Consider the following 54,429-nt stretch of genomic DNA (forward strand, 5'->3'; position numbering starts at 1 on the left):
GAGGCATTTCAGCCTCCCCCTGCCCGCCATCGTATGATTCACACACGTCAAGAATCGAACCGTGTACGTGCTGTGTGGAATACGGACTTGAAATTCGTCCCCAACCATTGAACTACCCCATGATGGTTAAATCTATGATATTCTCTAAAAGCATCTAATATTCTCCTTTACATATCATATACAGTTCATTTTTCTGTTCAACAAATGCATAATATCGCTTTTAGGTCATTTTACATTTAGCTTTGTCTCCCACTTTGATCACTTCATATATAATGAACTCCAAATTCGATGCCATCATTGTCTTTCTGTGGATGTTTTGATGCCTTCACTTGTATTTTGTACTCTGATCGATCAACCCTTTTTCCAGCCTTTAAAATTCGGTGGGCATCAATGGGATGGGACCTTATGTGTTTACTCACACAACACATATAATTATTGCCTTTACTATTGATCATCCACCTTATCTTATACTTCTTAAATGAGTGGTAGCTCCATCTCTTCATAGCACTAGAGCAGTCTTTGTCATGAGCTTGTAACTCTCAGTGTATGACGTTCGTCTTTTGAAAAAAATTAATTTTGTTCGATAATGAGTTAATATCATTTTGATATATTATTTACTAACATTATTGATGCTTTATAGACAATCCGTCATTTTCGTTCGGGTTCAAAGCTATAATTTTATATGATCATAACTCTTAAGCATTACTTTAAGTTGAAGAGGGACCTTAAGTGAGTCATTTAGTTTGTTATAATAATATGTCTTCATTTAGCTTTTATGCTTTTTACAGCAACAAAAAAGTCTTATTCTACTAGGAGGGAGGCTTTATGAATTTTAGAATGTCATTGTTCTCGGTTTTGTGCCAAGTTTTCCATTAGCTCCAAGTATTGTATGTCGGTCTTCCTCTACCTTTTTATCCCGAGTCTTTGTCTTATAATCGCATCTTCTAACTAGAGTATTTGTAAGTACTCCGTTCACATGTCCAAACCATCTTAACCGATTTTCATTTATTTCATGCTTTATATTATGCAAGATAATTTTGCGCACTAATTTTCTCCTTTTGCACAATTTTTTCTAAGTAGAACGATATATTTTTATACTAAGGAGATGAGGAGTTCAACTAAGCCATACAATGGGCAACCTAATTTGATATCGAATTCGTTATCCACTAGATTCGAACCTAAGACCTCTTACTTACAAATGAAGATGAATATTATCAGATTGTAGTACTAAGTGGCATATTTTTATTTATTTTTATCTTTTAAATTTTGTTAGAGTCCTCTTCCATTATTTACAATGCCCCAGATTAATTCAATGTGAATGGAGAAATATCACCTCCTTCCACATCCCCCTTCTTATCCTTTCTTATATGGGGGCCTTAGTCCTTTGAATTATGTCCAAAAATCATTTGTACAAAAGCATTAAAGTTATCCCAAATTACACTCGGTTTTGGACTGTAGTGAAACACCTAATTGAAGATTTGATGACCCAAAAAAAGGAACCTTTATGATCCATAAAATTAACAAAAAAAAATGCTATTTAATTAACTCAATCATGCATATAATGCTAAAGTTTTAATCACTACATGGTCTTTCACATGTTTGTCGCAGAGGCTATAAGTAAGCCTTGGCTCAACAATAGACTTCTTAGTTAAAATAGTATAATGATCTTTGAAATTAACATAACTCCTTATTTTGGTTCTTAAATTTGAAATCGATAGAAATGGTTCATGAGTTTGTTCACCGTCAATCATTTTGATTATTCCGTGAAAATCTGTTAAATAAGACTAAAATAACAAATATACACAGATTTTGTCAAATCATTTGGTACTATTATTTATTAAATTGAGGGTATGCCAATCTCAGAAGTCAAATGAGAAGTTTTGTCAATTTCAAAAATTATTTTAACTAAAATACTCTCAACAATATTAGCAAGAACGCAAAATATCCGTTTTTTATGCAAACGACAATCTACACCACATTAGAACAAGAAATAACTCGAGAAAAGCAGAAAGCGAAACTTTCAAAGTGTATTATTGTTATATTTCTTTGATTTCTTCCTCTCTAAGACTCAAACTCTTGTGTTGTCTAAGACAATGTCAAGTAATGTCATATCAGTGTGAAAAATACAAGGTAACAACTACCAACAAAGACTTTGTTCCCACATTCCTCTTTTACAAGGAAACTGATTTGAAGTCCGTGACACAAAAATTTGAATCACAAACACTTAGGGCCAATCACTTTGGCTCCCTTTTACGTCGCTTTAATCATGGTCTCCAATTATTTAGTACCAAGTGGTCCAAGCCTCCTTTATACTTGATGGAAGATACAATCTACTTACGATTGAATTTTTTTTTTGTCAAAAATGGTCATTGACATCTGAAATCGATAGAAATGATGTATGAGTTTGTTACCGTCAATTATTTTAATTATTTCGTAAAAATTTATGTTCAATAAAAATATAAATTTTTTTCATTTTATCTTTATTTTACAGAGATTTCTTACGCAAGATCCAAAATGATTGGCGGTGGACAAACTTATGGACCACTTCTCTTGATTTTAAATCTCAATGACCAAAGTGAGAAGTTATGCCAATTTTAAGAACCATTTTGGCTAAAAAGCCATTAAAATTTGAGTGCGCGAAATTTTTATAAAAACGACATTGAAGGAGAGAGATTCCAACGTAATAATTTTAGTTGCAAGAGTAAATATTCTTAATCAACCGAGCTACTCCACTACTTTTGCTCTGGTAGTAAGAAGATGAATACTCTTAATAAACCGAGCTATACTTGAGTTGTTTTAAATTTACATCTTACCCCCACACAAAAAAGATAAAAAGTTAGGGAACTTAAACGAAAATCTCCCGATACTGTTCACTTTAATGAAAAACCACATTTTTACACTAAAAAGTCAATTCTTGTACTATTCACCTTCTCCTTTATTTTGTCCTTATCGTTAAAACTCAAAGTTTTAAAGTCATTTTCATTAATTTTTCTTTTTAAGAACCATTTTAGCTAAAAAGCCATTACAATTTGAGTGCGCGAAATTTTTATAAAAACGACATTGAAGGAGAGAGAATCCAACGTAATAATTTTAGTTGCAAGAGTAAATATTCTTAATAAACCGAGCTACTCCACTACTTTTGCTCTGGTAGTAAGAAGATGAATACTCTTAATAAACCGAGCTATACCCGAGTTGTTTTGAACTTATAGTTAAAACTCAAAGTTTTCAAGCCATTTTCATTAGTTTTTCTTTTTAAGAACCATTTTAGCTAAAAAGCCATTACAATTTGAGTGCACGAAATTTTTATAAAAACGACATTGAAGGAGAGTGAATCCAACGTAATAATTTTAGTTGCAAGAGTAAATATTCTTAATAAACCGAGCTACTCCACTACTTTTGCTCTGGTAGTAAGAAGATGAATACTCTTAATAAACCGAGCTATACTCGAGTTGTTTTGAACTTACATCTTAACCCCACACAAAAAAGATAAAAAGTTGGGGTTCACTATTTCTTTCATATGATTGTTTTTCACGTGACCTAATCCACAGTGAAAGCATGCAACCTATACCATAATTGTACAATTTTTGGTAGTAGCAAGTCGGTAAAATTGGACAAAATCCCCCAAAGAGTTTGAAAAAGAGAACTTCATAATTCACATTAAAATTACCATACAACCCGAAAGCTACACGAGCAAAAGAAACAAGAAAAAATAAATTGAACAAAACATGGAGCACATGTCTATATATAGCTTTTTAACCCCCTTCTTGATTTCTTTTATACAATGTTTCTTTCTTTCGCCTTCTCGTTCTCGACTGTTATTGCTCGCACCATCAACTAGTGGCGGTGGTGCACGCACTCGAGTGGAGTCACCGGAAACCTAGCGGAATCGGTGCAGTAGTCATAGACCATGTGGTGAGCCTTAACCCACACGAGCTGGTGGTTCTGGTGGAGATTGAGCTCGGACAAAGTAGGTTCATCCCACCAGTACTTCTGGTCACCACTGCTGCTGCACTTCTTTGCCTTATCTGCGGCTGCAAGAGAAACTGGGCACTCACAGGCATTGATGTCAAAGCCCTTGTAGGTTGCGACGAAGGGTGCATGGGACCAATCTGTCTTGACCCTGCCACCCTGTGTGGCCCAGTCATCTGCATTCCAAATTGAACTGTAGACACCCATGGCTTGGTCCTTGGGGAAGGGCACCCCTTTGTTTTCCATGTTGGTGTGGACTCTAATGGGCGTCTCATCGACTAGGAACCTGACAACAATAAAAACAAACAAAAAATGTCAATAATTGATGAAGAATATAATATAAGCCAATGCCTATTGTCAACCACTTATGCAATCCCACGTATAATTTTGCTTATTGGTCCCTTTTTTTGTTTTAATATAATGGGTTTCTTTTGGGAACGTCAAAGATGAGAACTTTAAGAAGAATATTATAACCGTAACACTAAGTTCTACGCAGCATCGAAGATACACTTGATATTTTATTTTCTTTTTTCTATTGGGATTAAGTAGAACTCTAATTTTATTGTCCCAGTATCCTAAACTAATAAAACAAGCGACCATGCTTGATTGATTAGTGATATCTCAAACTAATTAAATATTATTATATAAGTAAGTTACCGCAAATGACAATGCATAATTAGATTGGAATACCACCTTATTTGGCATCCCGATTGTACATAAGTTACGTCATGCAAAATGCCAATGGCACAAAAACAGCGCAGAAGAATAGTTTTGTCCCTACATGCATCTTGCAAGATTCGTTCCTCTTTTTCATGGCTTGGCTTTTGTTTTTCTTTCCAACTTTTATATAATTTATGCAGAGTGGCCCAGAGACGCGCAGATTTCGTGACACTATCTTTTTGTTTTGCTATGTTTACGATTAATGTCCTGTTTACTAATTCGTAATCGAGAAGTCCAGAACGCTTACACTACTTGGCGCTGATTCCAGAAGATGGAGTAGGAGTGGAATTCCGTGGTGGGATCGAACCAAAGGTTCAACCTTTGCTCTCTGTTTCCCACACCATTGACATATATATTGGTCTGCACTGAATAAGGTTCCCCTGTAGTGTTCCCCAGAAACTCGAAGTCGAACTCATCGTGTAGTGGACCGTCCGATGACATCTAATCAGATAAATGGAATTGAATATCAGTGTCAGAGGCTGATAGATGTTAGCTGGGACCATAAAGATATAAAATTACTGAGCGATCAGAGTATATTATTTGATGGGATTAATTAAATTTATTTAAATTAATTACTAAATATAGATAGAAACAAAAAAATAATGAATGCAAATCAATGGGGAAAAGTACAGAATTTTCACGAGGAAAACAGGGGAAGTGGGTAAGGGCAAATTAATAATTTTTTTTATATAAAAGTGCAGAAATAAATCGAATTAAGAAATAAATATTTTCTAATTATTCCTAAAAAATTAAAAAAAAATAACACTTGGGGTTTTTACTTACATAGAAAGCAGTGACAGTTCCGGCGGAGTCGCCCTCGATGAGCTTAATCTGAATGCTCACTTTTCCAAACAAGTACTTGTTCTTGGATTGAAACCCAGCTCCTGAAATTTCACACCCAGCAATATATTAGACCCAGCAAGATGTCTACGATTTAAACACCATAAAGTTCTTAAATTGAGAACCCAGCACCCTAATTTTAAACCCAGCATGTCATTAGTCAAAGAAATGAAAGGCTTCCAGATGTTCCTACGTCCGGCGTCGCAGACCAATAATACAATGTTACGTGCAAAAATTAAAACGAGGACCATCGTATTATTGATATCGACGCAGGACGCCGCGGTGACTCGAGGGTTGTATGTAAGTCTTTCCGCAGCAAAGAAAGTATTTAACAAGAAAATTAACGATTTCGTTGAGGGTGAGAAAAAACAGAGCTATTTTTCTTGGTGTGAAAAAAAAAATCAGAACGTAATTGCTTCAAGAACTGAAAAGAAAACATTTTTGGGAATTGATTGGTTGTTTTTGTGTGGGAGATTTTTTAAATACCGGAAAAGTTGTCGAGTTTCATGTGAACTTGCTCTCCCTCATAGTTGAAGTGATCGAGAGCCCAGGTTGGCTGGAAAAGCTCTTCAAATTTTGCTGAGCTGACCAAACCCAGCAATGCAAAAATCACAAAAGCACTCAGAGAAAAAGCCATTATTCCAAAAGCTGGAACAGCCATTGAAGCACAAGAAGAAGAGACTGGAACAGAAGAGTGTGAAGAGAGAGAAGAGAGAGAGAGAAGAGAGAGAGTGAAGCCTCTTCTTCACTGAACTGCTCTGAGTCTGTGGAGACACAAACCAAAGACACTGGCTTTTTATAGCCCAATTTTAATTCGGCTTCTTTCAAAAGCCACTTCTCTCAACAGCCACTCACGATCCACGTGACCGGCTCAATCACCACATCAGCCACCACGTAGGATTTCAAATTTCGATAAATGCATGGAGTGGACAGAGCCAAAAGGATTAAAAATGTAGCCGTTACTCTGGTCTGTGTGAGTTCCCCACTTATTAGCTGGCCAACGCTGTGAAGCTGTGGAGGGGCACTAGTGCCTTACAGTGTAGGACATGTCCCTGCCCAAAAGCATGGAACAGGCCAGCTGGTTCACTGACCAGGCCAGCTGGTTCACTGACCAGGCCAGCTGTGAGTGAAGCATCTCTTTGGTGGTATTGGAAGAAAAGCTGGGGAAAGGGGAATTGGGGGAAAATTTTGGGGGGAAAATTATGGGAATGGTTTTTTCTTCATTTTAACTTGGTTTTTTCTTTTGAAAACATTAAAGAGATTTTTTCAAAAGTAAAACTCTATATAGTTTTTTTTTTTTATACTTTTAATATAATATTTTATAATAGAGTAATGTTAAGAGATTAAATTTAAAAATTAAATTTGTAAACTAAATGATATGTCACCAATAAGAATAAACTTGTTTATCAACATTTAAGTAATTATTCAATCATTAACTTTAATGTTCTTAATTTTTCAAAAAATAAAATTTTAATTTAATCTCCTTAGTATTACTCTTTTATAATATTAACATTGAATTTAATGTTAAATAGTAAGATCGGTGTGAGAGAATCTCACTAACATTTCTGTTTTGTTTTTTATTTGTGTAATGACAATGCCAGCTCAGTAGAATCGCACTATACCATTCGCTATGATGGCAACAAAACCTTTGTCTTTTTTTCAGTCATTGAGATGCGTGCCCTTTTGTGAAGACTTTGTCTTATATTTTTATAAAAAATTTACTGAGGATTTAGTGTGTACGGAGGAATTTCTTTGAATTATTACAGGACGATAATTTTGTACTCAACAAAATAACACGGCTTGAATATACGCACAATATTTAGTACTTAGATGTCTGATAGTATTTAGTACTTTTTTAAGTATTATAACAAAATTCTCGAACTGATATAAAATGAGCGAGTGTAGATTGATTGTTACTTGGCATAAATGTGGATGTAACACAAATTGTTCTCAAACCATATGCACATCCAACAAATACATGAACAACTTACGTTGAGTACGTGATTACTTAATTTAGATTGACCATTGTTTGAAATGAATATAAGTGTAATACGAATGGCTCACAATGTATTGTGCATCAATCACAATAAGATACAGTTATTAAACAGCTTGAGCTAGTATTAAGTTTTTTGTCGTGATTACTTAAATAGTAAAAATTATATTTAACATGGCATGAACATTATCACATCCAACTAACACGAATACCGGCTTGATTTCTGAAGTTTTTTTTTTGTTTTGAAAACACTTGATTTCTGAAGTTTGTAAAGATGATGAGAGTGAAGGACGATGGGGGTCCAAAGATTGGTAAATATTTTGCAAGGACTGTGACAATGATGGTTATAGATATTTTTATGAAACTTCGATCTAAATTGTTTTACTACACTATTTTCCCAAACAGAAAAAAAAAAGTTGCACTAACACGCGGATTAGTAATAATACAAAATCATTTAATAATGACCGAAAAGTTCAGATTAGTCAAGAGAAGAAGCTGTCCAGCACTTATGTGTATAGAGAGGTGAGTTTTACGTGTTATTTTTAGTTATTAAATTGAATAAATCAAATGAAATTAAAGAATTTAATTAAACATGAATGTTTAGGATGCTAAAAAACTGTATAATATATCTAATCTACTATTTTAGCCACTCAGTACTATGATCTGGTAGTATTTCTCTTAACTTGTAAATGAGAGATCTTAGGTTCAATCTCGTGGATAGCTAATTCACTTAGGTTGTTCATTTTGTAGTTTAACCGAACTCTTTCCTTTTCTTTAATAAAAAATATATTATTGTACTAAAAAAATGAGAAAGTATTATTGTCATTCCAAAAATCTCATTCTACACTTCTCATAAATGTATATTTCTTTCTTAATATAGAAAGTTTGGAATGTAAAATGAGATTTTTGAAATATTAATATCAATTCCTAAAAAATTTACTATTTTAATTATTGTGTATGGTAAAATCAACCCCTTACAATAGAAAAGTGTAATATACACACAAATATCTGCAATGTGCTTTTATTGGTCTACAGCCTTAAGGAAAGCTTCTGATGTAATCATCCAATTGCACAGATCCACATGGCAAGAGATATTTGTGGACATTTATTGTGGGACCTAGCCGTGGAAAATTTGGCAGGCCTGCTAGCCTGCAGAGTTCAATTGGATTTATTATTTAGTACGATTTTTCCTTGAAATTATATGAAATATCTTTGATGTTTTTTCTGGTGACGAAAAACATAATTGCTAAATGTTCTCTCTTTTTATTTTGCCAAAAAATGTCATATTTTATTGTAATTACGAGTTGCCAAAAAAATTAAGGGAAAAGTGATCAATTTTATTGAATTGAGACGATAACTAAAAGTAAATTACAAATCAAATTCTTAAATTTCAAATGACCAATAACAATTTACGTTATATTATACAAAAATATAGCCTCCTCGTAAATGTAATGCAATTTTTTTTTCTTTCTATAGTGTCTTTCTTAATATCTATAAACTAGTGTTGTTTGTTTTTTAGTACTACAATTTAGTGATATTCATGTTCATTTGTAAGTGAGATGTCTTATGTTTGATTATTGTCAAAAACAAATTTGAACAAACAATATTATCTACATTAGGAGGGTGAAGAGTGGGTTAAGCCTCACAATGAGTTAGCAATTACCTTTGGTAAGAATCAAACATAAGACATCTTACTTACAAACGAAGAAGAATACCACTAGATCGTGATACTAAGTGGCAACAACTAGTGTTGTTAATGCTTAAAATAAAGAAAAGATGAACCTATTTATCTGTTATAACAAAAGTTTAGAGGAAAGTTAATACACAAAATTGTCAACAGTAATGAAGGAAAGTACAGAGAGAAAATGTAGAGAGAGGAAGTAGAGAGAGAGTCAAGGAATTGTTATGTATATTCCAAGATATCAATCTCAATCTGTTTACATCCCTTACTTATATATAAATACAACCACCTTATAACTAACTCCATATTCTCTACTCTACTAATGACAGCTGGCACTAACCTAAGTCATTCCCTAACATTCCTCCTCAATCTTATGAAGGGAAGAACCCAACATAAGATTGGAACAATGAACCTGAAATTGAGAGGAACATAAACCTTTGGTGAGCACATCAGCACACTGTTCCGTGGTAGAGACAAACTGAAGCATGATTGTCCCTTGTTGAACTCGTTCACGAACAAAATGGCAATCTATCTCGATGTGTTTGGCTTTGGAATGAAGGATAGGATTAGTAGCCAATGCCATAGCAGAAAGATTATCACAATGAAGAAGAGGTACAGATTGACATGAAACATGCAAATCGAGTAACAGCTGTTGAATCCATACTATTTCAGCAGTAGTGGTGGCCATAGCACGATATTCGGCTTCAGTAGACGAGCGACTCACTGTATGTTGTTTCTTGGAACTCCAAGAAATAGGATTAGAACCCAAAAACACAACAAAACCAGTGGTGGATCGTCGGTCATTGGGGTCTCCAGCCCAATCAGCGTCAGTATATGCTTTAATGTCAAGAGAACCATGTGTAAAATGGATACCAAGATGCATAGTGCCACGAAGATATCGTAAGATCCGTTTAACAGCAATGAAATGATCTTCAAGAGGAGCATGCATAAACTGACAAACCTGATTCACGGAATATGCTATGTCAGGTTGAGTAAAGGTTAGATATTGAAGAGCCCCAACGATACTCCGATATTTGAAAGGATCTGAGAATGAGGGACTGCCATGAGTCAACAGCTTGTGATTAGGATGGCATGGAGTAAGGCACGGCTTGCAATGGAACATGTCTGCCTTGTGTAACAAATCCATGATATACTTGGATTGATGAACAAAAATACCACTGGAACGATACTCAATCTGTAAACCAAGAAAATAATGCAGAAGACCAAGATCCTTCATATCAAACTCGGCAGTCAACTGTTGTATCACACTTTGAACCCCAGCAACACTATTGCCTGTAAGAATAATGTCGTCCACATACAACAAAAGAACAACAATAGTTTGATTCTCATACTTGACAAACAAGGATGGATCAGCATAAGAGGATTTGAAGCCCAAAGTGAGAAGAAATTTGGTAAAACGCTCATTCCAGGCTCGGGGAGCCTGCTTCAACCCATATAGAGATCTTTGGAGTTTACAAACATGTGTGGGATGAAGAGGATCTACAAAACCCTGAGGTTGAGCCATATAGACTTCCTCGTCAAGAAAGCCATGTAAAAAAGCATTTTTTACATCCAATTGTTTGAGTTTCCAGCCATTAGAAGCAGCTAAAGAAAGGAGAAGTCTCACTGTGGTAGGTTTAACCACATGACTAAAAGTCTCATAATAATCTAACCCAGCTTCTTGTGAAAATCCCTTAGCCACTAACCTGACTTTGTACCGAGCAACAGTACCATCAAGATGTTTTTTTATCTTATAAATCCATTTACACCCAACCAAGTTCTTATCGGGAGGAAGGGGAACCAAGGTCCAAGTTTTCTGCTGAAGAAGAGCATCCATTTCTTCTTGCATTGCTCATCGCCACTCGGACAATTTACATGCTGCAGAGTAGGACTGAGGTTCTTGAGCACCAGATTGAATGTCAACAGAAAAGGCCTGCTTTTTCTTAAAAATGCCCGACTTGGATCGAGTCTGCATAGGATGAGAGTTAACAGCAGCAACAGAAACTTGTTGCAACTCAGAAACTTGAGACATATGAGTATCAGGATGTAACTCAGACATGACGGGACCAGAAATAGCTGCACTAGACATGTGATCCATGGAAATATCCCCTGGTAGTGAGGGAATGGTACCAGAAGAAACAAACTCACTTGGTGCTGAAGAACATACTGGAGGACTATGCTGAAAACTTGAATCCCTGGGGAACACTTGTGGAAATGGTTTAGATGCTAAAGGATGATGATGAAAAGTATTGGAGGGGACGGTGGAAGATATGGAAGCCACCTTGGAACCAGAGTCAAAAGGACCAGCCATATGAGTCGCAGGAAAATAACTTTCATCAAAGAGAACATGCCGAGAGACAATTAGTTTATTGTCTTTAGGATTAAAGCAGATAAACCCTTTATACTAAGCAGCATATCCCAAAAATATGCATTCACTGGTCTTTGGTGCAAGCTTATGAGATCTATAAGGCTTCAACGACGGATAACAAGCACAACCAAAAATCTTCAAGTGATCTAATTTGGGTGAAGAATGATATAACATTTCAAAGGGAGATTTCATAGACAAGACCGGTGTAGGCATTCGATTAATAAGATATACTGCTGTGGCACATGCATGGTACCAAAACTGAGGAGGAAGACAAGCGTGTTGAAGAAGAGTGATAGCTGTCTCGGTAATATGCCGATTTTTCCTCTCTACGAGCCCATTCTGTTGAGGAGTGTAAGGGCAAGACTTATGATGCAAAATACCTTTGTCCTTAAGAAAATTCTAAAGATTAATCCCAATATACTCTCCACAACCATCACTTTGCAATATTCTGATATGAACATTAAAGAAATTTTGCACAAAAGCCTGAAATTGGACAAACAGACCAAAAACAGCAGCTTTATTCATGATAGGAAATATCCATGTGTACCTTGTACATTCATCAATAAAGGACACATAATACCGATATCCTTCAATAGACAAACTAGGGGACGGACCCCAAACATCAGTGTGAATGACTTCAAAAGGAACTACAGACTTTGAAGTCAAAGAAGGAAAAGGTAGATTGGCAAATTTGCCTTGTAAACAAGCTTTACAAGTATAGGAAGAATTGAGACACTTAAAAGAAATATCAGCCTTAGAAAGAGCTGCCTTGACTACTGAAGGAGCAGGATGACCCAATCTGCAATGCCAGAGTGCAGAATTTATTCTTTGTCCAATATATGCTGCGGGAGAAACATGAGAAGACTTCATGACTGGTAAAGGATAGACAGCATTGTTACTCAATCCTCGATACAGAACTTCCTGAGTGACCTTGTCCTGTATGCACACAGAAGACTCATCAACAATACACCTACAATTATTATCCTTGCACAGTTGATGCATGGGCAATAAATGTTGTGATAATTGAGGTACATGTAAGACAGATTTAAGACAAAGATTATGAGACTGTAATGGAAGAGTAGAATGTCCAATATGAGCAATATGTAAACCTTCTCCATTAGCACCAGTGACAGTATCAGAGGATGAGTAAGGAGCAGCCATTTGAATGTTAGACAAATCAGAAGTCATGTGATGTGTGGCCCCTGAGTCAAGTAACCAATACTCTTGCTGTGGTGCAGAGGGAGAAGAAGTAGACCGCGTAGTCATAGCAACCGGAGAATGATTTTGAGAGCTCATCATTGCAGGATGAAACGAAGGAGGATGAACCATATGGGCAGGTGGAAATGGTGCAGGAAAAGTAGCCTGTTGAGAGGGTTGAAATTGCTGTGGAGAGAACCCTTGTGATGATGAAGAAAACTGGGGAGGCACCATCGAAGAAAAACCACTATTTCGATCAAAACAAGTTGCAGCAGTATGCCCTTTCCGATTGCAAATTTGACACCCTTTTTGAAAACAATGAAGAACACTATGACCTTTCCTATTACAGATTTGACAAATCTGCAACGGTTGATACACTTGCTCAGTAGGCAGAGGAGAATGGAGAGACTGAAAAGAAGAGCCCTGATGAAAATTATTTGATGAAGACTATTGTGGAAATGAAGCACCAGTTTGTTGAGGTTGCTGAAAATTACTGTAAAATTTCTTGCCTTTCCCCTTTGGTTTGAAGTTATTCCCCCTGAAATTGTTATAAGTCCTTGAACCACCCTGAGATACACAAGCAAGAGGACTATTCATCTGGAACATTTGATTAGGAAATGGCATTTGTTGAAACACTGGGGTTGAAGAGATCGGAAAATGGGAACCATTGAAAAAATGCTGAGATGCATTATGTGCGGACCACCAGATGATCCCCCAGCATCATAGACTGAATTAGAAGCATACATAGCAGACATTATAGGAGCATGTTTAATAACTTCGTCCAAAGTAGCCTCTTCAGCTTTCAATTGAGAGCGCAATTCTTTTAAAGACACAAGATTCTCTCTGCCCTTATAACTGCCTTGATAATATTAAACTCATGTGGAAGACCTTTAAGAGCAACAATTACAATATCCTCATCTGAAATAAACACTCCAACAGCAGCAAGTTGATCCCTACAGTCCTTGATTCGCTGCAGATACAAATCAATAGACTCTGACCCTTTCTTTATGTTCTGCAGATCAATCTTCATTTGAACAATACTGGTTCTAGTTATGTTAGAAAACCGTTCCCTCAGATTATTCCACATTTCCTGTGAACTTTGACAACCAATAACACAGGACAGAGCAGCAGTGGACAATGTAGCAGTGATGAGAGTCATGAGAGCTTTATCATGAATCTTCCATACTTTGTAATCATCAGTAATATGATGTGAATTAGTAACAGTTTCGCCCTCAGAATCAGAATCATGATATTTATCTGGGCAAGGAATGGATCCATCCACAAAACCAAAAATTCCATTTCCCTCTAATAAAAGTCCCATTTGAAAATTCCAGGTAACATAATTGGAATCATCCAATTTGACAGTGACAGTGTTACCAACACTAGGAATCAGCGAAGAAATTGGTGACTGAGTAAGTGCTAATTGAGCAACTGTAACCATGATGAGAACTGTAAAAGATCAACGGATCGTCAAGACTCAGAAAACAACCAAAACACACAATTTGTCAACAGAATTCTCCACAGACGAACAACAATACGTATGCAAGCAAGAGGCACATCAAGAAACCAGATCAAGCAACGCAATAAACTCCAAACGAGATAATATCAAGAAAATCTCGACAATCCAACTGCAGCAACAATCGCAAACGAGCGAGACAAAATGACGATAAAACTACACCACAATGCCTTTAAGAAACACACAACAGCAACAATTAACGAAGGAATTTCAAGAAGAACAATCACTGACCGACAGACGAAAAAGCCCCAAATTTTCTAGGGTTTCAGCCACCGACTGAGATCCTCGACGAAACGAGAACAACTATTACCAAGATGAAAGCACAAACAAGACGAGCGGAAGCACAGAGATCAGGAACCGACGACGGTGTTACCCTTTGCCGGCGAAGATACCATGTCAACAGTAATGAAGGAAAGTACAGAGAGAAAATGTAGAGAGAGGAAGTAGAGAGAGAGTCAAAGAATTGTTATGTATATTCCAAGATATCAATCTCAATCTGTTTACATCCCTTACTTATATATAAATACAATCACCTTATAACTAACTCCATATTCTCTACTCTACTAATGACACCTGGCACTAACCTAAGTCATTCCCTAACAAAAATGTGTGAGAAATTTTTTTATTTTTGTTTTTGAAATAGAAGGAGAGAGGAAGGGAGTGATAGAGAATGTGGAAGTGGGAATTTTATTTTTATTTTTATAATTACAGATATGTTAGGATCACATGTAAGTGAGGCTTTGAAAAAAAAAAAACAGAAAAATTTGGTTATGTGAAATTACATTTATACCCCATATTTTTTATTCATGTTATGTTTATTAAAATGTTAAATTGATAATTTCATATAATTTTTATTGATAATGAATATTTTATTAATTAGTAAAAATTACTGTCGTTCATTAAAATACCTAAAAAAATCGAGCGATATTGTAATTGTTTGGTGGAAATTTTGGTTAACTAAATATTATTAAAGAATGATTGATGACAAGTAGCAATACCCCATGCATATAGATATATGTATTAAATTTGTATTAAATTATAGAAAAATATCTTGTGTGAGTAAGTGCAATGGCATTGGCATTGATGGTTTCTTGCAAACAAGGGCATGGTGGTAACTATGAGGCTTGAGACACATCATACTATAGGGCTATAGGCTCATGACGTAATAGGACTATTATTGGCAAAACAGTTCTACGTACAAATTCACTAGCAACTTTTTTTTTTTTGAATTTTAAAAGAAACGATAAGTTAACTTCATAATAAATTAGTAATAATATAGTTCAAACTTATCTTTAACAAAATCAAACCTAAAATATTTCACTTATAAATGAAGATAAAAATTGTTAAACTATAATACTAAATGACTTCACGATATTGCGGATATTTCAGTTGAATTCACTTGCAACTTGAAAAACCTACCAATTATAATAGACTTTAGCATTTATGCCCCTTCTGAATCGCATCAGAGTTTCTCAGACTATAATTTTGGGTTGCACTCATTTTCTAGATCCCCTTAAATTGAAATGGTGATTCAAGATTCTACCCATTTATAGATTATGGTGTAGCTGGAACCCATTTGGAATTTGATGACGTTTCTATAAAAATTTAAATATTGTGAAGAGGATCCAAAGCAATATGGGAGAAATTTGGACACCATCAGTTGATTTAGCATTATTCGGTTTTTAGTTGGTTGAAGGAAGGCTTAGTTACAATTCACACAAATCTGACATCACTTAGTGACACACCCCGTCCCGAAGGAGGGCATGCTGGCCGTCACGTGAGAGTGACGTAACCATTTACACAGTTCGGAAGCTTTAAAGAATACAATTACTAAGATATAACACCCGAGGGTGAATCCTACTTTTGTGAATTCTGTCAGAACACCGTTGGATTCCTCGTGGCCGCCAAAGCTCTGCTAACTTGAACCTGGAGAGGCGCAAAACAAAATTGAGTGGGTCAGCAAAACAAAGCTTTTCGAAAACCTTTCATTTAAAACATTTCTAACCCCTCGCCGTAAAACCTGTATACTTTCCCAGAAAAATAGTATATAAACGTATATATACATATATCATCAAAACTCCGCTCACCATCTATCAACACAACATCTCAAAAAGAATATGCCATGCCATGCCAAAATATAATATGAATGCATCAATATAAATCAGGTGAAATAATAAATCAACCGGAGACCTTATAGTGGTCCTGTACGGTTGATTCAATAGCTCAATATCCCATCCAGCCGAAGTCACCAACTGTGACATGTACGGCCCTGCCGGAGTCACCAACTGTGACCTGTACGGCACTACACTGCACATAAGTCGGAACTACCTATAGTAGTCTGTACGACTAAGATGGTGAAATAATACGCTCTAGTGCTTCTCTCATCAATCATCTGTGCACATAATCTAAGGTCACCTACCAGTCGGAACCCCTCTAATGGTCTGTACGACTGGCATGTCGAAACCACCTCTAGTGGTCTGTACGACATCCACCTACTTGGATCCAAGGCGAGCGTGTGGTGTGGTGAATAATATAAGCACTAACACCTAAGGTGCAGGTTATGAGCTTCCAATGCAATTCACATAAAATAAATCGTATGAATAATGTAAAAACTCACATGTGCGTCCACAGCGTCAATTCACATATATATGCATCAATTATCAATTCAAATATCTCATCAATTGCATGCATGGCATTTTAAAACATATTTTCATATAAATGCATTTTATGGGAAAAACAGTAGTATATAGGTAATACGAAAACAAAACTGCCCACTCACCTGGAATTCGCCCTACAACTCCCTAGCACAACACATCAAGGCGTCATGACGATCGGCGCCTAGAACAATAATCAAATCCAACCTCAGAATTCATATCAATAGAATATAACTTATATAAAACACGTCACTACGCAGTTCGATCCGGAAGATCTGCAACTCAGATTTCCAATCCATAACTTCTAGAGGTCCACAATATATCCCTAGAACAACTTCCTAAAATTTCCTTACCATCCAACGGTCGGATCTCCGTCAATTATCAAAACCAAGTGACGGTTAACATTCTATATTATGGACTTACAACTCCAATTCCGGAAGATCCGTAAATCGGATTCCCAATCCGTAAGTTCCTATAATCCTCAATTATTATGTATTACGACGCATCAAAGTTTGGTGACGATCCAACGGTCGGATCGTCAATTCACATTTTCACCTATATGCGAAATAACTATAAAACGTTATTTAAAGCACTTAACCAACAATTCTTAATAACTGCTCATACGGTGCTCAAATTGGGTATATGAATATACCACAGTGACCTACTCGACGTCACGAACATCGAGGAAATTTTAAAATAATTTTTTAGCGTCGCACGCGCCCCCACGCGCCGTGGATGGCACGGACCTACGCGCGCCCACGCGCATCACCTTCAACCTCGCGAAGCCGGAACAGTGCCACCGGCGCCGGAAACTGGGTAAACCTGCAACTCGGGTTTTCTCGGCCATTTCTTTACCATTTTGACCCAAATTTCTTCCTACATGCTCTAAATCAAGAGAGGAAGAAGTCCATACCTTAAAAAAACCTTTAAAAACGTCTGAATCTTGACGGAGCAATTTCCCAAAAACCGGTCACCTTGGGACTTCGTGATCCTGACGTCCAAATCGACGCAACGAAGCACTCCGAGCTTCGTGGGAACCTCCTAGAGCTTGCTGTGAGCTTGGATCGTCCTAAAAACCAACCAATAAAAAGTTCGTGAACAGTGCTTAATTCGGTGCTCGTGATTTCGACATGATATCAAACGAGTTCTTACCTGAAATGGGTATGGATGTGCTCGTAGGGTCCTCACGAACACAATGGTGACTTTATAATCCTCGATCTGCGAAGTTTGCAAGGGTTTTGTTCTTTGTCCATACGGTTCGAAGGAGAAAGAGAAACCGAGAGGGAGGAGAGAGAGAGTTCTATGAGAGAGAGAGGGTACGGGGAGTGAGAGAGAAATGATAGGGTTGTGTGGTCCAAAATTGTACACCCAATCAAAACCAATTATCTCCTCACTTGCAAATGGTTCCAAATTAATAGGAACTTACCTATTTGGTCCACTTCCATAATTTTAACCACACACACTTACCACGAAAAATCCAACGTCCAAGGGCAACATCGTCTTTTCACGCCATCCGTAATTTATTTCTGGGACGGGCTGTCACACTTAGGGTTTGAAGTGAGTTTGATACAATATAACTTATGATTCGTCCTAGTTTATTGTGGGTATATATGTTAATGATATGCTTTAAAATATGTACAAAGGGCACGACTGATATCATTTATGAAATGACTAACAATGTTTTATATGACTACTAGATGTTTATGATTGTTTGAAAAAAGGTTGGAAGTGCTTATAGGAAGCACTTGTTATGTTTCTTTATCAAAAGCACTCACACTTAGATTTTTAGTGTTAATTTTAACTGTTTTCTACATTATCAATGTCATACTCTAAATAGTATATGGTTTAACATAAGTGGTTCAATCAGTTGAATAAAACTGTGGTAATCTCATAATATTCAAAATTTGAAACAGTTGTACGAAGATTATAATAATTTAAAATGAAGAATATGAAATATTCAAATCACGTGTCAAATTAAAAATAGACAAGGATTATGTGAAGGCAGAGGCAACAAGATGAAGAGTGCATGCATTTTGACGTTAATATGTCTTTTCGATCATGAAGCTTTCAATCCTCACACGAAAAATGCTAACGAGGACTTTCAAAAATAAAATATTTTATCAACTCTTTATCTTTTTTTATTTTTGAAACAATATTTTATAGTATTAATATAAGAATTAATTTTAAAGCATAAGGTGATAGAAAGTAAAAGAAGAATTTAATTTTTGCGAGAGTCATTTAGCATTTGTCATCCTCACGCGCCTTCACAACCCTCACTCATTTTTCAAATCCCTATTATTATACTATATTAATCACAATAAAATTATTAATGTCCACTTCCAGTTGTAAGCCTTACGTGTCTTTATGATTTGTGGTAATTTGTTGCTTCTCTCGGTCTGGATTTTTAAGAATACTTAAATAAAGCGAGTTTATTATCATTGTGACGCTTTTATGAAATAATATATTGATATGTGAAGAAAAACTTGCATGTAACAATGCATTAGCTACTAGATTTAAACTTAGCCATCACCTGACGATAAACCTCTCTTAGTCTAAGTTTTCACAAGAGCAATTTATATGAAACAAACTTGTCGTCATTATAACTTTCCTGGCTAATAACGCATTTTTTATAGAAAAAAATAGTACATATTTGTGACGACCCGTCCCAAATTATTATATATTTTCTCTCCCCGAGTATGTAAGATGACGATTATGCCCTCGGTGGCTTGGTGACATGGATGTACATATGTAGTTTTAAATTATTTCCTTGCTGTTGTTATTAAATTGTACTCGACGTCACGAGCGTGTTGACGCGAATTAGGACTGAATTGGATTCGTAAGGAAAAAGTTACGATTATTAGAAGAGCATAATCGGGCCAAAGTAACAACCAATGACCTTAACTCCTACTTTCTTGGGTCCAATTAATGGTTGGGCTTTTATTTGTTTTAGGACCAATTACAAAACCCATTCTTTTCCTTTGTCCAATCCGGAGGAACACTCACATATTAAAACCTCTCACTCTCTCCTTGCTAACCAATCACAAACATGCACACACATATAACCTTACCTTCTCTCTCCTCTCTTCTTGATTTTTCTCTTGTCCGTACAACCGAGAGACCATCACCTACAATCTTAACCAAATTGACACAGATCGAGTTATTGAAGTCCACCATCGTATTTCTCATGACCTCATGAGTTGAGTGATACCTTTTGGCCATTGAGCGAATCACGGGAACCCGAGAACTCAAGAACTCTGGCGAGGTGTTTGTTGCTCCGTTATGATTGAGGCATTTTTCCAAGGTTTTAAGGCTTGGGGAGGTTCCTAAACAACTCCATAGGAACCTTAGAGTGGATTTGGGACAAAGTTGACGTCGGAATAGGTGGTTTCGAAGAGTTCAAGTTTGACCGGATTTTTCCAGGCTTTATTCCGATCACTTTTCGTTGATTTTTGGACCTCTAATAGGTACGATTGTCTTCTATTCCTCAAGAGCTTCAAATCCATATAAAATTCATGAATTTTGGTTGAAAAATGAGTTAGATATAAAAGTTTAAAATTTTTCTAGAAACCGAAGAATACAGACGACGACCGGCGGCGGATTCTGGCGAGTCATAGGAGAAGAAGAGGAATATTCCATCAACTTTGACGAAATATATTGACGGCGTCAGGTAACTCCGTTAGGATTTTAATAGAAAATTATACTATTTTAACAGAATATTCCCTAACGCCGTTAGGGATTCCGTCAGTGTGCCAGACATGTGCCCACACGTGCCATGCCTTAGCTGGAGCGTGTGGTGTCCAAAAATTATTCTAAAAATATGGGGGTGTTCGTGTTGTTGAGTAGATCACGTTGGTATGTTCAAACACCCCATTTGAGCAATGTTTGAGAAGTTATTCATAAGGTTTGTGTATGTGCTTTAAAATTAATGTAAAATTAGTTATTTCGCATATAGGTGAGACGTACCCTGATGACGAGCGTGGACAAGTGAGGCTAGGGGGCTACGATCCTACTACTTATTAGTGAGTGGGCATTTTCTTTATCTATATATATATATATATATATATATATATATATATATATATCATATGGTTTCCAGAACGTTTTCTTAAATGGTTTATGCTTTGAATGCCATGTCGTAATGAGTTGCACTTTGAGTATTGCACTGTTATACTTGAATTATATTGTGTGACGCTGTGAACACTCAGGTAAGCTTTAGGTGAGTATGATGTGATTGAATGGGTTGTGTTGCATTAGTATGCATATATTTATTTAGATCTCACCAAGGCTGCACCTGGTATTAGTGCTCCCGCCCGGGGATTAAGGCCAGCCTTCACGTGATCATTCACCTCCAACACCGCACACTCACCTTGGATCCAAGTCTGGTGCCAGCCTGTTGTATAAACCACAATAGATGGTTCTGACTCGTAGGTGACCCATGATTTATCGCATAGCCTTCACATGATCGTAGCACTTGAGCATACATATTTATACCTAGCCTGTCGTACATGTCACATCAGGTGACTCCAACTCGTGTGCTAGCTTAGGTTGATAAGTTATAGTCTAATCATACAGGTCACATTAGGTGACTCCCACTGGCATGTTATTTTACATTGATTCTACACCTGGCTTACATGATTTAAACGTTATGAGTCATGGCATATTTTGGGTTTCATTGCCCTTGTGCGTTGTTTTATATATATATGTAGTACTATTTTCTGGAAACTATACGGGTTTTACAGTGAGGGGTTACTATGTTCATAAAGGATAAATGTGTTTTCAAACACTTTGTTTTTTTTGCCCACTCACCCTTTTGTTTTTCGCCCCTCCAGGTTCTAGGTAGCTGATCATCTTTGGTGGCTCACGAGGACTATCCGACGATTTTGACATATCCATAAATGAGTAGGGATCTTCTCTCTATTTGTATAATTAGTACTTGTTTAGTTTGACTGCACTTATGATACCTATGCTCTGAAACGTTTGTAGCTTGATTGAGTTACTTCCACACATTTAGTATTATCTTTAGTATAGCTAAGTCTTAGTTGGTTTTTATTTATTCGCATTTCTTATTATCGTATTGTTGACCCTAAAAACTACCAAGCCTACGTGGCGCGCAGACCGGGTAATCTATGAGCTAACTACGTCTTTCGGTTGTGTGCGGGGCGTGCCAACTCGTCGGCCGAGCTCGGTCGAGGAGTAAAATTTGTTGATGTTGCGTTGGGTCGCGCTACTGACTTCTGCGTCTTGCGATTGCGGCCGAGAAAGGAACACGTCTCGGCCTCTTGGATTCTCGAGCCTGAAGACAAGACTACTATTCTTACGAAGTTCACGAATCGAATTCGGCTTTCAATGTGCCGAATGTAATAACTGTAACACCTCACTTTGCCGAGAAGGCTGATGAGATGACCTCGACCAATAAGGATTCAGAAATCCTTCTCGATCGAGACTTGGATAGGTAATCAACCGTCCTCACCATAGTGTTGTTGATGCCAACGGAAGATGCTGCGAGATTGGCTGATTCTACGACGACAGAGCTATCTATGCCGACTTAAGATATCACCAGTTGCTTTCATAATGCTGTTGATGCCAATGGAAGATGTGTCAGCGAAAAAAGAAAATAAAAATCTCAAAGTTGTTGAGAGAATTTGCGCAGGGCAGTTGTGTGTTGAATTGGAGGTCATTTTCTCGTTGCCATTGCCTCTATATTTATAGGACTGAGGTACTTGCTTGGCACGGCTTAATACTTAAGTAGAGTTCATCTGCAACTCAAACTAGTACAGCTGATCCGTGCCATAGACTAAGGCCTATCCCATTTTTAGGCTTGATATCACGTCACCACAAATAAACAAGTTTATCTCCATAAAATAAACAAGTTTATATCCATGCAATCACTTCACCAATTAAATCCATCATGTATGTTTCCCCCATGAAGACCACATGCCTGCATGACAATTCCTTCATCAGCTTAAACTCTGAAAAGCAATTGATGAAATTCACCACCATATCCCAAGACAAAGCCACGTGCTTCAACCTTGTCCATAAATTCAAAGTCCATTCGAATTGTACCACCCACATCCATATTAAGAATATAACTTAGGCTTTGAGAATAATTTGCCACGCAGGAGATTGCATGCACTTGATCTCATGAATATTAAATTCATTTTTAATTATCACCATATAGATAATAACCTGTTCAGACTTCAATCCCATTAGTAGCTCCCAAGTGACGTCATAATATCATCATGTTCTGCATACTTCATTATCTGAAGCTGTGTGTATTTATCTCAAATAAGAAAAGTGTCAAGATAATTCATTATTAAAGATAATTATTATGATTAAAAATCATAATATTATCCTAACAACAAAATTATCCTAACTTTTCTATCTGACGGTGTGGAGCTATGCTTACTCAACGGCCTTGATTACTTGGGCCGATGATGTAAAATCGGGTCCAAACATTGCCCCCTAGTTTCCTTGAGCTTTGGCTCGTAAGCCGAATGGTTAAGGAAATTAACTGGTTCATAGCCAACAACATCTCGTCGTATTGCCGAAACAAATTTTGTTCCTCGGCCTCAAAATCACCTCAGTTCTACCAATGTTGTGATCTTCCTCTGTAGAGAGTAGAAAATGAGAGAGCTGCCGCAACTCTCGACTGCCGAGGTCGAGAAAAAACCGTACCTAGAGCTCGGCCCAAGCTTGGCCTGTCATTCAACCATCCACTCCTACATATATATGTCACCAAGGCCATAAACCGGTCAAAAAACTGAGGTCAAGCGGAAAGTGGGGCCGAGACCGAGAAGAACTGCGGTCGAGATCAATACAAAATGGTCGTGGGAATTCGACCTGCCTGTATATATATATATATATATATATATAAACCCATGTCTTGTATCCGTCTTGCATGTCTCTGTCTTGGCCTCTCATAATTTCCTTTTGCTGATGGGCCATTCTGACACACCGAATGGCCCTTTATAAACCTCATTGTGGGGTCCCAGCCTGATTCTTCTCAACTGCCTGTCATTAATAATGCAGCCCTTTATATATATATATATATATATATATATATATATATATATATATATATATATATATATATATATATATATATATATATATATAAAAGTAGCCTGATGACCTGTGATCTGTCAGCCATGCAGTTGGCATATTGTATATATATACACGGTTTCACTCATTCATGGTGGTAGCACCCTGAAGCAAGCTATATATATATAACCACAACCATAAACTCAAATACTGGCTTATTGGCTGTAATGATGATGTCTGCCATGCAATGTCTCTTCGACTTCGGCCTAAAGGTTGGCCGAGCGCAAGCCTAGCACCAATGTTCATATTCGGCCTCGGCTTAGACGGCCGAAATGCTTTTTTTTTTTTTTTTTAAATTTTTTTTTTCAGTCAGTGCATAAAAAATCATTCCTACTTTTCTCTCTTCTGCACCGAGTATCAAATTTCACGAAGCAGTCTCTTTATATATGCTCGTCCTCGGCGAGAAAAAAAAAAAATTTTAAACCGCCGATTATATTTGTGTTGCCCCCTTATTTTCTTATGCATCGGCCTAAAAAGCCAAATGGTTAAGAAAATAAGTTATTTATTTAACAAAAGAAAACAAAAGTGGCCGAACTATAAAGTGGAGGGGGCCAACGATGTTTTATTCCGAGCCGAGATCTTGTGATAACAAAATTTCCAAATTGATTTTGCCCTAGGCCGAATAAAGAATTTTCTCCAAATATTTTTGACTTGGCGAAATATTTTTCATCGACTATCGAATGTGTTGAACAATTATGATGCCCCCCAGGCATAATAATTTGGTCAATTTGCTTTTAACTCAAATAACTTAGCCGAATGAGATTTCTCCATATCGGCTTTATCCCCAATAATCATATCGAGTAGCGTAGTTTGTTCGGCTAGGCCTATGTCTCCAATTACCATATCAATGGATGTGGTTTTATGGTCAGAAGTCGTGTATTGGTCTTGTTCGTCATTGGAGCACTCGTCTGACGAATCATTTTCTGAGTCAATTTGTGACTCAGAAATTTGAACATTTTCTTCTAGGCCTACCACACTTTCAGTCTCGACCAAAAAAATAGGTGGCCTTTGTTCTTCAGCCAAATTAACAATTTTCTTAGGCCGAATATTGGTTGTGGCCGGAGCGGAAATTTGCCCCCCGCCTCTTGCCTTTCAGAAATTCTTCCCAAACTCTCGAGGAGTTGTTTTTGCTTCTTTAATAGGAGATGACACTCTTCCCATGAAGCCTGATCGAGATAGATCATGTGAACTTCGTAGTTTTAGCACTGGGTCCTACTGGGCGTGCCAAAATGTTGACCCTAAAAACTACCAAGCCTACGTCGCGCGCAGGCCGAGTAATCTATGAGCTAACTACGTCATTCGGTTGTGTGCAGGGCGTGCCAACTCGTCGGCCGAGCTCGGCCAAGGAGTAAAATTTGTTGATGTTGCGTTGGGTCGCGCTACTGACTTCTGCGTCTTGCGATTGCGGCCGAGAAAGGAACACGTCTCAGCCTCTTGGATTCTCGAGCCTGAAGACAAGGCTACTATTCTTACGAAGTTCACGAATCGAATTCTGCTTTTAATTATTGCTTGGCATGGCTTAATAATTAAGTAGAGTTCATCTACAACTCAAACTAGTACAGCTGATCCGTGCCATAGACTAAGGCCTATCCCCTTTTTAGGCTTGATATCACGTCACCACAAATAAACAAGTTTATCTCCATAAAATAAACAAGTTTATATCCATGCAATCACTTCACCAATCAAATCCATCATGTATGTTTCCCCCATGAAGACCACATGCCTGCATGACAATTCCTTCATCAGCTTAAACTCTGAAAAGCAATTGATGAAATTCACCATCATATCCCAAGACAAAGCCACGTGCTTCAACCTTGTCCATAAATTCAAAGTCCATTCGAATTGTACCACCCACATCCATATTAAGAATAGAACTTAGGCTTTGAGGATAATTTGACACGCAGGAGATTGCATGCACTTGATCTCATGAATATTAAATTCATTTTTAATTATCACCATATAGATAATAACCTGTTCAGACTTCAATCCCATTAGTAGCTCCCAAGTGACGTCATAATATCATCATGTTCTGCATACTTCATTATCTAAAGATGTGTGTATTTATCTCAAATAAGAAAAGTGTCAAGATAATTCATTATTAAAGATAATTATTATGATTAAAAATCATAATATTATCCTAACAACAAAATTATCCTAACTTTTCTATCTGACGGTATGGAGGTATGCTTACTCAACGGCCTTGATTACTTGGGCCGATGATGTAAAATCGGGTCCAAACACGTATACACTTCTGTTACGCACTTGGCTACGTCACCCTCAAGTGACGGCCATCACGTCTCGACTTCGGTCGGGGTGTGTCACATTACTCTACACTATTAAACTTAAACTTTGCGTGAAATGATCTCGTTTCGTGTAAGTCTCTTTTAATTTCCACATGAACGACGGAAGAGCCGCACGGTGTTCGCACGTGAAATGTGTTTGAAAAATGGAGGTGATTTTTGATTGGACAGAGGCGATGGGTGTTTTATCATCGTAAATCTGTGTTGAAAAGAAAAGAGCTAAAAGGAAAAGGCCAAATCCCACAGAGTCACGCGTGATGTTTTATACAAAACGTACAGAGTGTGTTTTTTTTTTTTTTTGGTAAAACCTTTACGAAGAAAGGAGGTAATTTTATTTCAAACACTAGATTACAAACAGAGGCCCACATACAAAATAGTATTAGAAACACAACTGGACCTCCAACTAACCCAACAAAGCTAAAAAAGAGCCCAACACTATGGACAAAACAAAAGAAGTTTCTCTACCCCAGCATCCATCGCCGTAAAAGTTTTTCTGATCAACCCAGAACAAATCCTCCAGCCAATGCCAAATCCAATCAAGCAGCTCTGCAGAACCCAGCCACGAAAGCCATCTTGATCGCCCCGATCTCAGCCAGAAATTGGAAGAAGTCCGTGAGAATACCCTGAACGACACTGCCAACGAAGGCAGACAAGGGAGGAGAAGGAGGTGGTGTATTAAACACCCGAGCCGATGTGTCCATTGGAGCTCTATGCACCCTCTCAAAAGATCGCAAAAATTTGCGTTGAAATCTGAATGAAGATCAAATTGAAAGTATTTGGGATGACAGACGTCGAGGAGAGATAGTTTGGGTGAATCAGGAAGAACAGGTTAACCAAAAAATTGAGAAACAGAGAGCAAAAAGAAAAGCTTTCCTCAGACCCTCGCCAAAACGAGCGCCGTCGGCGACGATTTTATACGGTGGGGAGTTCACTCACACAGATGGTGGGAAGACCGGAGAAAAAATGTAAAACATACACTGTTTGTTGTAAAATTTGATGCTCAAAATGTTGAATCTTGTCACGCAAGAGTCACATGCAAAACAAACATTTTAGATCTCCCTCTCTCTCTCTTCCCTCATGTTTGTTTTGCAAATTGAAAGTGGAAAAACACCCTCTAGATGCAATTGAAATGATTTGGCTCTTGTTGATTGCCATTTCTGACTAAAATTATGCCCTAGTTTAATCTAATTTCATGCTCAGAACTTAAAATAAGTAAGATACGATTGATTTTGGATCCTAACACTCTCTTTCCTCTTTAGTGTAGATTATTCCTTATAATAAAAAATTAGTTTTTTTGTGCAATGGGACTTTCGAGCAGTGACACACCATAATCTGTTCTAGTTCTCTACTATTCCGACCTTGTGACACCATCCTGATACCCGAGACCTCGGAACCGGACCTAAACAACACCGGCACCAATGAAATGGACTTATCTTTTTCAATCCAAGGTAAATCCAGTTCAATCTAATCCAATCCAATCAACTAAATATCGAAAAATCTACAATTATGGTTGCATTATAGGAAGCTGATTTTCATACTATTTTAGCATCACACACACTCATATTTATTTTTGATTGTTGAATTACATAAATCAAATGGAAACAACAAATACAGTTAAACAATGAAGAAGTTAGAGTATGAGCGTGATTCTTGCAGCCTTGTTATAATCTCTAAGTGTTTCAACTTGGTGTGAAGAAGTCTTAATATGATTGTTGGAGTAGTTCAATTGTTTTGGGACTGAAATTCTGAGATTGCTCGGTTTAGAACTCATAGTTGTATAAGGATTATGGTTTTGCATTCCTTATAGGATTGTATTATAGGGCAATCCGTGTATTTGATTTCAATATAAAACACTGCTCTCACAAAACAACGCTCACTATCGTACCAATTACCTATTGTTTGGCTGAGTATTATGGTTTTGCAAGAGAGAAGGTTGTCTTTGGAGATTGACAATGACATGGCTTCCTCTTCCATGAATATGCGTACAGATTTGTCTACGCTCATGCTTTAATTTCTGCCCGTGCAGTATGCTTGGGTTGCAACTAGAGATACAAATCAGACTGTTGCAAACAAGCCTTCTATCTGTCGAATATCCTAATTTACGACATCAACTGGCAAATCATATGCTGGATCGATAGCTTTCGGGCCTGGATTTTCAAGAAGGGACTGAATAGTCCCGTCAATATCCAAAGTGACTGATTGCAAATACATGCTTCTACTTTTGTGTTTCGTTCTCTTCATTTGGCTGTCCCACATTTTTATTTTTCATCGTTAACAGGATGCAACCTCTTTTTCTTGGATGACAAACGAGCCTACATGCCCTGCAAAAACTACAATAGAACGTCACGAGATTCAGGAAGTCATAGCAACTAGGTCATGCTGACAAGAAGCATGAGCTTGATCGAAGTAAAAAGCAATGCAAATAGAAAAGAACCTGTATAGCACGGTACACTTGGCACGGCGACATCTTATGACAATAAAATAATGTCGGGTGAGTTTATATTCGCATGTCATTGTTTCATTATCACGAGACGTCAATGTGATTGTGCCACAAAAACTATTCGACATGCAAATACACACAAAAAGTATAGTTGGCTCGAACTTTATCAATCTACACTCTTTGAAAAATATCTGGTTTACATTAATATCCATCCCTTCCTATATATATGGATCCACCACCAACTGATACCAAATTCACAACCATTAATTGTTCTAGTAGCTGGAACAAAAAAAAAAAAAAAAAAAAAAAAAGTTCTAGTAGCTTCAGCTTGCCGACATTCACCTCTCCCAGACCCTGCGTAAAGCGGGAGCCTTGTGCACTGGGTACGACCTTTAGCTTCAGCTTGCTGCAATACCAAATTAAATATGCAAATGTTGCTCCAACATTGCTTCTTGTTGCCACATTGCTCCTTGATAAATAATAATATGGCTCTTCGAATCCCTTGCGCCTACAAATTTGGGCATGCCAAATGTATTAAAAAAATATCACATCATGACCACGTCAAAAGTCGGCAGTCTGCCAATTACAAGCCAAGCGTAAGGAGTTACAATTTTTTGCAGTCCTTGAAGACTAATCATAAATTCATAATCCCCTACAAGTGATTGATCGATTAGAGAATTACAATTTGAATTAGGAAAACAATTTTTCCTCTCTTATGTGTCCATGTGCGCTTTCTGTCGTTGGAACGTGTTTTACATCATAAACCTCATGACGTTAAATTTTCTGTTATGTTGAATAAGTCTCAAATAGTTGAATTGAGGCCCTTTCCCTATACATATTGAATTGCACATGCATGTAGTTAAACTGGATATAGTATCAAAGTAACTAGTCATAGACCACTAGACCGACTATGAAAATGCAGTTATATGATACAAGTTTTATCAAGCTGTATTACTTACACTTAATGACTTTTGTAGGATAATGCATACAAGGATGGTGGAAGTTCCTGGAGGAGAAAGTGAAGCATATGATTGATTACGGTGATGATGATATCAACATGTTGACTATGTTTGAGTTCATTGATGACATCCGACGGTTAAGTTTGGGGTATCACTTTGAGGAGGACATAACAAGAACCCCTTATAAAATATTGAACAACATTGATGGCCAAGGAATAGACCAGAGTCTCCCCTCACTGCTCTCAGCTTCATGCTCCTTAGACATATGGGTTTGAGATCTCTCAAGGTATAAATACGTAAACTTTTTGTTAGTTATTGTTACTAACCCTACCCCTAGGGGAAGTCGAATCCCCGCTGCCTCCTTGAAAGAGAGATGTCCGATATGAAATATGATTTTAACCCAGAAAGTACTTGATTTGTGTACTAATACCTACCTTAAATCTAAACAAAATACACCTATAGTACATTTTATTATTGTAACTTAATACTACGATTTAGTAATATTCCTCTCCACTTGTAAGTGTGAAAATGGAGAGTTTGCAATCAATTTATTCACTCACCTCTTAGTGTAAATATATCGTTATATGAAACATTACATTTTATCATCTACAATTGATACCACATATATAGTTTCATTCGGTATAATTGCGTAAAAACTATATTTAGTTGGGTTCTAGCTAGTATTGCCATACATGAGAATTAAGGAGCAAGGCATCTAGAAATAGTGTTGGAGATGTAGGCTTCTCTAACATCAGTGTTCCTTATTAGCACTATACCATGTATGAACTCACTTATGCTATGTTTTAATCAGCGACTTTTAAGTTACAACGAAAGTAGACTTAATGCTTTAAAATACACTTGAAGAGAACACTAGCAATGAACGGCTCAAGCAGTTGAAAAGGTGATTTTGAAGCACTACAAAATTACGAATGCCCTACAAATAAAGACATTATTAAACATGGAACTTTCAAATGTACTTCTAGTCATTTTCAAATTAAGACATTAAAGTTTCTCCGTCTTATTTACTAGATATGCATATAATAACTTGTATGAAACTCAGATGTATTCAGTAGATTCGCAGACGGTAATGTAAGTTTCAAGGCATGACTTTGCAAGGATGTAAAAGGAATGATTAGTCTGTGCAAAGTTCCATATTTTTCTTTCGAAGGAGAAAGCCTCTTGGATGAGGGCCTTGCATTCTCAACCATTTATCTCAAGAACTTGAGTGGAGCCAATGTTTCCAAAGGACTAGCAGAACAAGTGAGTCATGCATTGGAACTTCCACTGCACCGTATAATGCAAAGATTAGAAGCTAGATGGTATATTGAGCCACTAGTACAAAAAATAGTTTGCGCGACGGTGGTACCTTCGTCACACAAAGTAAAAAAACATTGCCTGAAAATTAGCCCAACGAAACCTTCATCGCGTGCCAATTGTCGCGCCAAGGCAGTGAAAGCAGGGTTTGCACAACGAAGAAGCAACCTACGATGTCACGCAAAATACCTTTGCGCGACGCATGTCCCTACGTCGTGCAAAACGCCTTTACGCGACGGAGGGACATTTGTCGCGCAACCTGCGTCGCGCAAAATGCCTTTGCACGACGTAGGGACATGCATTGCACATTGTGCGATGCAGGTTGCTTCTTCGTCGCACAAACCCTTGGTTTTTTTTTTTTGGCAAAAATATTTTTTATTTAATTTTTAATAAATATTGTAATTAAATTATAAACAATAATTAATAAACTAAGAAAAAATATTTAATTATAAATATATGAAAATGTACCTAAAGATGTTCGAACATAAAAGAAAAAACTACAACAAGTAGTCTTCTAGGCTTGATGCATCAGGCTACTGGGTATCGGCTGGGCGAAGTGGTTGGGAGGTCGAAGGTGGAGCAAGATCAGGTGCTGGCATTGGGATTTAGAGGTCGGACATCTGTAAGGCCTGTAAGATCATACTCATATTCTTGTTCTGGGCCGAAAACTGGGTTGCAATCTTGGCTTCTTAAGCTGCTACTTCAGCCTCCTAGGCTGATTGTTGGGCCGCAAGCTGATCTTTTAGGGTTGCCACTTCCTCCGTCAGGGCGATGACCTGTCCTATGGTCGTCGTGCACTAAGCGGTTGAACTGACACTGATGACGTCGATGATGCAAGCACCTGGGATGCCATAAAGAGTAGCCTCAGTAAGGGGTGTAGGCTCCCTAATCTTGCAGCACTCACGGCTGATGTAGTAGGTGCTGATAATGCGGGAGGCGCATTGGTCACACCCCGACGATGAGTGATCAACTGCACCATCTATACACTTTTTGAACCATAAAAATATAACATTAGAAACTAATCGTTTCTTGCATTTGAAACTAATCAATTAGCAGCCAAGGTAATATCAAATCCTTTCTTGCATTTGTTCACGTATATATAAAGTAGTATTGCAAAGGTAGAAACAATACTAGATGCTCAGAAAAGTAAGAAATGTTATTAGCATGAAAAGTAATTAGATTCGAGTGCAGTCGCACCATCCTAATATTCCTTCTTAAAAACCATTTGCAATGCATGGCTTTAAACGTCAATACCTCTCAACCACATATATCTACACCTACATGTCAAACCCTCTTAAGCGCCCCCTTGATAGTTGAAGAAATGTTCAGGAATCAGTCGTTGTTCACTAGTAATGTTCGAAGCAAGAAACATGAGAAAGCAAAGCACTAGAAATTTGGAGGGAAATACAACTCAGAGAAGACCAAGTAATAATAAGTTAGAGCAATTGAAAACATGAGAGGACTCCAGGACGTACCAAACTTTTGGATGGGAAAGTAATACTTTGCAAGACAAATATCCTTGTGGTAAAGCAAACCCTTTTTGTTCTAAATATGAGCTGCCACATGATAAAACGTAAGAAATGAGCCATTTCTCACTTAGACTCCAATAGGTTGCAAAGAAGATATAGGAAACAAAGGCAATATACAAATTAAGGGAACAAAGGCAATATACAAATTAAGGGAAAAAAGGCAATATCAAAGTTTATTACATTTAATAGTTCTGAAAGAAAATTGAAAGATTAAGAAAACACTCTAGTATTCAAGATTCATAAAGGAATTTCAAGAAAGTATCACTCTTTAAAATTGAAAAATTGAAGGCTCGTACGATGACCATGATGAGAAGCATCCTTCCCAAACTATTACTGCCCAACCATTCTTAAAACTTCTGAGATATCTTTTGCCCTTGTTTATGAACAAAAGCAAAATACTAATACCAAAACTTTTTATTTGTTTTCGACCAACATACAAAAACAAATAGGACCAAAATTTTGGAGGAAAAAAGCTTCTTTGAACAATGTATCACCCCGCCCCTCAGTTCAAACGCAGACTTTTTCTAAGTAGTATTAACTTGAAGGAGTACTGTAACTATCCTGCGTCACAACTTCCATATAGAATCCAGATGGCATATTCCATATTTGGGTTGTTGTATGAAAGCGACAGATATGAGATCAATACATAAGCAAGGCAAAGTTTGATAAATACTGAAATCCAAATAACCCAAGGATTTATACTATAGTTGAGAATAAGCCTGCCTTTAGTTTGGAGACGGCAAGGAAATTCCATAATAAGAAAGGGGATTACGAAAGTGTTTTACATCTCACAAACCCAAATCCCACATACACCCAAGCTTACATAATGCGGAATCCGATCCAAACTACAATAATAAATTTAAAGCTACTTAATAAATATACGTACCATTCAATTTCTTAAGTGTTCTACGTACAAAATAAATAAATTTAAAACTACTTAATAAATATATATACCTTTGAACTTGATGGGATACACATTCTACGAAATTAGTTTCAATTATCCAACCGTCAAACTTGTTTGTATATACTTTTAGATTGCATACGCCAAAAATTGCAAAAAAAAAAAAAGCATTCAAAGATCAAGTAACGGGACAAACTTTTCGACGGTTATAAATGAAAAATCACAATTTAACGGTAGTTTTAACTCCGATTTTGATGATTTTTTACAACTACACTCCATGACCCTATATGAATACAATGAACGAATTCAATCTTTAATTTAAAATATTTACACTAGTGGATACCACAAAATATTATGTTATACTTAACGAAAGTATAAATAAACTCCAAGTGTTAGTGAATCTATAAATTTTGATGGGTTACACATCCTACGAAACTAATTTCAACTATCCAACCGTCAAACTTGTTTATATATGCTTCGAGATCGCATACACAAAAAATTGTAAAAAACAAACATTCAAAGATCAAGTAACGATACAAAACTTTTTGACGGTTATAAACAAAAAATCAGGATTTAACGGTAGTTTTAACTCAGATTTTGATGATTTTTTATAGCTACACTCCTTAACCCTATATGAATACAATGAACAATTCGATCTTCAATTTCCACAAAATCTTATGTTATACTTAATGAAAATATAAATAAACTCTAAGTGTTAGTGAATCTATCATTTTAATGGGATACACATTCTACGAAATTAGTTTCAATGATCCAACTATCAAACTTGTTTGTATATGTTTCGAGATTGCATATGCCAAAAATCGCAAAAAACAAACATTTAGAGATCAAGTAACGGGATAAAACTTTTCGACGATTATAAACGAAAAATCATGATTTAACAGTTATTTTAACTCCGATTTTGATGATTTTTTTGCAGCTATACTCTTTGATCCTATTTGAATACAATGAACTAATTCGATTGTCAATTTAAAATATTTACACAACGAAGGTGTGGAAAAAGTCGTTGATTTTGCATGACGAAGACTGACGTCGCACAAAATTGTTTTGCGCGAGCACAAAATTGTTTTGTGCGACGGATATGCACCTTCGTCGCACAAAACTTTTGCGCAACTAATGCACATCTTCGTCGTGCAAAACAGTTTTGCGCAATGTTAATCTTTGTTGCGCAAAATGTCTTTACGTGACGTTTTGTTGTCATAGTTGCACAAACATACTTTGCACGACAAAATTTGCTTCACGAGCAAGTTGTCGTTGCGCAAGTATGTTTTTATACTAGTGGCCATATAGTAAAAGGCCAAATGCAAAACAGATGCTACTTGAAATTGCGTCAGAGAAATTTTAACAGGGTGCGATGGGATCTTCAAGAAGTATCATGGTAACTATTTTTTCCCTATTATTTATGCCATATTTGGGAAGAGTGAATCAAACACATAATTAGGAGTACAAGGTATATGTTATACTCATCAAGTTAGTATAGGGAAATGATTTTCATTCCTTATAGCTTCTCCAACACCGCTCTTTATATTTGGCTATTAGATGAAATAAATTAGAAAAAAACAACAACGAACACAAATAAAATAAAGGGACAATTTGAATGCGATTCCTAACTATTAATATTCTTTGACTGAAACCTTGTTGGTTTTTAATTTTTTTATCGAAGTATCTCAAATTAATGTGATAATGTATTTCTATGTAGGTTAATATATTTTTAAATTAAAATTTGAAATTTATAGTTGTTTGTATTAATGAGATTTTAAATAAAAAAACCCATAATTTATGGATTAAAATTATTAAAATATAAATTATACTCTCTAATTTATTGTGTGTGTGTGTGTATAAACATGGGTACATTCATCAAAATTAACAAAAAAAGTATTGTACCAAAATATGGGTACATTCTTTAAAACCACACAAAAAATAATAGATATTAGGCTTAATAATATTTCTTTGATTAAACTTGACATGGATACATTCTCAAATCAAGAAAAAGAATGTATTTGTATAAGTTTAAAAATAGATTAGAATAAATTTGAATATATGTTTTTTTTAAAGGGTACATTTTACATACAACAAATTGGTATATTTAAGAATTGGTACATTTTAAGATTAAAAAAATTAAAAAATTACATGAATGGGTACATATAAGATTAAAAAATTCGAAACCTTTTTATAAAAAATTAAGGGATACAAACTTATTCTTGTTGCAGTCATATTTAGAATAGGAATGCAATTGTGTAAATCCTAGTGTATCTAGGTATATTTTGGAATATTCTCCTTGGTAGATATTATCCTATTAGAGTTGTAATCCTATTAGGGTAAGGATTTAACCTATCCTACAACTATAAATAAAGGCACGATGGAGTGATACAACACACACCTCACAATTAAATATCTCTCTTGCCGCCGACCTCTCTCCTCTCTAGTCCTAAATACATTTCAGTCAAATAGGCCTACAACACATTATCAGCACGTTGGTGCCAGAAGTTAAGGAACTGAAGGATCGTAGGAGGGGGTTTTCTTCTACAAAATTCAAAGGCTTTTATTTATATTTTGCTAATCAGGTACGCTTAAAACAAAGTAAGATATTTGAAACGTCCATGAAGCATGAAAACATTCCCCATGATGCATGAGCCCCCTATATTTATATTTTCCTTCCAACAACACACACACACACACACATACACACACGCTTCATGCATTACGTAATTATTTTGCTATGTGGAATTTGTGATTAAAAGCATATAAATAAATTAGAAGCAATTTAGGCTTTTAAAACCCTAAAAAAATCGAAAAGAAAAAAAAAAGGGAATTAATGCAGCATAGGCCGCTGTTCGTCGCCGCGCCACCACTTCCACCACCGTCAACCTCTGCGCTGGCTTGTAGCCCAGCTGCTTTGAGCATGCCCTAGGATGACGTCGTTTTGACATCTGACCCATAGTAGCCATTTGGGCTTGCTGCGAGCGAGAACAACCTGGCCTTCTTGGCTTGGGATCGGTTCGGATTGGGCCTACAGCCCCATCTCACCTACTAGCACAGCTTGTTACTATTTGTTGGGCTTTGCCCTCATACCCATGGCCCATCACTAGCAACTCGTGTGTTGCTGGGCTTGGTCCTGCGTCATTGGCCTGCCTGCAGTAAGCCCGCATTTCTTGCTAGGCTTTGCCAACCCTCGGCCCAACTCGCCAACAGCTTTTGTTACTGGGCTTGACTTGCCTTGACACAAAAACCTAAAACCCAGCCTCGGCTAGGCTTTCCCGCACCAAACCGCAAGCCAGCCTTAATCTGGGCTTGCTACCCTTGCTCAGTTTTAGGACCAAACCAACAACACATGTTGTTGGGCTTACCTAGATCACATGGCCCAGAGGCTTGCAGTCCTCTCAGTGGCCCAATGGCCTGCAGCTGTGCTACAGGGCCCATCCCCACATCCCAGCCAGCCTACTTTTGGCTTGGCCGCATTATTTTTCGACCCAATGCCAATTTTTGGCATCCCTGTGTTATAAATCATGCCTAAATAATTTTTTGGTACTTTGGTTTACGCTAAATAATTCTAATTTAATTATCACTTGGTTTATCACCAATCAAAACTAATATGACCCGTTTGTCATTATTTTGCTTCCACGATCAACCCCGTTTGGTCCCGATCTATTGAATTAATTAAAAGTGACATGCAGTCCATTAATCTGATAATTAATCCAAAATTATTGAACTGAAGATTACTTTTGGACATAACGATTCAATAATTTATTTTTCTACTTTGAACCGTTGACATCATTTCATAGTTCCGAAGCTCTTACACTTGATTTCCCGAAGCAACTCAAATCCACTACCTTTAAATCAGCATATTACATTTTGTGTTATTGCAGGAACCTCTCCTTTATGAACTAATCATTCATAAAACTAAATTGAACTTGTAGTTTCATATTTAGTGCCTTTGAAACCCGAAGTTTTCATTCAAAACTTACAACATGAAACCTGTAGCTTTCATGTTTAAATTAAACCAATAAATGTCTATAGAACCCGAATGTTCTACGATGTATGTCTATGGATTACCATATGACTAACCACATATTAGTGTACCATTCATTTTAGGGACATGTCGAACTTGAACAAGCTTGATTTCACCGTTCTGGAAGTATCTGGAAGAAATTACCTGAAGTGGGTTCAAGATGTGAAGCTCTATCTTACTGCAAAGGGTATTAGAGCCACCATCGAGGAACCTATCGATGCCAAACTCGTCGATGAAGTTCAAAAAGCTATCGTAATGATCTTCATTCAAAGACACATCTATGATGCACTGCAGACCGAGTACCTCGTTGAGGATGACCCACGCACCTTATGGCCTGCTCTAGCCGATTGGTTTGATCACCAGAAAGACATTTACTTGCCTGAAGTAAGACACGACTGGCAACATTTTTCCAAGACTTTAAGTCTACGAATGAATACAACTCTGAAGTTTGTAGAATCTGATCATTGCTTAAGTTCTGTAAAGTGGACAATAGATGCAGATCTTCTAAAAAAGACCTATTTGACCTTCCATGCTACCAATATTGTCCTGTAGCAACAATATAGGGAACATAAGTTCACCAAATTTTTGGATTTGATCTTTGTTTTACTTCTCACTAAAAAGCAAAACCAGTTTTTTTTGAAAAATTATTAAGCTCGACCCACTGGCTCGAACACTTTGCCTGAAACACAAACGACCAATTCTAGTAACCACAAACAAAGAAAACATCGTCGTGGCCATGGTAAGGGGCGACATGCCTACCCATGGGCCCAAGGTCAACAGAGCCAAGTCCTACTTAAGGGAGGAAATTTGACCTAGAAGCGCCAACCCCTTGCATCTAAAGCCTTCAAGAACAAGGGAAGATTTTGAGATATTTTCCACTCACGCCAAGGCTTCAGAGATTGTATATGTCATCAAAGACAGCTACAGATATGAGATGGCATTCTAAAGATCGTGTTAAAGATGGTGTATTGAGACATCCAGCAGATTCCGAGCAGTGGAAATCTTTCGATCAAATTCATGAGTCATTTGGTATTGAACCTCGAAATGTACGACTTGGTTTGGCAACAGATGGATTTAACCCTTTTGGGAAGATGAATCTTCGCCATAGTACTTGGCCAGTTCTCCTATTCCCGTACAATCTTCCTCTGTGGATGCGTATGAATGAGCCTTATACTTTCATGTCCTTACTTATACCTAGACTAACAAGTCTAGGTAATGACATAGATGTATATTTGAGGCCATTGATTGATGAGTTGCAAACACTATGGGAAAATGGTGTGGAAACGTATGATATATCTATAAGGCAAAATTTTCAAATGAGAGCTGCACTTATATGGACTATCAATGATTATCCGGTATATGCTTACATGTCAGGTTGGAGCACTCAAGGAAGATTGGCATGCCCATATTGTGCCTCTAAGATTTCACATCGCATGTTATCTCATGGGTCAAAAATGTGTTATATGGGTTATAGACGATTTTTACCGTCTAACCACACATGGCGCAAGCAAAAAAGCAAGTTCGACAATACAAGAGAGTAAACGGTTGCACCCAGTAAACCATATGGTGATGATGTTATACAAGAACTGGATGAATTAAGAAAAATAACTCATGGCAAGTAGAACTAGCAAACGATACCTGGGTTTGGAAGGAGCCATAATTGGAAAAAACATTCTATATTTTTTCAATTACCTTATTGGAAAACACTTTTGGTGCATCATAACTTAGATGTTATGCACATCGAGAAAAATGTATTTGAGAGTGTGATTGGCACAATGATGAGCATTGATGGTAAGACAAAGGATTCTTTAAATGCTCGCCTTGATCTTCGTGAAATGGGTATAAGGGAAAGATATCATCCAAAAGTAAGAGAAGATGGTAAGCTTGATTTTCTCCCAGGTGACTATACATTCTCAGACGATGATAATAGAGTTTTATGTAAATGGTTATTTGAATTACATGTTCCAGATGGATACTCTGGAAATTTATCTCGATGTGTGGCTGCTGGAGAACGTAGTATTTCTGGTATGAAGACCCATGATTGTCACATTTTCTTGGAAAGATTACTTCCCTTTATAGCTCGAGAGTTATTGCCTAAAGATGTTTGTGAGCACCTCATTGAGCTTTCTTATTTTTTAAAGGAATTTTGTGCTAAAGTGTTGAGAGAAGAAGATTTGAATGTTCTTGAAAATCAAATTGCTATTACATTATGCAAGATGGAACAAATATTCCCTCCTGCCTTCTTTGACATCATGATTCATCTAACTTGCCATTTAGCATGGGAGGCAAAAATGGCGGGTCCAGTGCAATATAGGTGGATGTATCCTGTAGAAAGGTAATGTCAATTTTCAAATATTATGTTTACATAACATTTTATTTGATATCAAGTTATATTCTCTAATTTCAATTTTTACTATCTGGTTAGGTATTTGCATAAACTAAAAAGTTATGTTTGTAATAAGGCTCATCCAGAAGGATCTATTGCGGAAGGCTACTTGGGAGATGAATGCATAACATTTTGCTTTCATTATTTGCATCGAGTTGAAACTAAGTTTAATCAAAGGGATAGAAATGATGATGGAGGTCAATCGTTATCTGATACATCTCGATTACCTATTTTTTCAACACCAGGTAAATCTTTTGGGAAAGGTGTACTTGAAGAGATGGGTATCGAACTCCTTGAGGTTGCCAAGTTTTATGTCCTACAAAATTGTGATGAATGTTTACTTTTTGTTCAGTAAGAAATCTCTCATTACCATACAAACTTTCAACATTCGATCTTTTACTACTTATTTTTAGTATTACAATATTTTAATATATTAATTTAACTAACTCCTTGCTATATGCGCAAAGAACATAAGAATATTCTAATGCATTATGGTGTTAGAAATGTGGAGGAGTCACATAGGCTTCAATTTTCAAATTGGTTTCATGAGAGGGTATGTATACTATTTATGTGAAAACTTTTGACTATTAGATATATTGTTTCTACAATATTTTTCTTTCTATATATGCAAATTAAACAACTATACTATGATAACAAAGTTGATAAGCAAATGCTTTCGTTAGTTCTCGGTCCGGAAAGGTGAGTAAAATATTATCCTGGTTACTATATGAGTGGGTTTAGGTTTCATACATTGCAACGTGACGAGAATAAAAAAACACAAAATTGTGAAGTTATGGTTAAGGGGGAGAATCAAATTGATAGTGTGTCTTGGTATGGAGTATTAAAAGACGTGGTTGAGCTTCGTTACACAGAAGGCAATAGAGTTGTATTGTTCAATTGTGAGTGGTATGACATTGTGCGAAAAGGAACAGGTTATAAGATAGATCGTTATGGAATAATTAGTATTAATACAACTCGCAAGTTGAATACTAAAGAGCCATTTGTGCTGGCAAACCAAGCAACCTAAGCTTTTTATGTGAGAGAGATTAAAAATAAGGCTTGGAGTTACGTGGTGGAAACGAAGCCTAGAAATGTTTATGAGATGCCTAATGTTGATGATGATGATGAGCCATACCAAGAAGATGAGGCGCATGGGGGTATTCAAGCCAACCAAAATGATGACGAAGATGATGAAATTGTGGGATAAGCTCTCATTGTGATTGTGTTTTTTTTTATCTGAAAATTTAGTTGCGGAAGTGATGTGGTTATACTTTGTTCAATGTCAATGACAAATGTTATGATTTAACAAAGGCATGCAAATTATTTCTTTATCATAGAATACTATATTAAGTTATACACTTTTTTGCTCAATGGTTTTATTTTTAATTTAATGGTCCAATTTTCTCCATATGTATTCTAAGTTATATGATCTATTTATTGTAGAATTTAAATTAAGCATCAAACTTATTTCAAGAATATTCAAATGACACATGTGACCTTTAGTAAATAATTGATTCCAACAAAACCATATGCCTTAAAATTTATTCTGACAAAGAAAAAATTTTGTTGGAAAAATATGATTACTTCCGACAACAACTAATCACCCTCGAAAATATAAAAGTATTACCGAGATGACTTTTTTTTCCTCAAAATTATAAAATCATTACCGAGAGGACTTTTTTTTTTCCCTCGAAAATAGTAAATCAATTTCGTCAACATGAGTAAACCTTCGGAAATAACCATTCTATTTCTGATAAGAACTTTACTTGTCGTTAATACAACTGGCGCCAATTCTTCCTGCCAAACAAAAGTGCAATTCCGACGAAACTTGAGACTTTTTCTGAGGATATCATGTGCGTTGGTAATACAAATTTGTTTCATGCCATGTTACCGACGACTCATATTTTATGGTCTCAAAATGTGCTTTCTACGATCGTTTTTTTGGGCCCTCGAAAAATCTTTGTCGTTAATGACTACTTTTTTTGTAGTGAAAGCTACCGTTCAATCAACTTCCACTGAAATGAACATGTGCTACCGCTGTGGATCAAGGGATCATTAGTCATGCATATGCAGAGCTACGCCCCAGGCCATTGCCAATTATCATTCTCGTCGTGAGTCTAACTTTGCCAATGTGGAACATCCCAAAGATGCTACCACATCCATGGAGATATCAGATTATCAAGAGACATCAGCTCTTATAGACGAATAAGTTTTATTCTTCTAGACATGTTTTTTTGGGTGTTTTTACCCCTAGTGGCCGAACCCACTACGAGTGGCCAGACCCCCCTCTATTTTTTTAGGTTTATGGTTTAATTTTTGGACAATTTTTCTAAGTCTTTAGGATAATTTGTTTGGTTTTGGTTTGTTTTGAATTATGGGTAATTATTTTATGGATATTATTTCTCAATTGATTTATTAAATGAATGAAATTATATTTATGCATATAACCAATTGAATTAATTTATTTCTTGGTATGACTAGTAGGGAAGTTAGTTGTCTGGTTGATAGTGCTACCACACACACCATATTGCATGAGCGACACTATTTTACTAACTTCGTGCCTAAGAATGCACCATAGACAACTCTCTTAGGCTCATCCAACCTGATTGAAGGATACAAAAAGGCCCATATAATGTTGTTTAATGGTATTTTCTTAACCATTAAAGATGCCATCTATTTTCCAAGTTCCGGAAGATCATTGCTGAGTTTTAGAGACATTCAAGATAATCAATATCATGTTGAAGCCACTGAAGATAATGGTTCTGAATTTCTTTGTATCACTTCTTACGAGTATGGCTAGAAGCGTATTCACAAGAAGTTGAAACGTCTCCCGAGTGGGTTGTACATCACAACCATTCGCGGCATAGAGACCCACCATGTGGCTGGCCCTGAGCTTGGTTTCTAGAGTTCTTTGCTACTTTGGCATGATCGTATGAGACATCTTGAACATGACATGATGTGCCGTATCCAAAAATCATCACATGGGCATTATTTAACTCCCTACGTTGGATTCCCGCCATGCAAAGCTTGTTCTTTGGGGAAGTTGAATACACAACCCTCTTAAGTTTCTTCAGAGGATTCAAGGGGATACTTGTGGACCTATCCAACCAACATGCGGACCATATAGATAGTTTATGGTGTTGATTGATGCATCGACATGTTGGTCACATGTATGTTTATTGTCAACACGCAACGTTGCTTTTGTGAAACTCCTAGCACAAAATTTTAAGCTTAGGGCTCACTATCCTGATTATCCGATCAAATCAATTCGATTAGATAATGTTAGAGAATTTACGTCACATATTTTTGACAACTATTGCATATCATTTGGGATTGAAGTTGAACATCTTGCACCCCATGTTCACACCCAAAACAGCCTAGCAGAAGCTTTCATAAGGCGTTTTCAATTGATAGCTCAGACTTTGGTTATGCGAACCAAACTGCCGGTATCTGCTTGGGGCTACGCAGCTATGTTGATCCGCCTGAGGCCCACCACTACCCAACCTTATTCACCGTTACAGTTAGTTACTGAATACGAGCCCGACGTCTGTCATTTACGTGTGTTTGGATGCGCAGTCTATGTGCCAATAACACCGTCATTACGTACCAAAACAATTCTTCACAAAAGAATGAGAATCTATGTCAAATCTGATTGGCCATCAATTATTCGCTATTTAGATCCCTTGATAGTAGATCTATTTACCGCACATTTTACGGATTATCACTTTGATGAGACAACCTTCTTGTTGTTAGGGGGAGATAAGAATGCTAACGTTCCTGTAGAACGTCGTGAATTATCGTGGTATGCTCCCACTTTGTCTAATTTAGATCCCCATATTGCCCAGTCTGAAACTGAAGTGCCATGTATTTTAGATCTTCAAAGCATCGCTCAAAGCATGTCGGATGCTTTTATTGATCTAGCAAAGGTGACGAGATCACATATACCTGCTGTAAACGCATATAAATGATTGATGTACATAGAGTACATGGTAATACAACCTAGGAAGGCTGAACCATCCCCCAGGGTGGGGCAGTCGTACCTTTCACGCAGCCTTGTAAATTGATGGCTAGCCAATCTTCAACTCTTCCCTTGAAGGGTGGTAAAACCTCGGGTTCAAAAGATTCACAATTTCGAAAGAGGAAAATGGCACAAACTAGTGGTCCTATTTTGAATCCGACCATCGCTCACTTATCTGTTCCAATGCATGAGGTTATTTTAGATTACGGTGATGTCTTAGATGAGACAACCTGGCCTCTTGAGAATCGTGAGATTTCAGTTCACTATGCAGTATTGGATAAGGTTTGGAATCGAAATGAGATGATTGTCGATGATGCATTTGCGTACATAGTAGCTACTGACATCATGCTTAGTGATGACATTGAACCACGTTTCATCGATGAATGCCGATGTAGAATTGATTGGTCAAACTGGAAACAAGTAATCCAGGTCGAACTCGATTCGCTTGGGAAACATAAGGTGTTTGGGCCTATAACTCTTACTCTACCACATGTGAAGCCCGTAGGCTACAAGTGGGTTTTCGTAAAGAAGCGTAATGAGAAGAATGAAATAGTGCAATATAAAGCATGCCTCGTAGTGTAAGGCTTCTCTCAATGCCCTGGGATTGATTATGATAAGATGTATTCCTCCATAATTGATGTCATAACGTTATGCTACCTTATCAGTTTAGTAGTTTCTGAAAAACTGAATATATAACTTATGGACGTGGTAACCGCGTATCTCTATAGGGATCTAGATATGGAAATCCATATGAAAGTTCCAGAAGGACTTCCATTGACTGATTCAAATAGTTCAAGTCCACGGAACACTTTCTCTCTTAGATTAAAGAGATCACTCTATGGATTGAAATAATCCGGACGGATGTGGTATAACCATTTGAGTGAATATTTGACAAGTCAAGGTTATGCGAACAACGAACTATGCCCATGTGTGTTCATAAAGAAGTCACATTTTGGATTTGCGATCATTGCAGTTTATGTCAACGACATGAACCTCATTAGAACTCCCGCAGAGGTTGAGGAATTTGTCGTTCATTTCAAATCGAAATTTGAGATGAAAGATTTGGGAAAACTTAATATTATCTTGGCTTGGAGATCAAGCATTGTTTGGATGGAATCCTAGTACATTAATTGAACTACACCAAAAAAATGTTGTGATGTTTTAATGAGGATAAAGCGAAGCGTTCTAGTACCCCTATAGTCTTTCAGATTCTAGATGCTAAATGAGATCCTTTCTGTCCCAAGGAGGATGAGAAAGAGATTTTGGAGCTTGAAGTTCCATACCTAAGTTCAATTGGGCTTTATTGTACTTGGCTCAATGCACTAGACCTGACAGCTCATTTGCTGTTAATCTTTTGGCTAGATACAGCAATGGGCTTACACGCAAACACTGAAATGGTGTTAAATACATTTTTTGCTACCTCAAGGGTACGACGGATTTGGGCTTATTCTACACCCATGAATCCTAGAGAGGAGCTGTCGCCCCTCTTGGGCTTTGGGTTGATTCTCGCCTCCTTGGTTACATAGATGCTGGTTATTTATCTGACCCATATAGGGTACGTTTTCACACAGGCTATTTTTTTATTGTTAGAGACACCACTATATCTTGGAGGTCTACTAAGTAAATGCTAGTGGTTTTACTAAGTAAACATGCTGAGATCTTTGCCCTGCATGAAGCATTGTGTGAGTTCTTTTGGTTGAGAGCAATCATGGAACATATTCAAAGCACTAGTGGTTTTACCACCATCGTACAACAATCTTTGAAGACAATGCAGCATGTATCGAGCAATTAAAAAAGGGATACATAAAGGGAGTCAACACCAAGCTTATAGCCCCGAAGTTCTTTTATTCTCACCAGCAACAACAACATCTGAACATTGAAGTCAAGTAAATCCATTCCAAAGAAAACATGATCGATCTATTTACCAAGTCATTGCCCAAATCTACTTTTCAGAAGCTCGTCAAAAGAATCCGTATGCGTAAATTATCTGAGTTGAATTGCTTGTAGTTCTCTTATTTAGAACTTATGTTTACTCAGGGGGAGTATCTTGAAGCATACTCACTTGATCTTTATGTACTCTTTTTCCTACGATTAGGAGCATTTTTCCCACTGGGTTTTTGCTACATAACGAAGTTTTGTAAGGCACCCATCCTGAGATAATCATACTTCGTTGAGTTCACTACTTTCATCTCGTTTGACGTTTGTTTTAGACATTATGCATACTTCTCACTTTTCTCCTTAGTCGGGTTTTCACATGCCTTAGATTTTACCATAGCGAAGTTTTGTGAGTTTTACTACCAATGCATACTTTCTTTATATTAGAGACTCACATACTCCCATTATGCCACCAACTTCATCAACTGTTCTACATCAATTGCTGAAGATCTGATGCGATGTTTTGTTTGAGCATTTTCACACTCAAGGGGGACTATTGCATTCATATTTAGAATAGGAATGTTGTGACAACTCGTCCTTGATTTTAAGTTTTATAAATTTTAAAATAGTGATTTTATGAAAATGTCCTTAGAGGCGAGGATGTTTGACTTTTGTTAACCATTCGAAGTCACAATTAATGTTTCCGAATAGATCTTGAAGCTACGAACGCATAGGCGAAAGACGTTTGCGAGTTCGGATTATAACGGTATAGTTACGGACGTCTGAAATTGTTTACTCAAATTTTAGTTTATAAACTAATTAAACTCCCACCATGTGGGAATTGTAACCCATCAAATTAAAGGGGGAATGACCAATCAGAAATTAAAGGAGAGAGAGATAGCCAATTAGGAGAGGGGAGAGAAAGCTCCCAACCTTCTATTCCTGTCTACCCATCCCCTCGACCTCCCATTTTTCGTCACCTATTTCGGCCAACTCCGATGGAATTTTTCGACCCACCACCACCCCCATGAAGCTCTCACTCCCCTCTACAAAACCCAACCAAGATCCACCTTGATTAACCTCTGTACGTGGTGGTGCGAGGCCACAAAACCCGATGAAAACCAATGGTGCTTCGGCCACCCTTTTCATTTTTCCGGTGAATCGGGAAAGTAATGGCCAACACCACCACTTGGGTTTTGTAGCCCATCATCCCAGGAGTAAATCCCGATCAGCCTTGACCCCGTTGGACCACCGTAGGCGAGGAATCGACGCCGGGAAGCTTTAGACACCTGCCGGCTTTATCAGAGAAATTGACCATCTTCCGTCCACTTTTGGACTTTGTGGAAGGTATAAAAATTGTTCATCTTGTTGAGATCTATATTCTTGTAAATTTTGGTAGAATTTGGAGTTAGTCGAAAAAGTGGGTTTCCGGTCGCCGGAAACCGCCACGTGAGGCAGTGCGTGGGTCGAGACCCGACCTGCCCATCCTAGGCTAATTTGGATGCCCTGATTCCATATTTGACACTTGATTGACAGAATTCCATTGTTTGAGTATAATTTCGTTAATGTCTGCCACTCAAATACTATAGCAATTAATGATCCGACAGTTGGATCATCACTAAACTTTAACACGTTATAGTATGTAATATTGGAGGATATTAGAAACTTTTGGATTGGGAATCTGATGTACAGATCTTCCTGAATTGGATTTGTAAGTTCGTAAAATAAAACGTTGACCGCCACTTGAATTTGCAATTGGCGGAGATCCAACCGTTGGATCGTAATGAAACTTTAGTATGATGTTCTAGAAGCATAATGTGGATCTTTGGATGTTACAGATCCAAAATCTGAGGTGCAGATCTTCTGGATTAAGTTACGTAGGGTTATGGACCCTACCGCCGACCTTTGACTGACAGTTGACTTTTGGTCAATGGGTTTCAAATCATTCTAGAAAATCTTTGGGGATGTGTTTTATGTAAGTTACGTGTTCTATCAATAAGAATTTTGAGACGTGATTTGATAATTGTTCTAGGCGCCGATCGTTTGTGACGCCTCGATATTCGTGCTAAGGAATTGTTACGCGGACCTTAGGTAAGTGGGTATTTTCCTTGTTACAGTATACATATATGATGGATAGTTTCCACAAATGCTTTTGAATTGATTCATGCACTTCATGCCATGATTAAATTATGTTATGAGAAATGTTGCGTTGTTGTGAAATACCAAGATGATTCTACAAGATGAGCAAGAAAGTTCAGGTAAGTTTGTTATGTTGATTGGAATTATTGCATCATTATGGCATACTTATACTCATATAGTTCGCTCATCATTGCTGCACCTCAGCGTTAGTGCTCCTGCCTAGGGCCAGGGCTAGTCCTTCACGTGTATGTTCACATCCCACACCGCACGCTTGCCTTAGATCCAGGTAGGTGCTAGTCCTGTCATACATATCACATTAGGTGACTTCGACTCGTAGGTGACCTGCACATAGTGCTAGTCTTCATGTGATCGTATCACTAGAGCGATTATTATTACACCTGGTCATGTCGTACAGGTCACATTAAGTGACTCCAACTCATGTGTTAGCATATGATTGATGAACAAAAGGTGCGTCGTACATGTCACATTAGGTGACTCGGACTTGCATGCTAGTATATATTGTTGAGCTTATGATTATATTCATATTGCCGTTGAGATATTTTGTTGTGGCATATTTCTAGATTTATTGTTAGCATGCATTTGATTTCATACTTATACGTAGTATGATTTTCGAGAAACTATACTTGTTTTACGGCGAGGGGTTACAATGTTTTTAGAAAGGTTTTTATAAAACTTTATTTTCAGGCCCACTCACCCTTATTTTTCGCCCCTCCAGGTTTTAGCAGTTGAACTATCTTATCGACGAGGAATCTTGGCAAATCTCAGTATAGGTGGCTACCTTTAAGGGTATAATCCTTATTCTATCTTACTGTACTTATGCTCTGATATCACGTGTGAAATGAGTTCATTCCCGCTCACAGCTCACTCTTGTATTTAGGCACTTTTAGTTTTAAATTTATTCACATTTTCCACATCACTACACTTTATGGCTTCGTCACATTCCAAGTGTTGGCCAACACAACTCGATTCGAAGTCCTAGTGGACATTCCGGGTCGGGGTGTGTCGAATGTGATTATGTAAATCCTAATGTATCTAGGAATATCTTGATATATTGTCCTTGGTAGATATTATCCTATTAGAGTTGTAATCCTATTAGGGTAAGGATTTAACCTATATCACTACTATTAATAAAGGCATAATGGAGTGATACAACACACACCTCACAATTAAATCTCTCTCTTGCTGCAACCTCTTTCATCTTTAGTCCTAAATACAGTTTAGTCAAATAGGCCTACAACAATTCTAATATTTTTATTTTTTTTATTTTGGAAATGTTTTGAATTGAAAATTAGTTAGGAGTTCAATAAAGATGTGAGATTAAAATCTTAAATTAATTATTAATTTTTATTTTAAAAACTATGTAACTAACATTTAAATTCATTATTACATTAATTCTAGGGACTTTGATCAAAATATGAAAACTAATAAAGTTTCAGTCAATGAACATTAGTAACTAGTGAACTGATACTAATTTTTTCTAAAATAAATGTGTAGGATGACAAAAATGATGTGTTTGTAATTTCCATTATTATATACATACGAGCATAAGCATTAATTTGAGTTTAATCAGTTTGTGGTAACTAAGAAAGGGCATAAATGTAAATTGCCGTATTAAAAATAACAATGACAGAAATATATTTATCATTCAATTTGGCACTTACCCTTGCCTCATCCTTTCCATCAATTTTATACCACACATGTCTACTAGTAATAGTACTATATATCAATTCTGATTCTCATTCAACCATTATGATATCAGATTTCTACCATTTGCTTCATCAGAAACTGTACTACATTCATATTATCATATAACAACAATGCAGATATTGATTTTAGTCTTCTAATGTGTACTAAAACCTGACTTAAATAATAGGGGTTTTTGAACTTTAATCCTTGAAGAAGATTAAAATTCAATAAAAACCTAGTGTTAGATTGGATATTGATTTTAGTCTTCTAATGTGTACTTAATTCAAATTTATATTATATTTTTTGTTTTAATATTTAATAGATATCTTATTTAATGCCATTACAGTAAAATTGAAATTAATTATTATTATACACATTTTAATTCATTATATTTATTTTACTTCCTCAATTAGTGTACCTAAACGTTCGTATCATAATATATTTTAGTAAATTAGTGTACTGAAATGTCCATACCTGACTATGTTGTAGTGAATTAGTAGCACATAAGAAAATATGCAAAAACATAAGTGTACCGAAAAATTCCGTACCTAAATATATGATACTAAACTAGTGACCGAAATGTTTGTACCTAAATATATTATGCTAACCTAGTGTACCGAAATGTTCGTACCTAAACATATTATGCTATATGATACTAAACTAGTGTACCGAAATGTTTGTACCTAAATATATTATGCTAAGCTAGTGTACCGAAATGTTCGTACCTAAACATATTATGCTAACCTAGTATACTGAAAAGTTCGTACCTAAATATATTGTAATGAATTAGTGGCACATAAGAAAATATGCAAAAACATGTGTACCGAATCTTTACAAAAATATTTTCTTATATAAGATACTTACCATAATGAGAATTAAAATTTATAATATTTTCATAAAATTTAATTTATGATTATAAATAAAAAAGAGAGACATTTAATATGCTGACATTAAATAGGGTCTAGGGACTGAAATCAATTTTTAATCTTGTATAAGACATTTTTTAAATTTCATCTTATTTAAGGATTAAAATCTATTTTTCTATAAATATAAACAAAAAACACCTAAAGTATTTTTTACCGTTGCCACTTAATACTACGATCTAGTAGTATTTCTCTCCACTTGTAAGTACGAAAAATGAGAGTTTGCAATCAATTTATTCTCTCACCCCTTTAGTGTAAATATATCGTTATATAAAACATTACATTTGATCGTTTACAGTTGATACCACATAGTTTCATTCGGTATAATTCCATCAAAACTATATTTAGTAGGATTCTAGCTAGTATATACATATGCGAGAATTAAGGAACAAGGCATCTACAAATAGTTTTGGAGATGTAGGCTTCTCTTGGTTATTAGTACTATACCTTGTATGAATCCACTTATGCTATGTTTGAACTGAGTGACTTTTAAGTTACAATGCTTTAAAATGCACTTGAAGATAATACTAGACATGAACTGCTCAAGCAGTTGAAAGGTGATTCTGAAACACACAAAATTACGAATGCCCTACAAATTAAGACATTAAACATAGAACTTTCAAATGTACTTCTAGGCATTTTCAAATTAGGAAATTAAAGTTTCTCCCTTTTATTTACTAGATATGCATATAATAATTTATATGAAACTCAGATGTATTTAGTAGATTCCTGGACGGTAATGGAAGTTTCAAGGCATGGCTTTGCGAGGATGTAAAAGGAATGCTTAGTCTATACGAAGCTTCATATTTTTCTTTCGAGGGAGAGAGCCTCTTGGATGAGGGCCTTGCATTTTCAACCATTTATCTCAAGAACCTCAGTGGAGCCAATGTTACAAAAGGACTAGCAGAACAAGTGAGTCATGCACTGGAACTTCCTCTGCACCATAGAATGCAAAGATTAGAAGCTTGATGGCACATTGAGGCATACAGTAAAAGGCCAGATGCAAATCAAGTGCTACTTGAAATTGCGAAACGAGATTTTAACAAGGTGCAATGTACACTCCAAAGGGATCTTAAAGAAGTATCAAGGTAACTATTTTTTCCCTTTTATACATGCAATATTTGGGAAGAGAGAATCAAACACAAGACAAGGAGTACAAGGTATATGCTATACCCATCCGGGTATTACATGCAATATTCGGGAAGAGAGAATCAAACACAGGACGAGGAGTACAAGATAGCCCTCTTTATTTTTAGTCATCAGATGAAATTAATTGGACAAAAACAACTAGCACAATTAAAATAAGTGTGTAGGAGGACAAAAATGGTGTGTTTATAATTTTTATTATTATATACATACGAGCGTAAGCATTAATATGAACTTCATCAGTTTGTGGTAACTAAGAAATGGCAGAAATGTAGTCGTTTAGTACTACGTCTAGTGATATTCATTTTTAGTTGTGAATGACAAATTCAATACCAATTTAATCTCCCACCTTTTAATGTAAATATATTATTGCATAAAAAATAAATGGACAGAAATGTATTAATCATTCAACTTGGTACCTATACCCTTGCCTCATCCTTTCCATCAATTTTATACAACAAATTTCTACTACTACTTGTACTATATCAATTCTGATTCTCATTCAACTATTTTGATATCAGATTTCTACTAATTACAGAGTAACTTTGCTTCGTTAATTGTGCAATTAGGTGGTGGGTGGATATGGGGTTAGCAAAAAAGTTGAGCTTCATCAGAGACAGATTGATGGAGTGCTTTTTTTGGTCGGTTGGAATCGTCTCTGAACCTCAACAGCGTCATGTCAGGAAAGGGTTGACAAAAGTGGCTGCTCTAGTAAACGACCATTGATGATGTCTATGATGTTTGTGGTACTTTGGATGAACTAGAGCTTTTTACTTCTGCGGTTGAAAGGTTAGAAATTAAAAAGACATATAGTCAATAGACAATCACTTTTCAATATTCATTTAATTAAGAGTTTCTTATGGCATTCCATTACGTACTTATGCTACATAGATGGGATATCAAAGCTGTAGAAAATCTCCCAGATTACATGAAGCTTTGTTTTCTAGCTCTTTATAACACAGTGAATGAGATGGTTTACGACACTCTAAAGGAGCAAGGACAAAAACGCCCTCCCTTACGTCACAAAAAGTGTACGTACAGTACACTACATTCTTATTATCATATATCAATAATGTTTTTTAGGCATATAAAATTAACCACCGTTTTCACGTACAATATAACCATTGTACTAGAGAATGTGTGCAATGTAGTCAATTTTTTGTTTCTACATTAATAATATCATTTTATTCTCCAATTAATTATAACTTCACTTTACACTATTAATTAACTGCAATCTTATGATTCTATATATCACAGTGGGCTGATTTGTGCAAAGCATTTCTTAAGGAGACAACATGGCGCTATAACAAGCAGATACCCACATTTGAAGAATATATCGACACTGCATGGATATCAGTCTCAGGAGTGGTGTTCTTAGTTCATACATATTTTCTCCTCACCCCAAAGATCACAAAGCAAGCACTTGAATGCTTAGAAAATCACCACAATCTCTTGCGTTGGCCATCTCTCATTTTCCGGCTTTGCAATGATTTGAGTACTTTTGAAGTATGCATTTAATTCAAAGTCCGTTTAATAACTATTTTAATTTTTCGTTTTCAAATTGAAGATTAAAAACTTGTACTTTGGTTACTCTTTACAGCTTTTAGGGTTTTAAATAATAAAAAGTTGAAAATTAAAATCAAACCAAATTTTGAAAGGGAAATAAATATCAAAAAACCCCTTAATTTCCTTTTAATTTTTACTTCAATGCATTATGCATGCACAAATTTTTCTTCACTTGAATATTCTGTATGTATATCAATTTGTTGTCTCATTGCAGGCAGAAGTGCAGAGAGGAGAAACTGCGAACTCAATCTCATGCATGACGCGTGGCAGTATGAATGTTTCTGAGGAATTTGCGCGCGAATATATAAGTAATATGGTTCAAAACAGTTGGAAGAAGCTAAACAAAGATGGAGCTTCTGGTTCTCCATTTACAGAGAAATTTGTACAAGCAGCAAGAAACCTTGCTCGGATTTCCCAATGCGTATACCAATATGGTGATTGGCATGGAGCACCAGACACAAGAGCAAAGAATCGAATCCTATCAGTTATTATCGATCCCATTAAAGGACCATAACACACATATATATGTTGGATGGTTGTTAGCCACTAACATGGTGGCATTTAATTAGTTTCTTGTTCGATTTTTCAATATGTACCTAGACTAAAATGCTTGTATTTAATCTAAAAGTCATATGATATTTGATATTTAATCTCTCAAAGCTCCAAATATTTTTTGTGTTAAAAACTTAAAAGCCATTAGCTGGTTTCACTAATATGTTCAAAAAGTGTGATTGGATGATACTGCATATCAATACAAAATTGACAAAAATTTGACAAATCATTACCAAGTGGCAAGTGTCATAGATTAATATTCATTACCCAAATCATACGGCGCCTTAAGGAGACATTTAGTTTGAGTAATGGATATTTCAAACAGAAAGTTTATTTGAAATTATTTTCGAAGAGGAATGGTTTTGGTTATAGACAAAGTCAATAACAAGTGAAAACGATAATTAAAAATATCAACAAGCTTGCACTAAGACGAATGATTCTGGTTATAGACAAGGTCAAGGAAGGTAAAGTACCATTTGTCTATTTAGGAGGGAGGTAGATTGTCTGCCCTCCTGTTTGGGTACCCTTTCCATCCTCTCTTATTTTGTGCGGTCACGGTTAAGCTACGTCAACATTTTATATTGATTTTTTATAGAGATAATAAGACA

At 36.5% G+C, this 54,429-nt stretch overlaps 1 protein-coding gene, 1 long non-coding RNA gene and 1 pseudogene across 2 annotated transcripts; 1 reads left to right on the forward strand and 2 right to left on the reverse strand.

Annotated features, from left to right (window-relative positions):
* Positions 1-3,629: 3,629 nt before the first annotated feature.
* LOC103432116 (xyloglucan endotransglucosylase protein 6-like) lies at positions 3,630-6,783 on the reverse strand. Its single transcript, XM_008370279.4, has 4 exons — positions 6,016-6,783; positions 5,473-5,573; positions 4,937-5,130; positions 3,630-4,255 (listed from the first exon to the last, which is right to left on the reverse strand). The coding sequence occupies exons 1-4, from the start codon at positions 6,188-6,190 to the stop codon at positions 3,835-3,837; spliced, it is 891 nt and encodes a 296-aa protein (XP_008368501.1). The 5' UTR covers positions 6,191-6,783; the 3' UTR covers positions 3,630-3,834.
* A 9,137-nt stretch (positions 6,784-15,920) lies between these two features.
* Positions 15,921-18,322, reverse strand: LOC114822647 (uncharacterized). The gene is made up of 4 exons (XR_003770785.2): positions 18,091-18,322; positions 17,852-18,007; positions 17,064-17,122; positions 15,921-16,210 (listed from the first exon to the last, which is right to left on the reverse strand). It is a non-coding gene; the product is annotated as an uncharacterized lncRNA (long non-coding RNA).
* Positions 18,323-29,264: 10,942 nt separating this feature from the next.
* On the forward strand, positions 29,265-53,863 carry LOC114822414 (tricyclene synthase EBOS, chloroplastic-like; annotated as a pseudogene).
* The last annotated feature ends 566 nt before the right edge of the window (positions 53,864-54,429 follow it).

The sequence above is a fragment of the Malus domestica genome, chromosome 17, assembly GCF_042453785.1.
Source record: "Malus domestica chromosome 17, GDT2T_hap1".
Taxonomy (NCBI): Eukaryota; Viridiplantae; Streptophyta; class Magnoliopsida; order Rosales; family Rosaceae; genus Malus; species Malus domestica.

Coding starts and splice junctions, on each gene's coding strand:
- LOC103432116 (XM_008370279.4), bottom strand. CDS start 6,190: ATGGCTGTTCCAGCTTTTGGAATAATGGCTTTTTCTCTGAGTGCTTTT. Junction 5,131..5,472: donor GAACTGTCACTGCTTTCTAT/GTAAGTAAAAAC, acceptor TTATCTGATTAG/ATGTCATCGGACGGTCCACT. Junction 4,256..4,936: donor TGGAATCAGCGCCAAGTAGT/GTAAGCGTTCTG, acceptor TATTGTTGTCAG/GTTCCTAGTCGATGAGACGC.